Here is a 60,948-nt window from a genome sequence, read left to right as displayed (position 1 = left end):
GGGATGCATTTGAGTAAAGAACCCCCAAGGTAACTATGGGGAAGAACAGACACTGGTGTGGCAACCTCAGGTGGCATTTGCAAATTCACAGCCAAACCTCTTGGTGCCACTGTAGTCTCTCCAGGGCTGAGTGCAGCAGGTTGTGGGGATGAGAACTTGAACTTCCCAGGCCATGAGTCCACCCAGACTTTGGCGGTAGGGGGGTAGCATTTGGGAAGGGTGAGGGTGAGGCCAGCTGCTAGGTGGGAATCATAACCACACTCAGAATACAACCGACCACAGGAATCAGAGATGGAGGGTGTGTGTGAAGGCCTCAGGTAAAAGCCGTACCAACAGGGGCTGCAACTGCTAATGGCTCCCATACAGGAGTTTCAGACCCAGCCACAAGAATCACCACGAGAATCACGTGTGTCTGGTTGTTCATGACAGGCCCTGTATGAAGTGCTAAGGAAGGGAACACGTGGCCAACGTGACAGTCCTCATGTTGGCAGGAAATTATCTTTAGACTATTAGTTGCCACTTGCTGCCTACAGTATTTGCTTTGGGTGGGCCCCACCTCCTTGTAAGGAGCAGAACTTGCAGTTAGAATGATTAAGAGGGCATGTTTACAGAAGAATTATTGTACAGTGATGCAATCAGCATACATGCTGTTTAAAATCTGCTCAGGGCTGATAACCATGCTTGTCATTTTATGAGCATATTTGCTCTGTGGCCTCAAGTCCAGGAGCTCTAATGTGGTAGCAGTTCTGGTTATAAGCAAGGCTTCAAGGGCTCACTCAATCTGCAGAGGAGCTGTGAAGATACACAGGCCACTCCTGAATCCATTCACAAATCCATCTCCTGGTGGCTGGGCTTCACATGCTATTTGGAATTGTGACTTTCTACAATCAGGTCTAGAGGGTCCCTGCAGGTAGGTCTTCAGGGTAACATCACAGGGACCTAATAACCAAGCTGTCCTCTGGACATTACCCTACATGAAGGCTCAGTTATCTGTACCAGGCCCCAGAAGGAAAAGACTGTCTCCCTTGCAAAAGCCAGAAGAGCTGGGCTTAGAAATTTGATCCCGGCATGCCATGTGTGAAAGAGCTGGAGCCTAATTAAATCTCAGAAACGCTTTGTGGCGGCAAGAGACAGACTCAGAGTTTGGTTGACACAGGAAAGAGTGATCTTTCCTGCTCATTCTCAGTGGTGTTGGGCCCCAGCAGGCTATGGGGGAGGGGCCACAATCTGCAGGCGTGCCCCCTCACAAGGACACCACTACCCATGTATCACTCAGAGGGTTCCCTTTCTCCATGTTTCATCATTGCTAACCACTGACTTTGACTTATTGCAAAGCAGAGTATGTCCTGGCCAATCATTGTTTCTTGAGTAGTTTATATTTCTCATTACAAATTAATCATTACACTTTGACTAGACTTGCTCCTGAGCCTAGGTTTTCTCTTGAACTTGTTTAATTCTGACTTGAGACTTGCAGAGCTGAGCTCACAACCCAGCTCTGGTATGAGAATTTAGCACCAAGCTATTTTTTTTTTTAATTTCTTTTTTTTTTTTTTTTTTTTTTTTGAGACAGGTCCCACTAAGCATCCCATGCTTACACTTCAAACTCACAGAACTCAGCCTGCCTCTGCCTCCAGAGTGATGGGATTAAAGGCGTGCGCCACCATTTCGGCTATATCTTAGCGAGTGTTCTATTGCTGTGAAGAGGCACAGCAACTCATAAAAGAAAGCATTTAATTGGGGCTTGCTTACAATTTCAGAGGTTTTGTCCATTGTTGTCATGGCAGAGCATGGTGGTGCTGAAGTTGAGAGTTCTACATCTGGATCCACAGGCAGCAGGAGAGACACTGGGCCTGGCATGAGTTTTTGAAACCTCAAAGCCCACCCCCAGTGACACACTTCCTCCAACAAGGCTACACCTACTAATCCTTTCAAATAGTGCTATTCCCTAAGCATTCAAATATATGAGCCTATAGGGGCCATTCTTATTCAAACTACCACATCACACATTCTTCATGACTTCACCAATGCTGACACAGCTTTGAAATCCTTTCCAGAGGGTTGGGGATGTAGCTCAGACAGAGAGCTTGTCTAGCATGCATAAAACCCTGGGTTCGCTGGGGGGGGGGGGGGGGGGGGGGTGGCGGCGGCGGCGGCGCACGCCTTTAATCCCAGCACTCGGGAGGCAGAGCCAGGCAGATCTCTGTGAGTTCGAGGCCAGCCTGGGCTACCAAGTGAGTTCCAGGAGAGGCGCAAAGCTACACAGAGAAACCCTGTCTCGAAAAAAACAAAAAACAAAAACAAACAAACAAACAAACAAAAAAACCCTGGGTTCAATCCCTAGCACCACATAAACCAGCTACGGTGGTGCATACCAATAATACCAGGCAAGAGGATTAGCATTTCCAGGTCTTCCTTGGGTCCACACCAAATTCAAGGGCCAGCCTGGGCTAAAGGAGACCCTGTGGAAAAGAAAAACCAAACCAAAACAACTCACTGCTGGGTATGGTGATGCACACCTTTAATTCCAGCCTACAGGAAACAGAAACAGGATCCCTATGAGTTCAAGGCCAGCATGGACCACATATTCCAGGCTAGCCAGAATTACATAGTAAGGCTTCCTCAACAACAAAAAACAACAAAAAAAGCCATATTCCCAGAATGGGGCTGGGTATATGGCAGAGGCTAAGAGTACTTGTTCTTGGAGAGGACCCACTGAGCATTTCCATGGCAATCAGTGGGAGGCGCGGGAGGAACCCAGCTTCTGCTGTGCAGCACTGGCCTTCAATTACTTGCTGTCAGCTAACAGCTTGGGAAATGTTTCTAATGACAGTGGCTACATTAAGCATAATTTCAGGAAATGGCAAACCAGCTTACATTGTCCCAAATCAGGGTTATTTTCTGGAGTAGAGTCATCTATCCCATCATAATAATGTATATCAAAAATAGAACAAAGAGTATTCATCATGTCATTTTCTAAATATTATGCACAATCCAGCATCTAGTGGTGGCTTTAAACTCCTGCGTAAGCAACGAGCAGCATGCTTAAGGGCTCCAAAAGCCTTTATAAATAAACTGAGCTTCGTCCACTGGGCAGATGTTCTAAACTGTGCCACTGAGGTATTTACTCAGGTAAGGTAAAACTTTGTTATCTAGTCAAGTGTAAATGTATAATATGTGCTTTATACACAAACATACATACAGGCATAATACTCATACACATAAATCTTAAAAATTAAAATGAAATAATTTAAAAAGGAACAAAAACTTGTTTCTTAGCTGAAAGTAGTGTGTTGCCTCATCCTAGGCATTCAGGAGGCTGAGGCAGGAGGATTGTGAGTTTGAGGCTGGCTTAGGTTTACACAGTGAGACTCTTGTCTTCAAAACAACAAAGTGGTCAGACGTGGTTATGCACAGCTCTAACCCCTGTAAGCACCTTGGGAGACAGAGGCCGGCAGATCTCTGAAGTGAAGGACACCCTGCCAGGGTTACACAGGGAGGCCTTGTTTCAAACAAAACAACAAAATGCAAAACCAAGTATTAGGGATGGAGATACAGCTGAATGGCAGCTAGCACTGGCCTACCACGCACAGCCTCTGTTCCCAAGGACACATAAGGACCATATCTTTGTCCAAAGAAAAGTGGGTCCTAAGTGCAGTGGAAAAAGAAACTGAAGCTGTGGTGGCACACACTTTTAATCCCAGCACTCAGGAGACAGAGTAGATGGATCTCTGTGAGTTCAAGGCCAGCCTGGTCTACAGAGTGAGTCCCAGGACAGCCAGTGCTACACAGAGAAACCCTATCTCAAAAAAAAAAAAAAAAAAAAGAAACTGAATGAAGTACATACGGGTTACATGAGATCTGGTGAAATATTCTAGCTCCTGCTTTTACTTTCCTATTTTTTTCCAAATGTTCCGTGAATCTTTCTTTTATAATGAAATAGAAAATATATTTTAATTTGAAGGAACATAACCAAGAAAAGCAATGGGAAAAGGAGTCAGGACTGAAAACAGTGGCTACTAGAATATCAGAAAGTTTCTCACATTGTAAATCAAACCAAACCAGCCTTTCCGAGGCTGACAGACTGTAAACAAGACTAACCTAGTGAGACCAGCCTCCGCTGACAGCGAACCTCCAGGACAGTCACCTCCAGGACAGTCACGAAGCCTTTGCCACAGTCATGAGAAGGAGAACAGGGCTGGGGGAAGGGTGGCCTAACTTGACTCTTCCTTGACCAGATGTCCCAGGACAGCCACTGGGTTAGATTCCCTTTGTGAGACCCAATGCTCATGCACACCAGCTATGTGATAAGGTGGGTATGGATTTTCCTTCAGTTTCTGTGACTGAATGGAAGATGGATCAGAAAAGAATGCCTGGAAACCACTCAGATTCTGACATCAACAAAGACCTAACAAGCTCGCTGGTAAATGTGGATCTTGGAGGAAGCTTGCGACTCTTCGACAAGCCCTGTGGTGGAATGAATCTTGTGTGAGGAACGCTGCTGTGGCCCTGTTGCAGATGCCCCCTGTGGACAGAAAAGCAGCACCCCTTCCCTAACATCTTTCAAGCACCTGAGTTCCTAGACCAGAAGACTTAATAACACTTGCCTCTACACTGCCCCCCCCACCCCCCCAAAAAAAAAGCCAACCTTGAACTCTACCTCGCAAGGAACAAAGTTCAGTACTTCACTGTTACCAGCCTTCCTGGGTCACCCTCCCTCCTTGAAAGGAAGCAGGGCTTCTTGGAAGATATGCTAAAATAAGCAGGCTGGTTTCAGGCTTCTTTGTAAAGACATCAATACCGGGTGATTGGCTCAGACCCATCCCTCCTTTACACCAGGCTCCCTAATGCATGTGGTTCCATTTCCTGAGAGAGGAGGGGCCAGGAAAGGCTTGGTCTGAGATAAATGTGATGCTGAGTGGTGATAATGGGGGTCATGATTGGAAAACCTTTGTAAATCCTTAATAAATCTTTTGGCTACCCATTCTCGATTTCTGTGAGCAAGGCATGTAACAGTGCCACCTCTTGGCAAACTGTGGTTCCCCTCAGGTTTTTAGCCCAAGGTCATGGGTGGAAATGCCCTAGCATGGGAGATACTAAACCCAGAAATCTTAGAGAATGAAAGGAACAGTATTAAGAGACAGGCTACCAAAGATTGTACCAGCAGCACCATAATGCCAAGGGAATTAAACCAAAACAGAAACTATTTAACAATGTGTACGTTGTAGCTGGCTGGTGGTGGCGCACTTTAATCCCAGCACTCAGGAGGCAGAGGTAGGCGGATCTCTGTGAGTTTGAGTCCAGCCTGGGCTACAGAGTGAGTTCCAGGACGGCCAGGGCTACACAGAGAAACCCCCAGGGTGGGGGTGGGGGTGGCAGAATGTGTATGCTGGTCTCATCTCACAAGAAAAGATATGAGCCAGAGCTCACTAATCAAGACAAGGCATACTCTATAAACTGGGTCCTCTGCTTCTGGTTGCCCACTGGGGAAACACACCAAGAACAAATGCTGGGCTGATGGGTCAAGTGGCCTTAGCAGCACTTAAAAGGGAATCACACTGCACAACCAGATCCAGGAGAAAGAACAGGGGAGATGGGTGTGCTGTGAGTTTTCTGTCTACTTGACACGGCCAGAGTCACCTTCAGGAGGACCTCAGCTGAGAACACACCTCCATCAGATTGGCCCGTATTCTGTGGGGGCATTTCCTCAATTACTGACTGATATGGGAAAATACACCTACATTAGGCCCTGCCCTGGGCCACCCCTGGACAAGGTGGTCCTGGAAGGGATAAGAAAACAAGCTGAGCAAACAAGTAAGCAGCATTCCTCTCTGATCTCTGCTTTGGTTCCTGGCTTTGTTCCCTCAATAATTGCTGGAGCCAGGAAGGGCTCAGTAACTGTTGAATCATGGACAGAGATGCTGACAGAGGCTTGTGAACAGGGGCAGCTGAAGGCGCAGCTCCGAGAACTGCCAGCCTCTGCCTCCTATTCTGGGTCCCTGGTGCTCAATCCTGTGATCCTACCAACCGTGGAGCATTCACTACTCCTTCTATGTCCTAATGCCATTTTTGGACTGGAGGAAGCCCTCCTGACATATGTTGACACTATTGGCCAGATTGCTGGGAGCTGGATAGGAAGGGGTCAAGTTACCACTCAGTACAGCCCGTAGTCAGGTGCTATTCTTATCCCTGGAGGGGCAGAGATGAAACTCTGTTTTCAGGGTTGATGCATGGCCATGCACATTTATTCTATGCCTGGTTACAAAAGATCTTCCACATGCAGACCATGGTCACCACTCTGCTCTCATGGCCACTTTGGGCAGAAAGCAGAGCACCTCACAGGGGCTTCTCAGAGGTAGCAATGTCACATGGTTCCACCTCCAGATGTTGACAATGTTTCTAAGGACATTTGGACTTTCCAAATCCTATGCATCTCTCTAGGAACGGTGTCCTGGTTCCAATGAGTCATTCTTTGTCCAGGTTTTGCAAGGCTGACACCTGGAGCTGGTGTTAAAACAGCATGAGGGCTGGAAAAGGGCCTTGGACTGTGGCAAAAAACAGCTCCATTCCCCCCAAGGACTCAGTGCCGACGGTCCTTTCTGCGAAGTTTGTGTCCCGCCTGGGATCCCCGCTGAGCAGCTTTCACCAGACCTTTAAACTGTCCCTGTAGCTTCACCTTTTTCCTGCAAGAAGAAAGAACAAAAGAGCTGATCTCACTGAGAACAGAAGCTCTCTCTCCTTACAGTGTTGACATGTGGTGGTGCATGCCTGCAATCCCAGCTCTTGGAAGGCTAAGGATGGCAAGTTCAATGACAGCCTGAGATCCCGCACAGGAAACCTTGTCTCAATAGAAAAACAAAATCAGATGATGGGCACCCCTGGCAGAGACAGAGTGACATAGGCGGACAGTCCTATGTCCTGACCTGGCTATTGCACAAAATCCCCATCCATTCTTCCACTAACGAACTTAGATAAGGTCAAGGCTCACTCTATCCAAACAGCCTTTCCTCAAAAGGCCCATCTGCACATGCCTCCCTGTGAATTCCATTTGGAACCCATTTCCCTAGGAATATAACATTTGCAAGCACTCTTACACACCTCATATGGTCCCCACACCTATACCAAAAAGTCCCATTTAATAGTCAAAGTAAAATAATCTTCCAAGAAGATCAGAAAAGCAAATTATGGAAAACTATTAAAGATAGTGACTATGTAGAACGTATATATTCCAGAATCTCTGTGACCTAAGATCATGATTTATTTTATTTTTAAGAAGAGAGAGCCCGGGCGGGGCGGACAAAAACAAAAAACAAACCAAACCAAAACAAAACAAAAAACAAAAAGAGAAGAAGAGAGAATGTTTGGATTTAAGGGAGAAATTCATACGAAGGAGAGGGGCTCCAAAGAAGGAATATCTGACAAGTTTTCACTGTTTAATTTTCAGATTATTTTATGCGTTTGAATGTTTTGCTTGCATGTGTGCAAGTATACAACATGTGTGCCTAGTGCCTGCAGAGGCTAGAAGAAAGTATCAGATCCCCTGGAACCGGAGTTACAAATGATTGTGAGCTGCCATGTGGGTGCTGGGAATTGAACCTGGGTCCTCTGCAAGAGCAACAAATATTCCTAACCAATAAGCCAAATTTTCCATCCCCACGATTGGGTTCTTTTTTTTTTTTTTTTGTAAAGATTTATTTATTTATTATGTATACAGTGTTCTGTTTGCATGTATCCCTGCAGGCCAGAAGAGGGCACCAGATCTCATTACAGATGGTTGTGAGCCACCATGTGGTTGCTGGGAATTGAACTCAGGACCTCTGGAAGAACAGCCAGTGTTCTTAACTTCTGAGCCATCTCTCCAGCCCACGATTGGGTTCTAAAAGGTAGTTAAGCAAGGCATAGTAGCTCACTCCTGTAACCCTAGCACCTGAGAGTCTAATTCAAGAAGATCAAGAGTTCAAGGTCAGGGGGCTGCAGACATGGCTCAAGGTTAAGAGCACATAATGGTCTTACAGAGGATCCAAATTAAATTCCCAACATCTACCTTTAGTGGCTCACAACTACCTGTAACTCTAGCTTCAGGGTACCCGATACCCTTTTCTGGCTTTCCCCAGAAACTGCCCTCATGTGTACATAATCGCACACAAATACATAAATCTTTTTTTCCCCCTTCAAGACAGGGTTTCTGTGTAGCCTTGGCTGTCCCAAAACTCACTCTATAGACCAGACTGACCTCAAACTCAGAGGTCTGCCTGCCTCTGCCTCCTGAATGCTGGGATTAAAGGTGTTTGTCACTACTGCCTGGCCAATAAATCTTAAAAAAAAAAAAAAAGGGTTCAAGGCCAGTGTTGTGGAATATTAGTTTTAGATGTGTTACATTCATTTATGTTGTAGAACATTTGTTTAATGATGCAAAGATGTGTTGCATTCTTTTATGTTGCATTTGTTGAACTCTGTGAAGCTGTGTTACTTTGCTTGTCTAAAACACTTGATTGGTCTAATAAAGAGCTGAATGGCCAATAGTTAGGCAGGAGAGAGAAATAGGCGGGGCTGGCATGCAGAAAGAATAAATAGGAGGAGATGAGGGAAGAGCAAAAAAGGGAGAGAGAACACCAAGGGCCAGCCACCCAGCCACCCAGCCACCCAGCCAGCCACGGAGTAAGAAGGAAAAAAAGGAATAAAGAAATAGAGAAAGACAAAACCCTTGAGGCAAAAGGTAGATGGGATAATTTGTTAAGAAAAGCTGGCTAGAAACAAGGTACACTAAGGCCAGGCATCCATAAGTAAGAATAAGTTTCCGTGTGTTTATTTGAGAGCTGGGTGGTGGGCCCCCAAAGAGTTTAAAAAAACAAAAACAAAAAAATAAATAAAAACTACATTTTGGCACCCAATGTGGAGCGCCAAATGTTGTTTTGCATTCAATACAGTGGCTGCCCTTAAGCAACTGCTGTTCCAAGCAGCAACTGCAACTCTGCAGCTACCAGCAGCAGGTTCAGTTTGGCCACACTGGCTGCAGCCAGGTGGGAATTCTGTTCCCCCAGGCACCGGCTCTACCATGGCTGCTAAAGGAAACTTTACTAAATCTCTATCCTTCTATAGAAGGCAAGATTCAAAGGTTGAGGTAAATTCTGCTTGCTCAGAGAGGATGAATAGCAAGTAGCTAACCTTCTCTCCTTGCTCATGTCTCCTAAAAAAAGGGGGGCATCTTGCTGCTTACCCCACCCCCAATTAAGAACCCTAGCTACGGGCTGGAGAGATGGCTCAGGTTAAGAGCACTGACTGCTCTTCCAGAGGTCCTGAGTTCAATTCCCAGCAACCACATGGTGGCTCACAGTCATCTGTAAAGAGATCTGGTGCCCTCTTCTGGTCATACATGCTGTATACAAAATAAATAAATAAATCTTAAAAAAAAAAAAAAAAAAAAAAGAACCCTAGCTACACTTAGTTCCTCTCTACCACTTCCTATCAGCTAGTTGCTGACTCAGCCTCCTGACCTCAAGTTAATTTTATTTAATCAAACAAATGAAACATGTCTTTACGTCATTAACAAAAGCAGCAGAAACAAATGTAAGACACCTTTACACGGTTAAAATAATATTTCACAACAGGCCAGCCTTGGCTAGATAGTAAGATTGAGGCCAATAACAGCAACATGGGACAGGCATATGACATAACATAAACATACACACACATAAACACACACACACACACACACACACACACACACACACACACACACACACACAGAGTTCAGGTTAACAATACTGTACATGTAAGTAAATGTTAAAAAATAAAGCTGGAGGGGGTTGGGGATTTAGCTCAGTGGTAGAGTGCTTGCCTAGCAAGCGCAAGGCCCTGGGTTTGGTCCTCAGCTCTGAAAAAAATAAAATAAAATAAAGCTGGGCAGTGGTATTGCATAGCACGTGGGAAGCAGAGGCAGGCAGATCTCTAGGTTTGATGACAGCCTGGTCTTAAATCACCTTCCAGGACAGTCAGGGTTACACAGAGAGAAGAAACCTTGTCTCAAAAAAATCCAATAAATAAATAAATACAAATAAAATAAAAATAAGGGGGTTGCCCAGTGGTTCAGCTGGTAAAGACACTTGCTGTCAAGCTTGATGACCCTAGTTTAATCCCTGGAACCCACATGATGGGAGGAGAGCTGACTCATACAAGTTGTCTTTCACATACACACACTGCTGTGGATGATTGATTGATTGATTGATAAATAAAACACTGATTGGCCAGTAGCCAGGCAGGAAGTATAGGCAGGACTAGCAGAGAGGAGAATTGGGAGAACAGGAAAGCGGAGAGGAGGAGATGCCAGACAGCCGTCCAGGGAGCATCATGTAAAGGCAGCAGGTAAAACCATGGAATACGTGGTGACATATAGATTAACAGAAATGGGCTGAGTATAAGAGTAAGAGCTAGACAATGGTAGGCCTGAGCTAATGGCCAAAAAGTTTAAATAATATAAGCGTCTGTATGTTTATTTTATAAATGGGCTACGGGACTGTCGGGACCCAGAGAGAAAAACTCTAGCTACAACACACAAAACAATGAATATAAAAAATAAAATAAAAACGGGGCTGGGTAGTATTTTGTGGGTAAAGCGTTTACTGCACAAGGTGGGATCCCCAGCATCCGTGTAAACAGCCAGGTGTGGTGGCTGCATCTGCAATCTCAGGGGTGCTGGGGACTGGACAGTCACTGAGTACCAGGTACAGAGATAAGAACTGCCTCAACAGAGGATAAGGTAAGGAGCAACAGAAACAACCTTCACATTCATACACAAGAGGCACAGGCACTCACATACATAACACAAAATAAATAACCACAAGAGACCTGAGTAAGAAAGACCCTGCCCTGTGTGGAGCCTACTAACTCACACGTCACCATACCTGCGGTTGAGCTTGGTTCTGTTGAGTGGGATGTAAGCATACGGATCAAGCCGGCCCTTCTTCTTCACATCACCCTTTGCTTTCTGCTCATCCAGAGGAACAGTAAAAGCAAAAACAAACAAAAATCAAAATCCCAAAGTCAGAGTCAGTCAGAGTGTGGGGTCCCTTCCCTGTCCCTGATTTCAACTAGCTTAATGTTCGCCCTCTCCCCTTCATTTTCTCCTTCAGATGACATCAACAGGCTTCTCTGTCTCTAAGGCCATTTGTCAAGGGCCCCAACTTCAAATGCCACATGCCCTAAGTGCTCCTTGTCTTTTCTGCCCTGTATGACTCAAAAAAGCACCCAGGGTGGTGATGGGCACAGTTCTTCCTTGCCCTTCCATCATCCTCCTGGTACCAGGAGGCCCACACCTTGCCCACAGCTCTCACCTTGGCCTTGTATTCGGCTCCAGGCGTACCCTTCTTGGCCACAGGGCGATGGATGCCAGAGCCTCCAGCTATGGAGAAGCACAAAGATCACAAATCAGGCAGAGTCAGAGTGACCCTCCTCTGGGAGGCAGGAAGTACCTCTCTCAAAGGGCCTCTGGGAAGATGATGGACAGAAGACAAGGAATTTGGTTCCATATCCTGGCAAGCAATGACTAAAGTGCTCCCTTGAAGAGACACTACCCAGTGACTCCCAGGAACACATATGCTCTGTACTGATATAAATGACCCACATTCTCCAAAGTTACACAGGATCTACCTGTAAAACTCCTAACCCCTGCCTGTGGACGGGGCATTTCCCATGCTCCACCCTGTTCTGACTCTGGTACAGAAGCATCTACCCCACTGTGCAGGTGAAAACTAGAGATAATCGAGGCAAGAAAACTTGCCCAGGGTCAGCTTGCCACTTCTGGCCTGGACTTCAAAAGTCATGGATGGAATCCTGCAATGCATCTCAAGACATGAATCTGGAACTCCAGCAGTGTGACAGAACAAGGTCACACAGATAAGTAACAGCTGGGCAAGTTGTCCTGAGCCCAGGCTTCTTGTCCCATGGATTATAATGTCCTTTGCCCACAATATCATCTTAGTACAGGAGGGAGCCAGGCTCTGAATGCCCGGACAGAAGTCATAGGTCCTGCAGTAGGGTTAGTATGACATGGGACCCAGAGGACATACTGCTACAAGAATGAGAGATTGAGCTGGGTGGATCTCTGTGAGTTCGAGGCCAGCCTGGTCTACAAAGCGAGATCCAGGACATGAACCAAAACTACACAGAGAAACCCTGTCTCCAAAAACAAAAAAAAAAAAAGAATGAGAGACTACCCCCATAGCTCTGGATCTCCAGATGCTTTATGGCAGAAACCCAGGGCAGAGCCCTATGGTGTACCTCAGGCAGCAGAGGAGCCACCCTGCTGCTAGAGAGGAACCCTTTGACCAGAGTTCTAATCTTGGAGCATACAAGAGAGGCTAACACTTCACAAATCTCAGGGAAGGATGGCTGGGTGGGGAGGAGCTTGCCAGAAGGGCTAGATTTACTATGCACAAACCTAACTCTTAGGTTCTCTAAGGCCCATATCTCCTGGTCCCCTAGCCTAGTCCTGAGTGTTAGATCAGCCAATCTGTGTAATTGAGTGCAGCAACTTCATGGCTCTGCTTCCCTCTCTATAATTCCCCAGCCTGATGCAGGTGAAGGGAAACTGTCTGTCCCATGAAAAGAAAGGATACCTCACCTTGGTACCGAGGCGGGATCTCCAGCTCATCCTCCTCATCTTCCCTCTGCCGCTTAAGCTTCTTTTTCTATAGAAAGAGGCAGCAAGCAGGGAGTCAGTAAGCAAAGGATGCCCTACATCCTTCAGACTACACGATACTAAGGGCAGGGACAGAAGCACTGACCTGCCTTGATGACAAGGCCCTCTGCCAAGCTCTCATCCCCAGTTGCACGGGAAATGCAAGCCCACAAGGGGAGTGATTATCTCCCATCATACAATCTCGCCCACATTCTGACAACTGGACTTCCCTCTTCACACTGAACTTCATACCCTGGAGCTATTAAAGGAGGCTGCTGCTGTCAGGTCCTTGTCTTCTCATAGGCAAGCAAGGTTCCAAGCCTCTCTGACTGCCTCTTTCCCTCTCTAGTCCCTGGGTAGGTGGGAGATGCTGGACCAAGCTATTCATTACAGTCCTTCAATTGACAATAGGTTCACAGAAGTTGTAAGTCAATGGGACACATGGACTCATCCAATATGACACAGCACATGCTAATACTTCTTACTGCACCTACTGCATGCCTGGCGCCAACGTTAGGGATGCATAGGAAGGAAGGAGGACCAGCCACAAGGCAGCCCACGGGGATATTTGGGCTTAGGCATTAGCAATCAAGTAAGCACACCATACAGTGGGTTGGGGTGTGGGTGGGTCATCCAGGTGAAACCTAGTTCCCAAAGCTTGTTCCTATCCTGTGGTTTGTGACACCAGCCTGGAAGCTTTATGAGTCTTTAGGTGAGCTGAGGGCCAGGGATGCCAGGTCAAAAGATCAGGCTGAACATGTGTCCAGGAATATGGATGCCAGATCCACTGTCTGTAACACAGAACTATGGATATCTAGCGAGTACCAGAAACTGGACATGTGGGGCTTTGGCTGCACAACAGAGGATGATGGCTGAGCTTTACCCTAGTTCCACTGGTGCATAGCTGAGGCTAGCCCACTAACTGGTCTTCCACTGAGAATGCCTTACCCCCTAACATCTCATGCTCCCAGAACCATGTGCCCAAGAAGACTCAGCAACTGCCAAACAGAGAGCCTTGGGTTGTTAGTGGCCGACGCTGACTTGTCAGGAGCCAACCACTAATGCAGTCACCCCTAGAACCCTCTTACTGCCTCAAGGAAAGGTGTCTAATCTTGCCAGCTCTGAGCTGAGGGCCATCTACAGAGACCATGGCCAGTCCTTGCTGGCCAGAAATAAAAGGCAGCTGTCAAGAGATCGCCAGCCCCCCAGGAAGGGTTCAGAAAAGCCAGAGAGGACTCAACCAGAATAATTTCTGGGAAAATAAACAATGATCATAAAGGGCAGCTATGGCTCATTGAGCATCCCCAAGTGCCAAGCTCTCTACACACCAAGGACTCTACATGGAACCCTGGGCCCAGGGACAGGCTTACTCACAGCTTCCTACTGCATGGAAAGTGAGACTAGACTAAGACTGAGGGGGCCTGGGAAGGGCAGAACCCAGGCCAGGGAAAGAGCCCTGCTAAGCAGAGCTGGGCCACACTGGAATGGTCTGTGGAGGGGGGGGGGGGGGTCACACAGGTGTGGACAGAGGCACAAATGACTACCCCAGGGCATCCTTGAGAAGGCTCTTGCTCCTCCTCACCCTCTTCACTCCTGACTTTCCGACCTGGTTTTCACTCAGTTCTCCAAATGGAATTCTACACTCTGATACATTCTTCTTCTTCTGCTTCTTTTTTTATTTTTTTAAGATTTATTTGTTTTTATTTTATTTGTATGAGTATTTTGCCTGTATATATATATATGTATGTATATGACAGGTGTGTCTGATGCCCATGGAGGCCAGAAAAGGGTGTTGGATCTCCTGGCACTGGAGTTATGGATAGTTGTAAACCAATATGTGGGTGCTGGGAACCAAATCCAGGTCCTCTCCAAGAGCGAGAAGTCCTCTTAACCACTAAGCCACCACTCCAGCCCTCTGATACATTCTTCTATAAATTAGCTCCTAGTTTACCAGAAGGCACGTGGGGAAGTTCATCACATGCCAAGCTCTAATCTGATTCACTTTACATGCCCATCCATACTGCCCCAGCAATCTTAAACACTGAGGGAGTTGGGCAGATGCAGTGTGTGTGTGTGTGAGGATTGGGGTATGGGGGCTGTGGGCCAGGATGAGGCCACAAATTACTCACACTTCTGACACCAGCATCTTCCATCAAGTCATCAATCATTTCTTCATCTTCCCCTGGAGTCAGAAGCAGACAGGCTCATGAGCACTCGGGCGTCCCTAACCTTACTGCCTGCTCCCTTGGTGTAGGATATTCAATCACACCGTGAACCCAAGTCTGCATTTGTGTTAATTAAATAAAATCAACCTTGGGTCAGGAGGCAGAGCCAGCAATTGGTTGACAGAAAGTTATCCTAGAGAGTCAGAGAGAGCCTGGAGATGAATAAAGAGACACACAGGAAGTAGTAGGGAGGGACTTAGAGTGTGGAGGTCTTTTTTGGTTTGGCAGAGCAGAAGGATGCTCTCTTTCTGAAACACCAGAGAAGAGGGAAGGTCAGTTAGTTGCTTCTCAACCTCTCTGAACTAGCAGGTGTTCACCGCAGCCTCTGACTCCTGAGTCTTAGTGATAAATAGAACCATGGAGATTTAGTTAAAAACTACATTTGGTGGCAGTGGTGGAAGGTGGATCCGACAGGAAGTGAAAGCCCCCCGACCCGGGCCACTGGCTGAGAGCCGCAATTGCTGGCTGAAACAGCAGTAGGTTCAGGTGCAGCTGCTGTGTCAGCAGAAAGACAACACCCCCTCCTGGCATAGCAGGGAGAAGGGACATCAACTCCAGCGCCAGAAAACTGCCCTCCTCAGACCCGTGGCCTCTTTCCATGGGAGATCAAACTGCTCCCTCCACTCCCAGACCATACGGCCCCTTCAAGATGTGAGTGACTCAAGGAAAGCACCTAGACTCCTGGGAGTCAGCCCCACCCCATACATGTCCCCACTTAGCAAAAGGACAATTCTACCCTCCTACTCCAAAAGCATTTTGCCCACTCTGCATACTGGCACCAAGTGGGAATAAGAGAAGTATGAATCTGACCATCTGCAGGGAAGAGATTCCAGCAAAGCAAAGCAACAGCCACAGGACAATAAAGACAGCACGTGTTGGGCTGGGAATGGAGCTCTGTGGAGCACTACTCAGTGGAGCACCGCTCAGTGGAGCACTGTCGGAGCACGTGCCATGGGCTGGGTTCAGCCCCCAGCATGCAAGAAAATGAGCCAGCCTGTGATGTACAGAAGGAGGACAGTTGCCTCGTAGGAGTTCTGTGGGGATGAGGCCTAGTGGCTAAGGGACCCTGGAGAAGCTACAAAGGACCAGCACAGGATCCTACAGAACAGAGGGGCTTGGAAAGGCAGGGAGAGGGGGAGGGGCATCCCCCCCAGTTAGTGGTCACCAAGTGCACAAGAGCCTGAAGAGTACAAAGGCCGGGAGGGAGCAGAGAAGAGACGGCCGAAGGAACAGCACAAGCCCCATTTATATCAAGCATAGACAGGAGCTAGACAGACAAGCAGCGGACGAGCGACGGGTGGAGGAGCTGTATGAGCAACAGTCAGGAGGGCAGGAGAGTCAACGGCCAGAGCTAAGTAGTGAGATCCAAAGAAACCAGAAGGCAGACACTTGTCCCCACAGAAATAGGGACAGAATCAAGAGCTTCACGCATTCTAGACAAGTGCATGCTCAGTTTGGGAAGGCTGACACTCTTTTAAAAGACACGGGTGTGGAGAGGACATGGAGAGACTACTAAATGTGTTGAGTGGTCCTGCCGGAGGGACAGCTGTACAACACAGATGTTCTGAAGTTAGAAGTACCCCATAGGCTGGCTCTTGCTCTAAATCAGCTACAGGGCTCAGCCAGTTTCTATTAAAAACCAAACCAAACCGAACAACAAAAAGGATAAGGAAGCCGGGCATGGTGGCGCACACCTTTGGTCCCAGCACTTGGGAGGTGGAGACATAGATCTTTGTGAGTTCGAGACCAGCCTTGTCTAAAGAGTGAGTTCCAGGACACAGAGAAATCTTGTCTCAAAACAACAACAACAACAAAAAGGAATAAGGAAAAAGAAGCAGAGGAGATGACCACATCTGCCACAGTACGGGGAGTTTCCTCCAAGTCTGGTTTAAATTATATGTATGTACACTGCATAAAAAAGGTCATAGGTAAATTAATAAATAGGTATAGATAGTATATGAAATAAAAATGTTTAGCATGGTCAGGAAAAATCTGAGGAGTCAGAATGCTCAGGAGTGACCTTAGATGTAAGCTCAGATCTATTCCCTATGCTTCCTCAATACCTGGTCACTGTGTGAACAGGCTAAGAGCCCCCAGTGAATACATGAGTATCAGGCCAGCACAGCCCTAGCCCTAGCTGCCGGAGCAGCTGTTCCTGGGGTTGGGGGGACGGGACCCCACCTTTAGCGCCGTCTTCTTCCTCCACCTTGTCCCCATCTTCCTCCTCACGTATGATCAACCGGCCATCAGCGCTCACCTTGAAGCCATGGTCCTTCTTCCTGCCCTGCCTGGGTCCAGGCTGGGTGGCTAGTGAAGAAGATTGGCATGAGGTGGTGGTAGGCCAGTCCTAACAACTCATACCTTCTTCCTTCAGAACCCACACACACCAAAGCTCCCAACTAGGGGCCTTTTAGCCCTGCCCATAGGCTACGCTCAGACACCAACCCCTGCCTACCACCCATGAACCCAGCAACACGGCAGGTCCACTCTGGGCTCAGAGCTCCGTCAGTTGTTTCTTGCTCACCAAGGACTCGCTGGGCCACCTTGGGATCCAGGAAATTGAGGGGCTCATCCCCACCACCTTCCTTCAGCCATGCTCGGCTTCTCTGCCGTGCCAGCTTCCGCTGCTCCTTGCTCTGGCCTCGTTCCTCTTCCTCATCTTCATCCTCAGAGTCAGCCAAAATCTCCTCGATGCTAAATTAGAGAAGTCCAACACCTAAGCCCTCCTGGGAGAGGTGGGGACTTGAGGCACTGCCAGGACAGGTTTGGGGCTAGGGTAGACTAGGGCCTCAAGGACTGCGCCATGGTCTTACCTGTCGCCTTTGCTCTGGACAGGCTCCTCTTTTTCTTCCTCCTCTTCTTCCTCTTCCATAGCAGCCTGGCTCAGGGCACGATGCTTCTTGGCCCGGGTCTCAGCTTTGCGGATGTTGACCAGGACTTTGTGGTATTCTGCAGGTAGCAGACCCTTCACCAGCTCAAACCTGAGTGGGGCAGAGAAGGGTTGTTCAGAGGTACTTGCCAGGCATCCCTCCCCAGGGGCAGGAGCTGTTCAGGAAGCGGTAAGCCTTTCTTGTGACCCCTGAAAGACTAAGAATCCCATAGCCCAACTCTACCCCATTCAAGTGCACAGACCCAAACTTGCGGATGAACTTGATGAACAGGTTCCGAAGCTTCATTCGGAAGTGCCGTCGCATGTCATCTGACAACTTCCCTATGGCTTCCATCTAGCAGGCAGAGCACATGGTGTCAGAGGGAGGAGCATGGCATGTCTTCCACCCCGCCCACCTTTCCTTGCTGTCCAGACCAATGAATGCACAGTACAGCTGGGCCCAGCTAAGAGGGGAGGTGCCAGCTGTCCTGTTCTCGGCTCACCCCTTCCTTGGCTCAACTAAGCTTGCTTAATTTGGAATCCCACCTTTCCTCTAGGCCCTCCCTCATAACACATCTGTGGTCATCCTTTCAAGGTGACAACACTCTCCACATGTTCTTCCAATGGATCTTTACAGCAACTAGATGGGACAGATACTACCAATACAGGCACAGGCTATAGCTGAGGCACAGGCTTACCTGATCGCCGAGTAGCCATAAAGGTACCACCTAATTCACTCACTCTACTTCGCCAGACACTCTACAGCATCTCATAGTCTCACGTTTCCTTTCTATCATGCAGTCATGCTCATCCTGCCTAGTATGGGTGGCAGACCTTCTTATCGGTAAGGTCTCCAGTGGGGTCAGGGAACAAGGTCCCCACATATCCTTTGAAGGGATTTTTATTATAAGTTCTAAATATAGGTAGATATAATAGATCTCCACTCTAGCCATTTCTTAAATCTCTGGTTCCCGGTTAGGCTGTAGGCTTTTGGAAGACATCTATCTCTGCTCCCTTCCTTGAGGTCAAGGCTTGACTCAGGAGCAACATGCAAGCGGATGGCAAGTGTCATGTGAACCAACCAGCTGGGAGTGAGAAATGAGGACAGCAGGCGAGCACACTAGTCCAACTGCGGGGAGTGTGGGGGAGGCTCCCCTGGGCAAGTCTGGAGACACAACCCACAGGGGCTCTCTGCGTCCCTTTTATCCGTGCCCCGGCAGGCGGGGTGGAGAGAGGTCCTGCAGAGGAAGAGCCCAGTCTGAGCCCTGAGACTAGACCTTGAGAGTGAGTATCTGGTCTCAGTTTCTCTGTCTGTACAATGTGGAGGAGCTCTGTCCTTGGTCTTTGGTCTGGTGTCTATGGAGGGGACACAGGGTAACAGGAGACACTGTGGGTACTGTGTCATCTCTGTCAGCCAGCACTGTCCTACAATCCCCTCCCACACTCCTTAATGCCCTTCTGCCGCTCAAATCAACAGTGGCTAATGAAAATGTTCTAAACTAATGGACCCAAGGCCCATGGGGTCCACACTGGCACCCCAGGGGCCTCCATCAGTCAAGAAAACGGAGCCTCACCACTAGCTGCACATGCTTGGCAAGGTGCACCACGTCCATGACCACCACAGCCACCTTGATGAAGCCTAGTGCAGATTTGACCACATCACGGGTGCGGGAAGCCAGCAGCAGGCAGACATTCTCCAGGAGCTGCTCCACTGTGCTTGTCCCCATCAGCCCTGTGCACAGGAGCCACTGTCAGATACCAGAGCTACCCGAACCCAAGACCCGCCCATAGGTCAGATGTGAGCAGGGGGGCCTTTCTGTGGTCTCACACAGTTTGAATCACCACCCATGGAGTGGCCATGGTCTTCCGTTTAGAGATTAACAGAGATTCTAGGAGGTAAGTGAAGTTACTCAGTTTCATGTGGCTGGTGAGAGGAGGGACCAGAACTAAGACCCAGGGACTGGTCAGCCTCCTCCAATCTGACAAAAGGCCCAGGATACTGGGACTGTACACTGCCGGGTGGTGCAGGTGTGAGGACAGAACTCTGTGGGAAAAGAGACTGGGAAGCAGACGGGGCTGGGTTCTGGATCGCCCTCCTCCTGACACTTTTCCCCATTCTGGCACCGCCCTGTCCTGACCTTTGGAGCACTCTTTACCATGAAGGCATCCCAGGCCTTCAAGGGAACATTTACCTTTAAACTCGAACAAGAGGTGGGTCAGAGCCAAGATGCTGCAGCTCACTGTGGTAACCGCACCCACAAGTCCAGGATAGATCAGGACAAGGTATCTCTGCAGAGCCTCTGGGGGCAGAGTGGACAGTTAAAGACAGGAGCCCAGGGATGAGCACCACAGGCCTAGAGCAGCAGCCTACTCAGGGCCACAGGCAGAACAGAGTAAGGAGTTCCCTCCACCCTTTCCTTAAGACTAGCGGCTTTAAGGGTCTTCTTCTAGCCTGCAGTGTGTCCACCCCAGCTTGTATCCCACAGTCTTACCTTCCTGGCTGGAGCCAAATCGCAGGAAAGCCTGGCCCATCTCCACCAGCAGAGTGAACGCATTCTTCCTTGCACCCACTGACACCTCCTTTGTACACAGGATCACCTGGCCGAACAGCCTTGTTAGCACATGCTAGCTTAGGCCATGGCAGCCTGGGTAAGCCACACATGCCCAGGGAGTGAGTGGAGCATATCCTCATCACCATTACAGCTCCCATTTCACAACCATCTCTTGGAAACCATACTTTAAGAAATCACAAAACAAGGCTAGAGAGATGGCTCAGCAGTTAAGAGCACTGGCTGCTCTTCCAGAGGACCCGGGTTCAATTCCCAGCACCCACACGGCAGCTCACAACTGCCTGTAAATCCAGTTCCAGGGGACCCAACACCCTCACAGAGACATACATGCAGGCAAAACACCAATGCACGTAAAAATAAAAATAAATCCTTAAAAAAAAAAAAAAGAAAAAAAAGAAAGAAGAAAGGAAGGAAGGAAGAAAGAAAGAAAGAACGAACTAGCAAAACATGGCATGCATGTGTCCCTCCCTTACCTCTGGGACGAGAGCAGCGATGAAGTCCTCATGCTCAGCTGACAACTTTTTCACAATGTGTATGAGGCACTTCAGACGGGGCTGTGGGCAGAAAGGCACCACTGGGGTCCCTCAGTGTCACTGCTCCCCTGGGTCTGCCTGCTGCCACCCTTCCTCCCTTGCAGGGTCGGCAGCCCTGCAGCCCTCACCCTTTTAGCAGGCGAGGATGTGCTCCGCAGTGAGTCTAACAGAGTCTTCTTCAGATCATCCAAGTGGCTTTGCACAAAGCGGTCGGCAGGGCCCTGGGAGCTGGCACACACTTCCTCCAGTACTCGGTAGGCCTTCTTCTGAACCCCATGGACCTTGCTCTGAGGGGGCAAATAAGGCACAGAGATAATAAGGAAGGGGACTGGGTTCCACCCTATTCTGTGACATTCTCCAAGAATCTCCTGCGGCTAGCACTAGAGGGGATTCAGAGAGAAGCCAGTCTGGAAACAGCAGCCATGGCTTCAGGGTCAAGGCCAGACTGAGCCATTCTTCTTACCACACTAAAGAACAGATGCTGGGGCTGATCAACAGCGCAGTAGCTGAAAGCACTTGTCCTTAAAAGGGCTCAGCTCAGTCCCAGCATTCACACGGCAATTCACAACCGTCTATAACTCCACCTTCAGATCACAACTTTCAGGGGCTCTGCTACCCTCTTCTGATCGACATGACACCAGGCACATATGGTGTGCATACACCCATGTAGGCAAAACATACACATAAAATAAAGATAAATAAATCTAAAAAAATAAAATGAGTAAATTAACAAGATACTCAAGCTTGGGCTGGTGGCATCAGAATGTGCCAGGGCACTCTCCTCTCTACCCCACTGACTCCTTGTAATTCTGAAGGAGTTCCCAGCACTCTTCCTGAGATGTCCTCCTGAAGTCGGGAGCTTGTCCTGGACATCCGTGTCCACCTGCACATTCTTCCCCAAAGCAAATTCATCAAATTCATAGCTGCTTTACAAACTGGCAGGGGAATAGGGGAGCTGGTGCTCAGGAGGGTGACATTGGGCTGAGCTCTGCACAGCTGTAAGTCACAGCATTATTTCAGATAGGGCCAGCATGAGCAAATGCATAGGCAGGCTCGCTGTATACAAGACTCTGGGGGTAGTGGGGATGGCTCACAGAGTGCAGGCCCAGCATCCATGAGAATCTGGGTCCACCCAGTAAAAAAAGACCATCAAAATGGTCCAGCAGGTAAATGTACTTGTTACCTGATGGTGTGAGCCCTACAACCTGAGTTAGATCCCTGGTACCCATATAAGGTGGAAGGAGAGAGCCGATTCTACTAAATTGTCCCCAGACATCCACCTACCCTCATCATCACATACAAACAATAAATGAAATAAAACATTTTTTAAAAAAAGAGATAAAAGCCAGGCAGCGGTGACATATGCTTTTAGTCTCAGCACTCAGGAGGCAGTACCAGGCAGATCTCTATGAGTTTGAGGCCAGCCTGGTCTACAGAGCGAGATCCAGGACAGGCACCAAAACTACACAGAGAAAGTCTGTCTCAGGAAAAAAAAAAAAAAAAAAAAAGAAAATAAAGGATTTATCTAGGACTCTGAATATCAGCCAAATAAAGGGTAGGTGTGGTAGTATACACCTGTAATCACAACACCTGGGAGGTAGAGGCAGGAGGATGAGGCACTCCAGGCCAACTTCCACTATACAGGAAATTCGAGGCCAGTCTGAGATACATGGATTTGTCCAAAAAACAAACGAACAGTCTGATGAGGAGGCTATAGTTGGGGAGGTGAAAGACAGACCGACCTGGAGGCTGAGGCCCCGGCTGGAAATGGCAGCAGGAAAGGAGCATGGCCTTTGTTATACAAGACACACCTCGGCAGGGAGGCTAGAACACAGCTGCAGACCTTAGTGACAGATGGCCAGGGCACAACAGAAAGAGATGCCACTTCCGGAGTAGCTGGGGTGCAAGCTGGGCAAGTAGCAAGAGATGAAGACAAAGAGACTGTTGTAGAATATTATTTTAAGATGTGTTACATTCGTTCATGCTGTGGAACATTTGTTTCATGATGCAAAGATGTATTGCATTCTTTTTTTTTTTGGTTGTTTTGATTTTTTGGAGACAGGGTTTCTCCGTGTAGCTTTGGTGCCTGTCCCTGGATCTCATTCTGTAGACCAGGCTGGCCTCGAACTCACAGAGATCCGCCTGCCTCTGCCTCCCGAGTGCTGGGATTAAAGGTGTGCGCCACCACTGCCCCGCATGTTGCATTCTTCTATGATGCATTTGTTGAATGCTGTGAAGCTGTGTTGCTTTGATTGTCTAAAACACCAGACTGGTCTAATAAAGAGCTGAATGGTCAATAGCGAGGCAGGAGAAAGGGTGGGTGGGGCTGGCAGGCAGAGAATAAATAGGAGGAGAAATCTGGGAGGAAAGGAGGAGGAGCAGGATAAGCAGGACTCCAGGGGTCAGCCACCCATCTACACAGCAAACCAGAATAAGAAGAAAAGAAAGGCAAAAGCCCAGAGGCAAAAGACAGACAGGATAATTTTTTTTTTTTTTTTTTAACTTTTTGAGACAGGGTCTCTCTGTGTAACAGTCTTGGCTGTCCTGGAACTCTCTTTGTATACCAGGCTGGCCTCAAACTCTGCCAGCCTCTGCCTCCCAAGTGCTGGGATTAAAGGCGTGCACCACCACCACCTGACCTAGACAGCATAATTTAAGTTAGAAAAGCTGGCAAGAAACAAGTCAAGCCAAGCTAAGGCTGGGCATTCATAAGAAAGCATGAGTCTCCATGTGTGATTATTTGGGAGCTGGGTGGCGGGCCCCCCAAAAGAATAAAAAAAACCAACAACAGGAGAGACAAGTTGTAAGGAGCTCACCTCAAGGTAGGGCCGGATGGTAGAGTACAGCTTACCGATGGCGGCTTCATCCGAGTGTGGAGCCAAAGCCACAACCAGGTCCAGGACAGACAATCTGCCAGAGTGGGAAACAGGAAGGGGCTTAAAGAACCGGAGAAGGGCAGAGGCTACTCCCACTCAGGGTTGGACATGGGCCTCCCTTTGTGAATGGTAAACGTAGCACTCAGAGAACCAGGTAGTGCTCTAGGCTTTTCACAGCTACTTCACTGTCCTCATAGAACCATGTTGCAGGTACTATTACCACACCCAGTGTACAGAGTATGTACAGAGTATGTAACTTGTTCAATGCCACATGAGCTGGGAAGTGGTGAAGTTGGGATTTGAACCTGGGCCATTTATCTCTAGATCCTCTTTCATCCTCTAATAATAATTAACTAGTCACACCTCTCAGAACAGCTGGGACATTTGATATTTCAAGACTTCCAGAGTGAATCCAAAGGCCTCTGCTAGGTACCCTCTGGCTCCCGAGCTCAAGGGAGGAAGCCCTGAGTACTTTACCTGGTGAAGTCAGAGCTGGCAGGATCAAGTACCTTCTCGGTGGCTTTTTCCAGGAAGCCATTCACCAACTGACAGCCCCCAGTGGAGAGAGAAACAGAGTGACCATAACAGCACGATCCCCACGGTTTAGGAGCCCCCAGCCCAGCCACACCTGTGGTATAAAGTCCCCCATTCCCCAAGGCTTGGAGGTAGGGTCTTGACCTCTCCAACCCAACAGCATCCCTCCCTTCACGGCACTCACCTGAGACTCGGTTATGGTGAGGTAAGTTTTGATGGTCTCCAGCACAGCACGGCGAGGGGCTGCTGCCTCCCCAGCTGCAACAGGCTGTCCATACAGGTTGAAGAGGATTGGCAGGAAGTTCTTAGCAAAGCGGCTCACTTCAGCACGGTCAGCCTCTGGTAAGAGGACCCAAGTTTGCATTGAAGGGACAGAGCTAATAGTAAGTCAGTGGTCACTGGGTGGCAGGCCAGCAGGTCCTTTCAGGGGATCCTCTGGCAGGACTAGGAAGCCATAAGAATGGACCTTCTGTCAGGAAAGGCTGAGGCCAGGGCACACAGAACATGAGCCTCCAGGTTTGGATGCTGAATGCATCATCCACAGCAGCTGCCAGTGTAAGGATTATGTCCTTATTACATCATCAGCCTGCGACGGTGTTCCAGCTTAAAAAGCGTGCGCCCTCTCTCTCCCCATACTCCCTCCGTCCTCTGCGCGGTCTCTCTGTCTCTGTCTCTCCTAATAAAGCTCTAAAAAGGTAACCATGGCTCGTGATTCTTCCGCCACCGCAGCATCCAAAGCTCTGCCGTGGCTGTCGCGGGTGGCGGGCAGCCACGAGCGCCTGTTAAACCCCTTCAGCCAGTACACTTCGGAGAAAGGTATGAGGCAAGGACCAGTGTTAGCCTCCTGGATCACGACAGCAGCAGTGATGGTAGCAGTGCAGATGTGAGCCACAGCAGGCCGGCACCCCAGTCATCTTCTAACTAGCTCCCACACTTACCTGCTTCACAGCCCTTGGTGATGAGAGTGCGTAGGGCCTGGCACACAGTGACCCTCAGGTCTGGGCGCTCATTAATGGCTGTGCCCAATGTCCGTGCCAGGCCTTTGAAGGAGGCAGCCACATCTGTGGGTCTTGTGCAGAACCCAGGCAGGAGGGTCCAGATCTGGGAGGGAGGAATTTGGAAATTAGAGTGTCCCCAGTGACTTGTGCCCCAGCATGCTCCGTCCCTCTTCCTTCCCCAGCTGACCCTCACCTGCCATTGGAGTGTGTCATAAATCTTGGACTCCACTGTGCTGCCTGCCTGGGCCAGGTCCATTGCTAGAGGGTGTAAAAAAGACATAGTGTGACCCTAGCTACCCCCATGGCCAACTGGCCTCATTTTACCAAAACCAAAAGTCCTACAGTGAGGATACAAATGTAGGTAGTACCCCTAATAAATCAATTGTAACAGTAATTATTCTAAATAATTTTTATGAATCTAGGCATGAGAGTTGATACCTATGATCCCCGAACTCGGGAAACTGAGGCAAAAGGTTCAGGAATCCAAGGTAATCCTCAATTACTCACCAAATTTAAGGCTACATGAGACCCTGTCTCAAAAAAACAAACCAATATCCCCACTGCTTACAGGTAATATGAATAAGCACCCATTTTAGTGACTTTTCGGTTATTAGAAGACAATTTTCTCTATGTACTTCTGGCTGTCCTGGAACTCACTATGTAGTCCACACTGGCCTTGAACTCACAGAGTTCAAGGTTGCCACCATCTGTGAGGCAACAATGAGGTTTTTAAGTATATTAAAATGATCATTGCTGGGTGGTGCGAATACCTTTAATCCTAGTACCTGGGAGGCAGAGGCAGGCAAATCTCTGAGTTTTAGGCCAACCTGGTCTACAGAGCAAGTTCCAGGACAGCCAGGGATACACAGAGAAACCCTGTCTCGAAAAACCAAAAAATAAATAAAAAAGACCCTCATTGTTGTTAGAAAACTACAGATGTAGCAGGGTGTGGTGGTGCATGCCTTTAGTCTCAGCATTCAGGAGGTAAGAGCAGGCAGATATCCATGACTTTGAAACCATATACATAAACATAGTCCTCTGTAGGTTTGTAACAGTATATAGAGCTTTTCCTCAGTATCCACGAGGGATTAGCTGTAGGATCCCCATGGATATGAAACTTTGAATGTTTAAGTCTCCTGTATAGAAGAGTTTAGTGTTTGTATGCAACCTCTATTCCCCTGTTCTTGAAATCACTTCTAGATATCTCATCAAACCCAACAGTGAAATACCAAGTGAAGAACTGTTATACAATAGTGTTCAGGGGATTTCTCCCCGGCATATCTTTAGTTCATAGTTCACTGAATCTGTAACACAGAACCTGGGGATACAGATGCCAGCTGTCCACATATAAACCATGGGGAGAAAAACCTACCTAAAGGGCTTGAACTCTTTCTTTTGACTCAAGAGTGAAGAACAAGACCTAGGGGTGGAGGCTCCCTAGGGAGTACCCTTGCTGGCCAATCCCCTGCTTTGCAGAGGAATGTTGCCAAGTGCCCAAGGCAGACTCAGCCCTTTCTGACCTCGCCAGCGGGGGCTCCTGGATGTGGGGAGCAGGGGACTTAGATGGCACAGAGCCAAGGGTGCCGCCGTACCTTTGCTCTTAAGAGTGGTGGCCAGGGGCAAGAAGTAAGTGGTGAAGAAGCCCAGCCGCGTTTCCCGAACGTGGTCCCGGATGACAGGCAGCAGCCAGCTCCGTGGAAAATCCAGAGTCTCCCTGTGAGGTGAAGGACTCAGTGAGAAGAGGTAACAGACAGAAGACTGAAGAGCCCTCTGCACAGACAATTAGTGGACACCCTTCCTAGGAGGGCACAAGCTGCCTGAGTCTCCTGGGCTCCTGAAGACCAAGCAGGTCACACTTACTCAGAGCCATCAATTTCCAAAGGCACAGCCTGGAGCACCACCTCGGGTCCCATGCTGGTCACTGCAGCCCCCACAGCCTGGTCCAGGGCTGCTGTGTGAGGGAAGTGAGGGGAAAGACGCAGGTCACACAGCGATTGGAGGCACTGGAACAGAGAGGGTACAGAGGGACATGATGGCAGGCCCAGGCGTGACAGTGCAGCAGAGGAATTGCCTAGCATGTTCAGGGTCTGGGCTCAATCTTCAGTGTAACAAACAACAAAAATGCAGTTTTTCTGCTGCCCAGGGAATGGGAGCTGAGGTATCAAAAGGCTCCTTACTCCCTATTGATGTCACTTCAGACCCATCTTCAGAAGAGGAATCCACGGTCTAGACCAGGCTTCACTCCAAAGGATGGAGCCAGATTCTGGGCACAGATGAAGCTCCACAGAGACACATACTGACGCCCCAATTTACTCAATGGTGTGTCCAATCTCTTTCCAAGGCCCAGGACTTTAAAAAGCTCTGCTTCATTTAACATGAAAAACTACGAACGTTCACATAAAAATGTAGATCCCAATTATCTTGAAGAATGGAAGGTGTGACCAAGGCTGGCCTGCAGCCAACTATGAGCAAATATAATGATGAGGCAGAGTGGTACCTTCCAGTTCCCCTTAGACCAACCAGTCTTGCTTCTCATAGCCCTGCCTGTTTGGCAGGAAGCCATGTTTGCCAATCCTAACCAATCAGGGGCCTGACATGGCTGACTGGCCTCTCCAAGGTGGCTCCCATTACCCTGACAGCAAAGGGAAGAAGCAATGAGAGAGACCCAGGAGCTGATCCACCAGCTGTTCTTTGTCCTGGGGTCTGTTCTGGATTCCCAGTACTCAGCTAGTTCACCCTGGGCTGGAGAAATCCTGAGGCCTAAGGCTGTTTAAAACATCAACACTATACTCACCGGTTACACAGCATTCAGAGAATTAAAACCTGCAGGGCTGGAGACATGGCTTAGCAGTTAAGAGCACTGATGCTCTTGCAGAGGACTGGAGTTCAGTTCTCAGCCCCAGTATAGTGGCTCAAAACCATCTGTAACTCCAGTTCCAAGAAATCTAAGACCCCCTTTCTCATCACCCAGCGCACCAGACACACACGTGGTACACATACATACACACAGAAGAAAACACTCATAATATAAATAAACCTTTGAAAATTTTCCAAAGGAGGGCTGGAGAGATGGCTCAGCAGTAAAGAGCACTGGCTGCTCTTCCAGAGGACCAGGGTTCAATTCCCACCCAGATGGCAGTTCACAACTGCCTATAACTCTAGTTCCAGGGAATCTGACACCCTCACACAGATATACTTGCAGGCAGAGCATCAATGCACATTAAAATAAATAAATAAATAAACATTTTTAAAAGTCTAAAAGGGCCAGGGCCTCCCGAAGGTAACTGGATGGGCAGTGGTCCGTCACCTTTCTGGAGGCACGGTACTAGGCACCTGCTGGGGCACTATCGACATTGGGGTGTCAGAGAGTGCAGACATGTTCTTCCTGGGTAGGAGTCCTCAGACCAAGGACCCAAGTGTCACCAGTTCCCTGGCCCGGCACCCCCATCTCACCTTCTTCATCACAGGATGGGCTTGCTTCCCACAGGCCTCAAAGAAGACACCCAGTAGCTGCAGCACGGAGCTCCAGGCCGCGTGGAACCGGTATGTCAGGCCCTCTTCCACTGCCCTGCCAAGGAGCAGCACAGTCAGAGCCACGGTCACATCATCCCAGGAAATCCCGGTGCTGGTACCATGACCCACAGACCTCAGCTAGCCTGTATAGGGGAGGGGGCCCAGCAGGACAAAGTGGACAGCTAATGCTCAGAAAGTATACATGCTGAGTTTAGTTACATATTCCTACTGCCTGAAGAGAAACCCTTGAGGTAGGTAGCAATATGCCCCATTTTCAGATAAGGAAACTGAGGCCCGTACCTGCACTGGGCTCCTCAGCCTGTGTACTGCTGCTGTCCTACCTTCCTCTACCTGACCTGAGGAGGGAGGATGGCTGGGAACAGGTGGCCTGAGCAGAGAGAAAAGTCTTCAGACCCTTTCTGTGTAACCATGGCTGGTCCCATCTGCCTCACAATATCTGAGCCTCTGGGGACTTTAGGCAGAAAGGGCCAACAAGGAGCAGTGTGTGGGCAAGGGGCAGTTGAGATCAAGAGTCTTACTCCTGGAGGGTTCCTGAAACATCATGCCATATGTACAGGAACTGGCCTCTGTCCCTCTGAATTAGTCACCAGAGCACCAAACCAAGACAGAAAACAAATAGACCCAGGACCCTGTAGCCATGTCTTCAAATGACTGCTCATAGGTGTTGAGGGCAGCCCAGCAGTTAGCCTTTTACGAGCTGGATGACCTCCCTTTCCCAGCTGTAAGAGGGGATTAATATGAATCTCCCAGCACAAAGGTCAGTGGTTTCTGTTTACTGAATTCCTAGCTACATGTCTGCTGCTGCTCTCCCACTGATGAGGATCCAGAGGACCTTGCTCCAGATATACCTGGGGCTTGCAAGCAACAGAGCTGCCTTCAAACCCAGCTACGAGGTCCAGAAGCTCTGAGGCGGGGACCCATGCGCCACACTCTGACGTCCCACCGTATGGCACCTCTCCTTGTCTAGGTACCTCTGAAACCCAACACAGCCCAGCTGGCAGGAGCTGCTCAGGCAGAGGTCTGGCACTCACCCCGCTCCTACAGAGACCTGGTACTGGGTACACTGCCCAAAGCGGTGAGTGGAGCACAGGTCATCAGAGAGAACTCTGTGCCCTCCTAACAGGGGCACCGTAGACTCACCTAAACATCTTAGCGATGTACTGGGGAGGACCTGAGGCTGAAGAGGTCACAGAGCCAATGTCAGCAATGTGTGGAGCCACACACTCCTTCAGGATCTCCTACAAAGAGAGGTCCCAGGCTGTCTATTCCAAGGCAGTCCCCCAATTTCATTCACCCTCACAAACAGCTGCTTTTTGAAGCTCCCAAAGCGTGTCTCCCACTGGGAGAGGCTCCCCCAGGACCAACCTAGGCATTCAGGGTGGCCTGGGAGCCAGGGCAGCAGACTCAGCTTCCCCAGCTAAGGCTGTGCTGAGGAGGATGTGGTACCTTGAGAGTCTGGGTAGCAGCTGCTACCACTTGTGAATGAGGGGACAGGAGACAGGTCACTGCCCTTCCAAAAAACCGAGCAAGATGGCCCAGGCCCAGGTCTCGCTGCAACCTGTCAAGACAAAAGTTTTCTGTGGTACCTGGCCCCAAGACTCAGAGACCTGAGCCACCAGAGCTCAGGTAAAAACATCTACTGGCCGCCCTCCCAAAAGGCCATTCCAGAAAGGCACTGTCCTTGAAGTAATACATGGGGTGAAATGTCCAAACTGCCCATAAGCAGCACACAGACTGAAGCTTGCCTTCATTATCACCTCCCTCTAGGCTGGCCCTCACCCTTCCCAGCATCAAATCAAAATATACTGCTAACATTGGCATAACACCACACACCAAGCTCTGCATAACAACAGACATTTCACTCCAACCCTGCAGCAGTTACTAAGTCCTACGCCCATTCTGTAGATGAGGAAACTGAGACACATACGTCAGGTTGGCCATGGCCACAGTGAAGCATCATGAGAAGGGATGCACACACCCAGGCAATCAGATTCCAAAGCATACAAGTGAAAATCATCACACCTGGGGGTCAGCAAGATAGCTCAGTGGTAAGGGTGCCCCTCAACCCCAGCAGCCAAGCCTGAGGAGTGATCTCTGGAGTCCACCCAGTAAAGAAGAGACCCATTCCTGAGAGTCACCTTCTGATTTCCACATGCACATACACGCACACACTCATGTACACACAAAACACAACTAACAAAAGTTAAAAAAAAAAAAAACAAGAACAAAAACCAACTTCACCTAGGCTGTGGAGTGGCTCAGTAGGCCACTTGTGCCTGAGCATGAGGATCTAAGTTTGAACCCCCTGAACTCTCATAAAGCTGGGCACAGCACTGATCCCAGCACTCCTACACCAAGACAGGAGGTGGAGGCAGGAGAATCCCTGGCAACTTGAGGCCAGTCAGCCTGGCATATGCCACAGCAAACAACCAAGAGACCATGTCTCAAACAAGGAAGAAGGTGAGGACTGACCCAAGGTTTTCTTCTGACCTCCACAAGTGCAATGTGGCATGTGTTTACCTGTACTAAACACCTATGAACTCACACACATCATACATACACATACATGCAAAAAACTAAAAATAAAGATCACACCAGACTAGGCACGATGGCTCACAATTGTAATCCCAGAACTTATGAAGCTAAAGAAGGATCAAGTGTTTAATTCCAGCGCTCGGGAGGCAAAGGCACACAGACATCCGTGAGTTCAAGGCAGCCTAGTGTAGACAGCCAGTCAGAGCTTTGTAATGAGAACCCCATCTTCCAAAAAACCAACAACTAAACAAAACAAAGAATCCAGCTGTGAGGCGGCCCAGTGGGTAAAGGAGCTTGCTGCCAAGTCTGATGACCTGAGCTCTGGAACTCACATGGTGGAAAGAGAGACCTGACTCCCAGAAGTCTTCTTCCACACAAAGAGAATGATCCCCTCACCAACACGCACAGAGTAAGTCGAGAATCGGGTTCAAACCTGGCTCCAGACTGAAAGGCACTGTCCTCAGGGTGCCCTGTTGCTCACAGCGAGCTAGTAGATGCTCCGATGAGGGCGGAACTGGACTGGACATGCTGCCCTGCCCTTGCTTTCTCTAACCCAGAGCTGATCCTCACCCACACAACACACACCTTGGAGCTGAGTGGTCTCTCCAGTTTCTGGCTCATGACCCTCCCATCTGCATGCACAGCAGGCAGCCTAAAGGGAGACCCTAGGCTGACTTCCACCACATTCCTACCTGACCAGGTTAATGTGGGCTTTCTCCATAACCTTAAGCCAGGCCAGCAAGGGCTGTAAATCATTCTCACTGGGAACGTAGTCATACAAGGCCTAGAGGTGAGACAGGAATTAGCAGGTGAGTCTCAGTCAGCAGTAGCCCCAAGGATGATGACCCTTTCCTACTCCCTTGGTGAATGCACCATTATGACCAGGCAGAACTTCCAGCCTCCTGGCTTCTGTGCTCCATGAACCTTTCCAGGTCCAACATTCCAGAAACACAAGGCTCTAGGAATGGGAGTGAGGTGCCTCACACACCTCCTGGGAGTCAACTGAAGCCAGAGCTCTTTCTCTGAGAAATGCACTTCAGTGTACATTTTGCAAACAATTTGGGGAAGATTTATGTAGCAGGCTTTCTTGGACAGCCAGCTTCCAAATCACAACACAGAGACTTATTATTAACTATGAATGTTTGGTCTTAGCTTAGGCTTGTTTCTAGCTAGCTCTTTTAACTTAAATTAACCCATTTCTATTAATCTATGTGCTGCCCCAAGGGCTCGTTTACATCTACGTACTGTCTATCCTGCTTTCCATGTCTGGCTGGCTGGTCCCCGGCTGGCTGACTTCTCTTTTTTCTCTGTCCACCAGCCCTGCCTATCCCTCCTCTGCCTAGTTATTGGCTGGTCAACTTTTTATTAGATCAATCAGGTGCCTAACGCAAGCAAGGTAAAACAGCAAAACATCTTTACATAGTTAAACATATGCAGCATAAACAAAAGCAACACATCTTTACATAGTTAAATAATTATTCTGCCATACAAACAAATGCAACATATCTTTATATAGTTAAACAAATATTCTATTCCACAACAGATTTATGTCTGTCTCCAAAAGTCCACCCACAGATATCTGCGGTTAAAAGCCCTGCTCAAGCTGAAATCATTTATGTTAACTAGATCAGGAAAGGGTCAGTGCCCATCTCCCATGCTACTGATGCAATTTCAGTGGTCTTTCTCCTGTCTGCAAGCCTGACTGTTCTCTACTGGGACAGCTTAGCCCAGGCTACCCCACTGTTACAGCAAGGCAGCAGGGCCGGCACCCTCAGCAGTGCCTTCCAAAGACTTACCCTGCAATCCACCCTCCCCCAACTCAGTCTCACCGTGATGATCTGAGCGCTGAGCTCTGCAGACAGGGTGCTTGTGCTGGGCTTGGCATGGAAGAGGCTATGGAAGGCCTGCATGGCACAGGCTGTCACAAGCTGCAAGAGACACACGGACTTAGAAAGGAAGTGCAACGTCCACAGCTGCCCTGGAGCTCTCAAACTCCAGGATACCAGCTAAACGGAGCCAATAGGTGCCCCAGACTCCCAGACACCCCGAGGACTGTCACTCTAAGACATGGCAACCTGGCAACCAGTAACAAACTTCAAATGATACAAGGACCGAGATACAGCTCAGTGCTAGAGCCCTTATATAGTATGCACAAAGGCCCCGAGTTCAATCCCAAGTACCACTAGAAAACAAATATAGGGTTCAACAGGTAAAGTGCCACCCTGCCATGATGACATGAGCTCAGTCACTTAATCCCATGTAAGAACTCCCTAAAGTGCCGGGCCGTGGTGGCGCACGCCTTTAATCCCAGCACTCGGGAGGCAGAGCCAGGCGGATCTCTGTGAGTTCGAGGCCAGCCTGGGCTACCAAGTGAGCTCCAGGAAAGGCACAAAGCTACATAGAGAAACCCTGTCTCAAAAAACAAAAAAACAAACAAACAAAAAAAGAACTCCCTAAAGTTGTTCTCTGACCACACACATGTACACACACACACACACACACACACACACACACACACACACACACACACACACACGAGAATCTGAAGTCAGCTTCCCAATGGACTTAAGATGCTCGGGCCCATTCTGACACCATGGATGATGTGGTGTCCTAGGCTTATGGCAAAAACAGGGTCAGGGCAGAGAGCACCTCAGGGATTAACAGCAGGGATTACAGACATCCACCATGACCAGAACCAGGGACTGGTTCTGTTGTTGCTGTTTTTGGCTTACTCACTGACTTCCCTATGTTGGTCCCATTCTTCCCGTGTCCTGAGCTTACCACATGGTTCAGGGTCATGACCCGAAGCAGAGTCTCACTGCAGCTCTTCACCAGGCTTTCTGGGAAGCAGGGCAGCATGTCCTTCAGCAGTGTTAGCATGTGCAGTGTGGTGGTGGCCTCCCTGGAGCCTGGCAAACAAAGGGGAGTTTTAGTCCTAATCCTCCTGTACTGCCCACACTTCACCTCCACCTGCCCTGGGCCTGGCTACCTCACCTCCAGACTTCTCAATCTCCTGAATGCAGAACTTGGCAGTGGAGACAGCAGCAGGATGGTGAGCAGGGGCCTTCTCACCAAACATGAAGTCACTGCCCTTGAGAACTGAGCATACTCCATGCTGAGCAGCCTTGCGGATCTGAAGGGGAAACAAATGGACACAAGGTCAGATCAGCATTTTGGGTGCTTGGCACAACTACCACCAGCAGCCTGTGAGTGCTTGGTACAACTACCACCAGCAGCCTGTGGGTGCTTGGCACAACTACCACTAGCAGCCTGATGGACAGCTACTATATAGTACCTACTACTAAGTCAAGATCATTCCACCATAGAGCCCTAAGCCTGCTAACTAGCCAAATGGCCCTGAAGCAGCCCAGACACTGAGTCTCTGGGCAGCAGGGTCCTCATCTTCAGACAGAGATATAGTCATTTAATTCCCCAGCAAAGCCAGTACCACTAAACCAGGCACTGCTTAGGTGTTAACAAAGTGGCAGTGAGAATAGACAACACTGGCCTGAGGCAGAAAAACAAAAAAACAAAAACAAAAAAAAGCAAATATACAGCAGAAGGTAAAAGACACCTTTGCAGGGGCTGGAGAGATGATTTAGAGGTTAGAAGCACTGGATGTTCTTGCAGAAGACCCAGGTTCAGTTTCTAGGACCCACACAGAGACTTACAACCACTTCTAACTCTGGCTCCTGGGCATCTGCTGTTCTTATCTAGAGTCCACAAGCACCAGACATGCATGCAATACACATACATGTACACAGGCCAAACACTCATACACCTCTAGGTGTGATGGTACACACCTTTAATCTCAGCACTAAGAAGCAAAGGCAGGCAGATCACTGAGTTTTGAGGCAGTCAGGGCTATATAATGAGACCCTGTCTCAAACAACAAAAAAACAAATAGTCATACACAAATAAAAAGTATTTTTGAAAAGATACTTTGCTGACAAAGTGTCACTCTAATGAAGTGACATTGCAACACCGACCTCTCAAGAAGGTGAGTTAGTAACCACATGAATACACGAGGAAGGAGGCAGGAGACTTCCAGGTCACAAGCACTTCACATGGGGTAGGAATCATTATATGCTCCTAGCCCTGAATTTCTGAGGCAGCAGCATGGATCCATTTGCTGAATGCCTGCTATAAAGCAGGGACTGTTGTACCAGGCCTGAGACTCCACACAACCCTGCACCAAGACTGCAACTCTCTCTTAGGAGGCCCAGACCTACAGACATTAAGTAACTTATCTAAAGTGATACCAAAAGATGAATTAAAAATTCAGCTCAGAGCTGGGACTGGTGGTATAGGCTTTGTAATTCCAGCTGCTGGGGAGGCTGAGGGAGAGGGTGAAAGTTCAACGTCTGCCTAGACTATAGATAAGTTCAAAGCCAATTTAGGGAGCTTAGTAAGACCCTCTCTCAAAAGAGAAAAGCAAACATGGGCTTGGGATATAGGTTAGTGGTTGTCTAGTATGCATAGGGCCCGAGGGTCAATCCTCAATATTGCAACATCAAAGAAAAGGGGGGTGGTGAGTCCAAGTCAGGTCTGTATGACTCCAGAGCCCCATCAAGACTGCCACCTCCCCACCAAGGGAGAAAGGAGGACTGAGGAGACTACAGAGAGACGCAGAAACACTGGACTGTGACTTTCCTGCTGGAGAAGGGGTGTTCCTCATTTTCTGGATTTAAGTGGACAAGGCCTCAGAAACAGGGAACAGAATCTCAGGTCTTGGGCTGGCAACGGTGGTGCAAGCCTTTAATGGACCTCTGAGTTCAAAGCCAGCCTGGTCTGCACAGCAAGTTCCCAGACATCCAGGGGCTATTAAGTGAGACTTTGTCTCAAATAACAACAACAAAACGCAACACCTCAGGACTTAGGGTTGGGGAGACGGCTTAGCAGGTAAGAGCGCAAGCATGAGGACCTGAGTTCATGTGCGCACACACACGCACACACACGCGCACACACGCGCACACACACGCACACGCGCACACACACACACACACACACACACACACACACATATTACAGCATGCACCTATAAACCCCTGGTGCACTATAAACCCTGGCACTACATGGGGTGCAGACAGGAGGATCACTGGAGCTTACATTACAGGCCTCCAGCTTTACTCCAGGCTTGATGAGAAACTCTGGGAATAAAGGAATAAGGCTGAGAATGGTAAGGGCAGGACACCTCTGTGTGCATGTGTGAGTAAATGCATCTACACACATGTGCATACACCACTCACATGCACACACAACAAACAAAAACTGAGAAAACAAACAAGCCAGGACTCTAAAGTCACCTTCCCAGCCTGGCTCAGACAGGCTGACTCACACTGGGGCAGCCCAACAGTCTCACCTTGGGCTTGGCATGCACGGTGAAGCTCAGCAGCCCATGGTACACCTGGAGGGTTATAGGATAGCCCCAGGCCTCCAGGTCTTGTTTCCGCAGCAGGATGGCCAGGCAGGAGAGGACCTTAAAGAAAAATGTGAGAAAGTCCTTCAGCTCTACCAGCCTGGGGAAAGAGTCCAGGGTCTCACCAATCCTGGGAAAGCCCCGAGAGATCTGTTGGAGGATCCATGGAGTGCCTAAGCTACTTCCAAGGAAGGAAGGGTCCACGCTTTAACCACATCCACGGAACTCAGGAATCAGCAGGCACTGACCCATCTGAGCGCAGAGGTGGAGCCACTGCTCGCCTGGGCAGACATGATGTCCATAAAGGCTTTGGAGGTATCGGAGAACTTCTTAATGAGCACAGGACTGGGCACACTGCAGGGAGAATAGAGAGAGTCAATTCAGAGAGGAAAAGACAAGCCACTGAGGCAGGCCCTGGAGTCAAAGAAAGAGCACTGCTGGCCCAGCTACTCAGTGAGTCACCAGTCAGCACAGGGGCTCAGCTTCCTGCCACTCGGGTTGGTGTGCTTGCCACGAGCTCTGGGTCTCTCACCTTGCCCACCAGCCAGCCTCTGTACTATCTAATGAGGGATCACATGATCACATAACCTCATACAAGACCCTCTCCTTCCTTGTGAAGCCTGGTGCCAAAGACTCGGCACCACTGCCCTTCCCCAGATCCCAACACTCATTCCAGGATGTAATAGCCCAAGTCACTTCCAGGTCTGATGCAGAATGCCTGTGGACATTCACGTATCTTCTTTTGATTTTTGGTTTTGTTTTGTTCTTCCAGATTTATTCATTCATTTATCTATCTATCTATTTATTTATTTATTTGGTTGTTTTTTTGTTTTTTTTTGTTTTTTTTTTTCCCCAAGACAGGATTTCTCTGTGTAGTTTTGGTGCCTGTCCTGGATCTCGCTCTGTAGACCAGGCTGGCCTTGAACTCACAGAGACCCACCTGCCTCTGCCTCCCAAGTTCTGGGATTAAAGGTGTGCACCACTGCTGCCTGGCTTCGGACTTCATTTTTAATTATGTGTATATATGTGTATCTGTGTGTGGGTATGTACACACGCGTGCAAGTGCCTCTGGAGGCTAGCGTCCCCTGAAGCTGGAGTTATACACGGTTGTGAGCTGTCCCACATGGGTACTGGGAATTGAACTCTGATCCTCTGCAGTATGCACTATTAACTGCTGAGACATTGCTCTAGCCCCTTTGTTCACTTTCTGAGGTCTCATGTAGCTCAGTCTGGCTTCAAACTTACCATGTAGCCAAGGATAACCCTGAACTGAAACTTCTGTCTCTACCTCCCAAACACTACAATTACAGGTGTATGTCACCACAACTGGTTCTCAAGTATCATTTTAAGATTTTTGATTGCTAATTGTGGTAGAATGTACATTCATAAAATTTACCATTTCAAGCTATGAAAGTTAGCTTTAATCGTCGTCAACTTGACACAACCGAGAATCACCAGGAAGTGAGACTTCCTGAGGCTCTGTTTATACTGGGTTGGCCTGTAGGCAAATCCATGGGGTTTCCATTGTTGGTGGTACCTTTTCTTAGGCAAGGGATCCTGAACTGTGTAAGACTGGAGAACCAGGGCTGGAGGAATGGCTCAGCAGCTAAAGAGTACTTGCTGTTCTTGCAGAGGATGTGGGTTCAAGTCCCAGCACCCATACTGGTTCAATCACAGCTGGTGATAACTGGAGTTCCAGGGGATCTGACTCCCTCTTTGGGTCTCCACTGTACCTGCACATTCATTCATGGTGCACAGAAATGCTCAAGCTCACACGCAGGAAAATAAAAAGACCGAGAAATGGAGCCAAACACAAACAAATGAATGTGTGTGTACACATTAACTGTGCTCTGCTCCTGTCTATGGATGTGATGTGACCAGCCATTTTAAGTTCCTGCAGCCTTGACTACTCTGCTATGATGGACTGTGACCTGGAACTGTCACTTTTTTCTCCCCTAAGTGGCTTTTTGTTTTGTTTTGTTTTGTTTTTTCAAGACAGCGTTTCTCTGTGTTCTTTTGGTGCCTGTCCTGGATCTTACTCTGTAGACCAGGCTGGCCTTGAACTCATAGAGATCTGCCTGGCTTTGTCTCTCGAGTACTGGGCTTAAAGGCGTGCACCACCATGGCCCGGCACCCTCTAAGTGTCTTTTTGTCAGGATATTTTATCACAACAAGGAAAATGAAACTAAAACACCCATATTCGGAAGCATTCAGAAGTATCTGGTTCCATAGCATAAGTATGTTCACAATGCTGTACATCTCCAGAACATTTAATATTTAAAATATATCTAATTGTATTTGTGTGTGTATACTCATGTCCCTGTGTGTGTGTGTGTGTGTGTGTGTGTGTGTGTGTGTGTGTGTGAATGCACACACGTGAGTGCGCCAGAAGAGGGCACTGAATCCTTCAGAGCTGGAGCTACATTGTGGGCTGTCTGGACAGAGATACCGGGTTCTGAACCCTGGTCTTCATGACTGAACAGCAAGTGCTCTTAACTGCTGAGCTATCTCTCCAGCCCAAACATTTTCATCTTAAAAACCAAATATGTGGGGTTGGAGAGACATATATTCTCTCTCTCTCTCTCTCTCTCTCTCTCACACACACACACACACACACACTGAAAAAAGAACTATCTTGCCGCGCCCAGGCTGGACTCACCGCTTTAGGACAAGGTTCAGTAAGTAAGCGACGGCAGCCAGGGACTCTGAAGATTCCACTGCTTCCATGGTTGTCATCTGAGGGCCAGAGTGAGGGGTGTGAACACATAAAATAACACAATGTACACACAGGACAGCATGGGTGGCAGGAGGGACCCATGTGCTGTGCTGAGAGCTATGACTAAGAATCCTCCTCACGGTATATAAGGTTCAAATCTGAGCTCTGCACTGTGTAATTTTGGCCTAATAACTTTAGGTTTATTTTTTTTTATTTATTCTTTGAGACAGTGTATCACTATGTAGCCCTGGATGGCCTTGAACTCACAGAGATCCTCTACCTCCCAAGTGTCCTAGTAACCTTTCGTGACTCAGTTTTTTTCTTATAAAATAGGGGTAAGAATATTTCATCGGGGCTGGAGAGATGGCTCAGAGGTTAAGAGCACTGGCTGCTCTTCCAGAGGTTCTGAGTTCAATTCCCAGCAACCACATGGTGGTTCACAACCATCTGTAATGAGATCTGGTGCCCTCTTCTGGCCTGCAGGCATACATGTAGGCAGAACACTGTATACATAATAAATAAATAAATCTTGGGCGGTAGTGGTGCACACCTTTAATCCCAGCACTTGGGAGGCAGGGGCAGGTGGATCTGAGTTCGAGGCCAGCCTGGTCACAGAGTGAGTTCCAGGGGCTACACATAGAAACTCTGTCTCAAAAAACAAAAACAAAAACAAAAAAAACAAAGGGAAGGAAGGAAGACTGTATCATCATGTGTGGCTAGGGATGCAGCTGAGGTATTTAATGCACCTCCTTACCATATGTAAGGTAAAACAAAAAAACAAACAAACAAAAAACAAAACAAAACAAAAACACCACAGCAGAGACGATGCTGTACACGTTATCGCGGCACTTGGGAGGCTAAGGTAGGAAGACTGATATCAGTTCAAGACCAGCCTGAGTTAGCTACACAGTGAAAACCTAGTGCTAGCATAACTCCAGATTGTCCACCACTCTCAGGTAACTTCTGGAAAACTCTATGGTCCATTCATGAGAATGAAAGCAGTAAACAGTATTTTAGTATCATGGGAATAATTTTGTCCTGTTTGTCCCTAAAAGGGTCATAAGGACCCCTAGATCATACCTTGGAAGTAATCTTTTTCTAAAACTCTCCCAGTTCTAACTCGTCTTCATAAAGCAGTGGTCTTTTGTCTTACAAGGCTGAAACAGTGAATCCCACCAGCCTGACCAAGCCCCCAGAGAACAGAAGCACTTTTACCTATCGGAGGCTGCCCCTCCCCCACAGGCAGCTTTCTATGGATAGCTCTGAACACCCAGCCAGCCCCACATCACACTCACTCACCAGAGCAGCAAAGTACTCAGTCTCTGTCTCCTTGCCTCCCTGGGATCGAATCACTTCGGTGACAGCAGCCAGGACAGCACAGATCTGCACAGGAGGAGAAAGTATCCAGCCCTGGCCTGGGTGGTCCCTTCCTCCTTCACAAATTAACATCCTGATAAAGCCCAAAGGGAGGGCCTAGCCACCAGGAGGCCGGGGAGCACCACTGCTCCAGGCCACCTTAAGGACACCACTTCTTTCCATTCCTTTCTCTCTTTTGTTTTTCAAGACAAAGTTTCTCTGTCCTGGACCTGGAACTCACAGAGATCTGCCTGTTTCTGCTTCCTGAGTGCTGGGATTATAACCATCTGGTCCAAGGACACTTTTATAGAAATATCTTGAGTCTGCAGACTTTTTTTTTTTTTTTTTTTTTTTTTTTTTTTGGTTTTTCGAGACAGGGTTTCTCTGTGTTGTTTTGGTGCCTGTCCTGGATCTCGTTCTGTAGACCAGGCTGGCCTCGAACTCACAGAGATCCACCTAGCTCTGCCTCCCGAGTGCTGGGATTAAAGGCGTGTGCCACCACTGCCTGGCTCAAGACTTCTTTCTTTAAACGTTCTTTTTATTTATCCAATGTGTCTTTCACATCATGCACCTTGATTTCATTAATTTCCCCATTCCTTGACATCCACCCTCTGACCCTGCAACATCCCTACCCCCACCCCAGAATAAAACAAAATTTAAGAGGAAAAAAAGGGAAAAAACTAAAAATCCCATCTTGGGAGCTGCAGTGTGACACAGTGAGTCACAGAGTAAACTCTTTTGTCCATGTATCTTTACTTGCAAACGTCCACTGCAGAGTCACTGGTCTGGTTCGAGGCCTCTGGTTTCTACTACACTATCAATGCTGGGCCCTCACTGGGGCTCTTCTTGGATAACCTGTTATTGCCCTGTGCAGTGAAGATCCTGCAGCTTTGGGTCTTTGAGTCACATGCTCCAGCAGATCATAGATGGGGTGGATGTAAGGGTGGGCCAAGTCATAACCCTGGTTCTGGGCCTGGGTAGCTGCAGGGCTGGTCAGTCCGTCAGTTCTCCCCTGTCCTCACCACCAGGGTGAGCTCTCCAGCATTACCCCGGCTAATTCATCCTTGCAGCAATGAGCGAGGTTAGGGGCCAGTTCCCGCTTTCATGCCCTCAGAGTCGGCTCTCCCCCACCTACACCAACCACCAGGGCCAGCTCTACTGTGCTGCCCAGGCGAGGTGCACAGGTCACTCTCCCGAGTGCTGTAGCTGGTGAGGGGCAGGGCCAGCCCTCCCATTCTTATGACACCAGGGCTAGCTCTCCCACCTGTCTCAGGTATTGATGGTGTGGAGGGCATCTCTCCTCCACCCATGCTGCCACGTGTCAGATGAGTAACGGGCACAGCTCTTCCTTGCTCGCTATGTAAGGGCTGGGTCCCCCACACCTCCCACAACAGGGCCAGCTCTGCTGTGCTGCCTAGGTGAGGAGCAGGCCCACTTTCCTGAATGCTACAGCTGGCAAGGGGGAAGGTCATCTCACTGCAGGAGGTAAGGGAGGGGTAAGGGGGACATCTCTCTCCCACCCACACCGCCACAAGATAGATGAGTAGTGGGGACAGCTCTCCCATGCTTACAACTTCAGGGCTGGCTCACCCACACCTGTGCCGACAGGGTTGGCTCTACTGTGCTGCCCAGGTTAGGGAGCCTGCAGATTTATACACCACAGCCACAAACCAGAACAGGCAAGCAGTCAGTAACAAGGGATTAATAATATATTATTACTGTTTAAGATATGATAGGTTTTGCTTTTGGGGGGTTTTGGTTTTTTCAAGACAGAGTTTCTCTGTATAGCCCTAGCTGTTCTGGATCCTGGTCTGTAGACCAGGCTGGCCTAGAACTCAGGGAGATCCACCTGCCTCTGCTTACTGAGTGCTGGGATATCACCGGGCCTTGTTTTTGTTTTGTTTTGTTTTGAGATAGGGTCTAGCTATGTAGCCCAGGCTGACTACAAAACGAACAGTCCTTCTAAGTGCTGACATTACAGTCACGTACCACTATGCCTGGAAAATGACGGATTTAAATGCTATGACCATTGGGGGAAAAAAATTGAAAACAACAATGGTGGGGGAGAATAATTAGAAATAATAATGTAGAAATAGTGTTTGGTGGGGGACAAAGTTGGAGAGCAATGGATATAAAATATAGTAAATCCTAGTAAAAAATATACAAAATGTTGAACAGAACCAGGCATGGTGGTGCACATCTGCACTCCCAGTATTCCCAAGGCTGAGGCAAAGCACTACAGTGAATCTGAGGTCAATCTGGGCTACTAAGTTGGATCTAGGCCAACCTGGGCTAGACTAAAAGACCTTGTTGTCAGTCACAGAGGCACACACCTTTAATCCCAGCACTTGGGAAACAGCCATATGGATCTCTTGAGTTCAAGGCCAGCCTGGTCTACATAGCAAGGCCCAGGCCAGCCAGGGGCACAGAGTGAGACCCTGGTCAAAAACAAAACAACAGTCCCTGAATGGAGCTGGACATCTAGATGGCTCAGGGGTTAAGAATTCTTGCTGCTTTTGCATAGGACCAGAGTTTGGTTCCTAGCACCCACATTGGGTAGTTCAAAACCACCTCTAACTCCAGCTCCAGGGGATATGACCTCCATGGGCACTAACACACACACACACACACACACACACACACACACACACACACACAAAAAAAAAATAAATAAATAAAAAAATAAAATGTAAAAAAGTAACAAAAAATTGACTGTATATGTTGAAATGCTAACATTTTATATATACTGGTCAAATACATTGATTTCACTTATTTCTTTTTACTTTTTAAATGTAGCTTCTAGAAAACTCAAAATTATATGCATGGCTTACTTTACATCACCACTGGGCAGTGCTAGTCTAGACATATACACAATGACCCATTAACAGTAGCCACTGGAAGGAATCAAAATAGGAGATATAATTATAACATTTATATCACTTTGTATCATCTAGCATTTTTATATTCCTCATTTAGCACTGAAAAATATAGGCATATTAACTTTGAAATGTAAATTAAGTACAACATTTCTTGTTAAATAGAACATATTCTAACCATGGTTATTCACCATGAATTTGCTGAACAATGGTGTCCCTGGAAATAGATATAAAAATTCCTGTGTGCAGTACAGTTGAGACAAATGTCGAAAATATTTCTTACCTTCAAGGATTTTATTCAGCAGAGATATTCTGTAGGAAAGGAGAGAAAGGACTCCCCAAAGCTGTCTTCTGACCTCCACACAAACACACAATAAAAATATATATAATTTGGTTTGGAGAGATGGCTCAGTGGTTAAGAGCACTGACTGCTCTTCCAGAGGACCCAGGTTCAATCCCCAGCACCCACATGGCAGCTCACAACTGTCTGTAACTCCAAGATCTGACACCCTTACACAGGCAAAATAACAATGTACATAAAATAATAAATAAGTTAATACACACACACACACACACACACACACACACACACACACACACACACATAATTTGCCAAACATGATGAACTCACACCTTTAGCCTCAGCACTTGAAAGGTAAAGGCAGGTTGATCTCTATGAATTTGAGGCCAGTCTGGTGAACATTGGGAAACCTTGTCTCAAAAATAAACAAAATTTAAAAAATATATATGTACACTTGCCAGGCACATTTTTTAAAGTAGACTCTGCCCGGGGAGGGTAATGTGTAAAGGGTAAGACAGATGACACATCATCCAGAAATACCAGTTGCTGTCACCAGAGCTGGAAGAAAACAGTCCTGAATGGGCCTCTCCTACCGTCCTACAACCTCTGGGGCCAAGCTCCTACCTCTTTGTGGGCAGCGGAGTTGGATTCCCAGAAGCGCTGCACTTTGCTGAAGGTGACGTTTGTACAGTCGGACAGGCCACTCAGAAATGTGCCCGAGGACTTCTCACTGAAAGGCAGCTCCGGATCCTGGTCCATGGCCGTCTCAGGGGCTTGGCTTTTGCCCAGGCTCAGGGTCCCCGACTGCAGCTCATTATGCAGCTTCACGGCATCCACCGTCAGGTCGCTCTTTCCTGAGAACCGGAGTTACAAGGTAGTGGCCCCACTTCCTTTCGACTGAAGGAGGAGAGTCCCCAAGAAACAAACCAGGAGGGTTCAGACCCCCAACCCCAAAGGCTGGATTCCGAACCCAGCCTGCCTGCACAACAGCCCTGTGTATGCCTGCAACTTTCAAAGCCGAGGAAAAAGAACACTCAGATCTGCTTCTGCTCCTTGTATTAAAGGCACAACAACATCCAGAGCCAGGGTCGTATACACTACAGAGACACCCGAAGGCCGAAGACGTGGCTTAGTAACTGAGTGTTTGCTTAGCGTGCACAAGGCCCTGGGTTCGATCCCTAACTCCCCCTCAACACACACAAAACTCTAAAGAGCCACCCAAGGGTAGTGATGGCCGTGTATCCCAACCCTGACGCCGCAGTACCCTAGACAAGTCATTTCACTTCTAGGGACAGTTTCCGCATCTGTCAAACTCGAGGGGCGGGCCTTCAAAGTGAGTTCAAGGGCTGACACTCTATCCATGACGGGCCTAGACCCACAAGACGGTGCCCGCGGAACCCTGCGGATTCCCACGGAACCCCGCGGCCGGGCTACCTGACGGACGGCTGAAGAAGCGGCTGCGAGCGGCCTGGCGGTGGCGGCAGGTGGCGGGGTTGCTGTCGCTGCTGTGGCCTTTCTTCCAGCGCTTCAGCTTGGCCGAGACACCGGAGGGCAACTTCCCCGAGCGACCCATGTCGACCAAACTGGGGCCGGGACTCGCTCAGGGGAACCGCGTCCAGCCACGCCGAAGAGGTAGCAGAACCCACGTGTGTCCTCAGCCGGCTTCGCGTCCTCTTCCTCTGACGTCACTTCCGGACCCCAGTCCGTTACTATGGCAAAAACAATCAACATCCGGTTTGGGGATTCCTCTTTGCCCTGAGATTTTACACTAGGAGAGGAGTTCTGGTGTTTCCGATGCTGTAGGCTCCTGCTGCACCGCCGCGGTTCTTGGCCATGGAGAAAGCCTTAAAAACAGGAATTTCTTTGGAATTAAAAGAAAAAAAGCAAACGTATATTTATATTACTCTCAAAATATCCGTTGTTATAACGGGGCGTGGTGAGCACGCCTGTTATCCCGTCAAACTGGAGGATTGTCGGCAGTTAGAAGCCAGACTAGTCTACAACAACAAAGTAAAAACAAAGTAACATAACAAATACTTCTATAATCCCAGCGCCTCAGCAGCGGAGGCAGGTTGATCTCTGTGAGTTCAAGGCCAGCCTGGTCTGTATAGTGAGAACTTGTTTCCAAAAAGCCCAATAAAAGCGGGTGGTGGCGCACGCCTATAATCCCAGCTCTCCAGAGGCAGAGGCGGGAGGATCTCCTTGAGCTCGAGGCCAGCCTGGTCTACAAAGTGAATTTCAGGACAGCCACGGTGTGTAGTACACAGAGAAACTCTGTCTCGAGAAACTAAAAAAAAAAAAAAAGTATGTGTGTGTGTGTGTGTGTGTGTGTGTGTGTGTTCATCTATTTTTTAGAAAAGCCCAATAAAGTAAGTTAAGTCAAAAAAGTTTTTTGCTTGGCGGCGGTGGTGCAGCCAGGCAGTGGTGTCGCAAGCCTTTGATCCCAGCACACAGGGAGTTCAAGGCCTGTTATATAGAGAAACCTTGTCTGGGGTTGGGGGTGGGGAGAGAGAGACAGAGACAGAGACTGGGATGGTAGGGGAGGGGAGGGACGGAGGGAGGGAGAGGGAGAGAGAGAAGGGGGGGATGAGAGTTGTAGAGTAAAAAGGGCCAAGGAAAGAACACCCTGCCCCTGACTTGACCCCAGGCTTGACCCCAGGGCCAGGGTTTGAAATCCCACCAATCCCTGAGCTTGACCCAGAGTAAAGTTTCAGAATCTCACTAATCCTTGGGCACAGAATCCCACCAATCCCAAACCACCCTGGAAAAATCTCCGTAGCTCAAGGAACTCTGTATAAACTGTATTCTGTAGGCTGCTTCTCACCCTAGAGGCAGCCACCCTCCTGGATTTTTCCTTCCCAATAAATCTCTTGGTTTGTTGCCCAGTGAGACACTTTTTGCAGAGCTCAGCTGTAACAACTTTGGATAGAGCCAGAGCAGAGCAGAACAGTAACACTTTCGCTGACGAAACTTTCCCCTAGCAGAGCAGAGTTGTTACACTTCAGGGGGCCTGAGCAGATAGATATGTAACACTTTCACTTGGGAAACATTCTAGCGGAGTGCACTCCCGCGGAGCAGAATTGTTAGGCTTCCCTAGACCGAGGCAGAGCTGTAACACTTCTTTGGAGCTAACCGGAGTAGAATTGAAACAACTTCCCTGGGGAAACCGTCCCCTGCCAGAGCAGAGTTGTTACACTTGCGTTGAGGAAACCTTCCCCTGGGGCAGAGCTACAAGCTGCTATCTTACAGTGACTTTGTGGTATTTCTTGGCTCCCAACTGCCCGGATACCTTCCATCCAGCTGCAATGCTTAACAAGTCTCAAAAACCTGTGGGGAGATATATATATATATGAAAGAAAGAAAGAAAGAAAGAAAGAAAGAAAGAAAGAAAGAAAGAAAGAAAGAAAGAAAGAAAGAAAGAAAGAAGAGAAAGAAGGAAGGAAGGAAGGAAGGAAAGAAAGAAAGAAAGAAAGAAAGAAAGAAAGAAAGAAAGAAAGAAAGAAAGAAAGAAAGAAAGAAAGAAAGAAAGAAAGAAAGAAAATATCTTGGCCTGTAGAGAGAAAAGAGCAACTGGTGGCGCACTAGACTTGCTTTGCAAGTGGAAACCACAAGGAAATGCACATACCCACTCGAAAGGCAAAACTGAAAAAGAATAGTTGTGCAAATGTTGGTAAGGGTACAGCACTGTCTACATGTGCTGCTATTGGGAATGAAAGTTGATATGGGCCGGGCGGTGGTGGCACTCGCCTTTAATCCCAGCACTTGGGAGGCAGAGGCAGGCGGATCTCTCTGAGTTCAAGGCCAGCCTGGGCTACAGAGTGAGTTCCAGGAAAGGCTCCAAAGCTACATAGAGAAACCCTGTCTCAAAAAACCAAAAAAAAAAAAAAAAAAAAAAAAAAGTTGATATGGATGCTTTTGAAAACTGGTAGTATTACTTTTTTCATATTTCTTACTGGTTGGCGCACGTCTTTAATCCCAGTGCTCAGAGGCATAGGCAGGCAGATCTCTGAGTTCAAGGCCAGCCTGGGCTACAGAGTGAGTTCAAGGACAGCCAAGGCTACACACAAAACCATGTCGAAAAAAATTTCTTAAATTATGAGTCTTACAACTGTGTCATGGTATGTGCACATGAGTCAGGAGCATGTGCAGCCCAGAAGCATCAGCTCCCCTGGAGCTGGAGCTACAGGCAGTTAACTCAAGTCTTTGGCAAGAGCAGAATGAACTCTTAACTGCTAAGCCATCTACCCAGCCCCTGCTCCCTGTTTGTGTTTTGAGACAAGATCTTATGCAACCATGCTGGCCTCAAACTCACAGCAATCCTTCTGCCTCCGATTCCTAAGTGATGGGATTATGGGGATGACCCATAACATACAACTTGTCTAGTAGTATCTACGAAAACAAAATATATGCTTACTGCACCCAACAATTCATTCTTAGACATACACCAAACCGAGATGTTTACTTACATACTAAAAAAGAGATAGTTGAGTACTAGAAATGACCAAATGCCCATCAACAGAGTGGATTAGATCAACTGTAAAATAATGATATGTAATGGAATATTTCAGCAGATATATGTATATAGATATATATCAGTTTCTCCATATCGCATGCAGTGATCTGCTATGTGCAAGTATGATCTAAGTTAAATGAAAGACTCCAGACAAGAAAGGATACATATTGTGTGATTCTATTTAAATTTATTTAAAAAACAAACACAATCTACCACATTAAGACTCCAGAGCATTGGAATATGGTAACAGCTGAGAATAACCACAAGGCATGTAGCTATATTCTAATATGTTGGGGTTTTACATAGATGTATTCACTGAATGGTGATTGAGTATTTGTCTACTTATCTGCATGGTTTTTTGTTTGTTTGTTTGTTTTCAAAACATGGTTTCTCCGTGCAGCGGCTGTCCTGGAACTCACTCTTTAGACCAGGCTGGCCATGAACTCAGAGATCCACCTGCTTCTGCCTCCTGAGTGCTGGGATTAAAGGCATGTGCCACCACTGAAGCCCGGCCTCATGGATCTTAAAAAATAGGAAATCTGTGCATTTACATCATAATTTAAATACCATCTGCTGTTTAAAAATAAGACAGGTAATATTGACAAGGCATCACTGTAGAGAACACAGAAGACATCATGGATTTTGGACCTCTGCTTCCCCATCCTCAGGAGATGGCTCCACCACCCTCCCATGGCTCCGATCCTGGGTCACAGGCTGAGACCTGGTGGTAAGGCTGAGAAAAGGGGACCAGTGACCTGGGGAAAAAAAGGAAGAGAAGCATGGGAACTACTATAATCAAGACGGTGCTGAGACTCAGAGGCTAGGAGGCTGACAGGACAGAGAAGTGTTGGGTTCACTGTAACCTTTCAGATTCCACTGCGGTCTCCTCTCCCTACCCGAGGTGCTGAAACAGGATCCTGAACCTCTCTTCTATGCAAGTGTCTACTACTAAACCACGCCCCCAGCCCCGTCATAGTCTTCTTCGCTTTGCTCTTTCTCTTCCATTTTTTCTTTCTGTTTTGTTTGTTTGTTTGTTTGTTTGCGGGGGGGGGGGGGGGCTAGTAGTCAGATCAGATCCTTGCCACGTAGCACAGTCTCACTTGGGACTCATGGCAATCCTCCTGCCTCAGCATGCTGAGTGCTGGAATTACAGGTGTACTTTTCTATATTCAGCTCATATCATGTTTTTAATAATTTATTTTCAATTTTTTAATGCATTGGTGTTTATCCCATATGTATGTTTCTGTGAGGGTGTTGGATCCCCTGGAAATGGAGTTACAGACAGTTGTGAACTATTGTGTGGGTACTGGGAATTGAACCTGGGTCCTCTGGAAGGAGATCTTAACAGCTGAGCCATCTCTCCAGCCCCACATATCATATTTTTTACATTTTAAATGGGCCATTATTAGGAGTCAATCTGAAAATGTGTGTATGTTACTTATTGCTGTGGAATAATCCTTTTCTACGTTGTAAAAATATGTTGCTCTCATTGTTAATAAAAAGCTAATTGGTCTATAGGTAGGCAGGATTTTTGAGGCAGAGAGAATTCTGGGAAGAAGGGCAGAGTCTGAGGAGTCTTGAGCCAGACTCAGAAGAAACAACACGAGAAGTTCATAGATGAGGAAAATGAGCCTCGGGGCAGCATATAGATGAATAGAAATGATTTAAGTTGTAAGAGCTAGTTAGTAATACGCCTGAGATATCGGCCAAGCCTTTATAATTAATAATAAGTCTGTGAGTGGATATTTGGGAGCAACTGCCAGGACACAGTAAACTCTGCCTACAGCTTGCTTCCCTCATTGCTGTGACAAAATGACAAAATGCCCGGCAAAAGCCATTTAAAGAAGGATGGCTTTGCCTTAGCTCACAGTGTGAGGGCATAGTCCATGTGGTAGGGAGGGCACAGTTCATGTGGTAGGAAGGGCACAGTCCATGTGGTAGGGAGGGCACAGTCCATGTGGTAGGGAGGGCACAGTCCATGTGGTAGGGAGGGCATGGCGCTAGGAGCATTAGGCAGCTGCACATTGTGCCTGTAATCAGGAAGGAGAGAGAGAGAGAGAGAGAGAGAGAGAGAGAGAGAGAGAGAGAGAGAGAGAGAGAGAGAGAGAGAGAGAGAGAGAGAGAGAGAGAGAAGCTGGTGGTTGGTGGTACTTGGTACTTGGTACTTTCTTCTTACCAAGTCTGGGACCCCAGCCCGTTGAATGCTGCTGTCCACACTCAGGGTAGGTCTTTGCACCTTAGTTAAACATCTCTGGAAATGCTGTTACACACACCACACCAGAGATTTGTCTTCTAGGTGATTCTAAATTCTGTCAAGTTGATAATTAAAATTAACCAGCACTTTGTGTTATGTCAAAACACGGAAAATTCCAAAAACAGTTAATACTTTGCATGCATGTAGAGACATGTCCTTGCCACAAGAGGGAGCATTTCCAGCAATTTGGGCTATACCCATACTTAAAGGCTGCAGTATTGACTAGGCTAGGATTTTGTAGCTAGAGATTAAGATTCCTAGCCTTTTGGTGAACAACAGAAACCTCTTCATCTCCAAATTGTGTGCACAAAAAGCACACTCCCGCTCCGCACTGCAAGGATCACCTCCCTGATGAAGTACCAACTTCCCTACCCATGACTTCCATAATTGGCTTCCTTCAGGGTCCCTCACACCACATAAGCTATGTATGCACACTAGACTTAATACCATTTGAATTGGGACCACGTGCTGTGTGGCCTTGAGCAAGTCTCCTTATTCTCTGTGATGGCCGTTCGTTCTTGGCTGTTAACCTGACTACATCTGTAATTAACTAAAACCCAAATGGCTGAGCACACTTGTGAGGGATTTTTTTTTTTTTAAGATTTATTTATTTATGTATACAGTGTTCTATCTGCATGCATGCCTGCACGCCAGAAGAGGGCACCAGATCACCTTATAGATGTGAGCCACCATGTGGTTGCTGGGAATTGAACTCAGGACCTCTGGAAGAACAGGCAGTGCTCTTAACCTCTGAGCCATCTCTCCAGCCCGTGAGGGATTTTTTTCTTAATTAAATCATTTGAAGTGGGAAGACACATTTCAAATCTGGATCTTTGAGGTGGGAAGATACACCATTAATCCAGATCTTTTGAGGTGGGAAGATCCATCTTTAATCTTGGCCACACCCTCTGCAGACAGCCTATGTAAGCACCCAAGCTTACTTACTGGACCAAGGCCACATGATATGACCTCGAGGAATTAAATCAGGCCAGTTGGAGGGTCTACAGAAAAACTTAAGCTGTAACAATTTTATTTATTTTATTTTTTTGGTTTTTCAAGACAGGGTTTCTCTGTGTTGCCCTAGCTGTCCTGGAACATGTTCTGTAGACCAGACTGGCCTCGAATTTACAGAGATCTGCCTGCCTCTGCCTCCCGAGTGCTGGGATTAAAGGTGTGCGCCACCATCCGGCTGGCAATTTTATTGAGAGCACTCAGGCTTTTTATACCGTTATCAGAAACAGAATATAGTAGCAATTGCCAGGATCAATACAGTTGTGGTTGCCAGGATACAACGATATTTGCAAGCCATACAGGGTGCACAAGATGAATGTCTAAGACCATTGTCCTGTCAAGTTCCCATTCCTTGACTTCTGAGGGAACATACAGAGAAACACAGAGTGGCCTGAATGCTTCACTGCCCGAGGGAGTGCATCAGTCTCTTGGGAACTGGCAGGCACATTGTGCCCCAGGAGCCAGGGACTCTAACCTGAAAATCCTATGATGAATGCCTCTCAAGGCAGCTAGGCCAGGCCAACTCCATGACCCCCTGCAAGCCTGTAGAAAGGACATGGAAGAAGAAAGCTTGCTCTCTCTTTACCTGCTTGCTCTCACTCTTGCTAGCAAGTCCATTCCTTCACTGGCATTAGAGCCTACTTCTTTGGGATTCCAGCATAAACTGAATGAAGACCAGCTGAGACACCCAGCTGAATGTACTCAACAACTGCAGGATTCTTGGTTCTTCCACTGTTAGACAACCATTGTTGTAGTAGCTAAACCACAGCCTGTAAGCCACTCTAATAACTCCCGTATGTGTGTGTGTGTGTACATATACACATATGTCATATCAGAGTATCACATATATTTATACATAAAGATTTATGTGTATTTGTTGAAATATGTATTTGTCAGGGTTTTCTAGAGGAACAGAACTTACAGAATGAATAATAAATATGTTCTCTTAGCCTCAGGTTTTCAAATCTGTAAAATGGGGATGATAAAATAAGAATGCCTACTCATAGGTTTCACAAAAACCTAAATAGGAGCATGCGAGATGGTGCCGAGCACACCACTGGGGACATGGTGAGCAGGGGTGTTGCTGTCAGAAACTGGCCTTGAGTTCCAGAATACCTACTTATAATTTAAACTTAGGAAAGCACAGCCACCCTCCTCATTTCACAAATGAAAACCATGGTCTCAGAGGGTTCAGTGACTCCCCAAGGACACAAGACCTGACTGCTGGGCAGAAGCCCAGAGAGACAACTCCTATTACAAACTCCTTCTGTAGGCATGTCCATAAAAACCACCTATGAGGCTCCAATGGCGAGAACAGAGCTGCCACACCCAGGAGCTAAAGCCGGAAGGAGCAGGAAGGTCCTTTATAGTCAGTGGTTTTGTAATCTGTTAGGACACCAGACAGTTGGAAAGGGAAATTGAAGGTTAGCCTCTTGTCCCAAAGAGGAAGTCTGTGGCCTGGGAGTTTACTTTAGGGCTCTAGCTCTGGGGATGGAGAAAGCCTTTATTGCCCTAAGTAGCTCCTCAGGACAACGTAGGTGGGGCACAGTTGTTACTGAGTACTAGGAAGCCTGGGCTTGAAGCCACATCCTGTTGTGTGACATGGGACAGGTGACTGCATTTCAAAGTGTCTGTGTCTGAAAACCTGTTTGCTGTGTGTGACGACAATGAGGAGCTCATGCAAGGTTAGCACCACTTTGCACACAGTCCCTGCGGAAGGCTGGGCAGGACTGAGGTAAAAGCTGCTTCAGGAAGGTAGTAGAGCCATGCCTCTCAAGTCCAGTGGCTTTGAGAGGAGCAAGGCAGTGAGCTTCAGCAGAAGATGAGGAAGGATGAGGCTAGTCCATGGTCACCTTGGGGCAAGGGTTATGTCACTGGTTAGTCAACTGTTGGGTGGCCGTTGCTAATAGGGTAGCCACAGATGCAAACCGCCCTTGTCCAGCTACCCAGAGAGTGGCTGTCTTTGAGTAAGTAGTTTAAAACTTGTGAAGGTAATTTTTTTGTCATGGCAACAGAGCAGTCTTTCCCAATGATAAAGCCTCTCCCCCTCATTTTTGTTGTTGTATTTAGAAACAGGGTTTCTCAGTATAGCCCTGACTGTCCTGGAACTCAAGATCTGCCTTGAATTCAGAGATCTGCCTGCCTCCGACTCCCTAGTGCCGGAATTAAAACATGTGCACCGCCAGGACTGGCATAATAAGACTTTTTATCTATTTATTCACTTACTATTACCACCACCACCACCACCACCACCACTACTACTACTACTACTAGTACTACTAGTTTTTCAAAACTGGGTCTCTATGTGTAACAGCTCTTCTAACCGTCCTGGACCAGACTTGCCTGGAACTCACAGATCCACCTTCCTCTGCCTCCTGAGTGCTGGGATTAAAAGCATGTGCTACCACTGCAAGCCTAATAATCCTTTTTAAGATTTGTTTTAGTTTTAATTTAGTGTATGCTTGTGTTTGTCAGTGGTTAAGTACACATGAGTGCAGATGCCCTGGAACTGGTGCAGGGGGTTTTGAGTTGCCCAGTATGTGTGATGGGAACCAACCTTTACAAGAGCTCTTAAACACTGACCCATCTCTCCAGTCCCAAGAGTCCTTTCTCTTCCCATTCAATTGACCTCTATTTCCTAACAGTCACCCTTCCGGGAGTTGCTGTATTTTAACATAGGACCTTTCGCTGGCACTTTTCTGGACTGTCTAAGTTGAGTCCAGACTTTAGCTAGGAGGTCCATCCTGGAAGTCCTTCTTACATCCTGGACGTAGGGAGTTTCCCAACAGAGAGGTCAGCAGAGGGACCTATCCAGTCAGAAATGGGACCTAGGAGCCCAGATCCTAGTCTCTTGTCTTGTAGGGTAGATGTGGGGTGTGAAGGCAGAGATAAGCATATGGGAGACATGGGATAAACATATGGGAGATAACCTCCCAGCCGAAAGATCTTGATGTAGGTTTCAAGGAAGACACTGAGATGAATTGCTGGGGGCTAGGGCATTTATCAGAAGAGTTATTAATGCCAGGCTCAGTGGTGAATACCTTTAATCCCAGTCCTGAGAGGCAGAGACAGGTAGATCCTTGTGAGTTTGAGGCCCACCTGGTCTACACAGAGAGCTCTAGGAAGCTAGGACTAGAGAGCTACTGCCTCACAAACAAAACAAACAAGCAAAAGGAACATGAACATACAAGGAAGAGTTATTAATGCCATGGACAGATAGCAGTATGGAAGTGGTAGGGTAGGGGAGGAAGTGTCGCTGAAGAAAAATCAGGCCCACAAGGTGGCGGTGGGTGTCCTTCTTATAGGCCTCTGAGGAAAGGGGGACATTTCCCCTACTCCTTAATAACTGCTTACAATTTAAATTTTTTTTTAAAAAAAGCAGCTTTGAGATACGAGATACTGCTGTTGAATAAACTATCTGTACACTGTGAAAATGTGCTGCTCTCATTGTTAATAAAAAGTTGATTGGCTGATAGCTAAGCAGGATTTTTGGGGCAGAGAGAATGCTAGGAAGAAGGGCAGAGTCTGAGGAGTCTCAAGCCAGACTCAGAAGAAGCAACATGGGAAGTTCATAGATGAGGTAAATGAGCCTGGGGGTAGCACATAGACGAAATGAGTTAATTTAAGTTATAAGAGCTAGTTAAAAACAAGTCTAAGCAATCAGCCAAACATTTATAATTAATATTAAGTCTCTGTGTGGTTATTTGGGAATTGGCTGGTGGGACAGAAAAGTCCTTCTACAAGATACACTTTAAGTAACATATACTTCAACCATTTAAAGCACAGAGTTCATTAGCTTTTTTTTTTTTTTTTTTTTTTTTTTTTTGGTGAGACAGGCTTTTGCTATGGAGCTTTGGCTGGCCTGGAGCTCACTCTGAATGGCAAGCTAAACTTGAATCTGAGGACAACCTCAGATGTCACCTTCAGGAACACCTGATAATCCAGCCTGTTTCCAACTTAGGCTTGAAAACCATCTTACAGTAAAGGAAACTATATTCATTTCTGTTCATGATTAAATCTGTTTCTCAAAGGTTGAGCTATGCCCTATCTGTAACCACAAATGGCTCCGTACAGCCTCTTGCAGAAAACAAACAGCAACTAGGCTTTTGTTTCAAAAGGTTGTTATGACCATGTTGTTATGACCACCTTGCAACCATATCTTTGTTTCAGGAGGTTGTTATGACCAAATTGTTATGCTTATGTTCTGCTTCTGTAACCTCCACCTATTTGCCTGCCCAACCCCCCATTTACAAACTCCCTATTCCTGAGCTATAAAAACCCTTTTCTTCCTCATGTCCAATGCTGAGCTCTTGAACCCCATCTTAGGGAGAGACAGCCCATGTACACAAATAAAAAAAAACTTGCTTTAATTGATTTGATCGTGATTTGGGTTAGGGGGGGTCATTGTCCTCGAATCTGTGGGATTCTGCCTCTGGTTCCCAAGGGCTGGGATTGTAGGCTTACACCATCACGTCTGGCTTTCAGAATTTTGATATCTCTATAAGATATTGCCACATGACCTCAGTTCTGTTTGAAGATATTTTTTTATCACCTCAAAACACCTGTACTTCTTATTTATACCTACAACCCTCCCAGCCACAAGCAACCAAATTTACTTATACTGGACATACACTGTAACTAGGAATCATATTAGGGTTATTGTCTAGGGTTCTTGATGGGGTTTGTTTTCTCTGCCCCTTAAAGAATTGAAATGTAGGCTGTAGAGAAAATATCAAACACAGCAAATTGGACCAAGTAGTGAAGAAATACTTTTATTAGGAGTGAGGAAATACACACACACACACACACACACACACACACACACACACACACACACACTGGGTGGGGACACAGAGACAGGAACCCTCTGCAAAGCAAGGTGGGGGACTCAGGAAGCCAAAGCCCTCCTTGAGAACTGAGAACTGGGGGTGGGGGGTAAGGGTCTTTCCCTCTAACTGGGGATTGGCCAGTCTATTTGTGTATATGTACAGTATGTATGTGCAGAAAGGCAGGGAAGCTGATAGGCCTACAAGCTTGGGCACCTGTGTCCTGGTCAGGGCCTCTTGGTGGGAGACCTCTTGGCTGGAGGGAGAAAAAGCCTGCAGGCTGCACCTCCCAAATCTTTGTCTCTGATCAGAAGAGTGTGAAAGAAGCTGGAAGTCTGCCATCTCTATATCTCTCTGTGGTCCTCTATCTGTCGCCTCCCAGGGACCAGCCTAACTCCTAGTCCTCATTCCTACGTGGTCTTCTGTGACTGACTTCTTTCACTTAGTATATTTCTATGGTTTAGTCATGTTATAGTCAGTGCTTCATCCCTTCTCATGACAAATAACATTCCACTGTGTATATATATATATATATATATATATATATATATATATATGTATGTATGTATGTATATCATGTTTTAAGTGTGTTATTAATATTCTTTGCTACTGTGAATAATGCTGTTATAAACAATTGGGTTTTGTTGTTGTTTTTGGTTTTTCTGTGTAGCCTTGACTGTCCTGGAACTCTGTAGACCAGGCGGGCCTCAAACTCACAGAGATTCACCTGCCTCTGCCTCCCGAGTGCTGGAATTAATGGTGTGTGCCACCACCTTCCAGCTATAAACAATTTATATAAGTATTTATGTACTAGTGTGTGTGTGTGCATGCACATGTAGTCAGAGACTAGTGGACAACCTCCAGCATCAACCTTGGTAATACTATCCACATCCTTTGAGACAGGATCTTTCACTGATCTGGAGCTCTAGAATTAGGTGAAGCTGGTTGGCCAGCAAGCCCCAGAAATCCTCCTGTCTCTGCTTCCCTGGTGTTAGGATTCTAAGTGCATACCACCATGCCTAGCGTTTTTACTTGGGGATGGAGCTCAGGTTCTCATACTTACGAGGCAAGCACTTTGAGGACTGTGCTATTTCCTCAGCCCTCTTACGTTCTTTTGAGACAAGGTCTTGCTGTATAGCCCAGGCTGACCTTCAACTTCATAAGTACCTCAAGATGGCCTCAAAACTGTGATCCTTGGACAGGTATAGTGGTGCATGCCTTTAATCCCCGCTCTCAGGAGACAGAGGCAGAGGCAGGCACATATCTGTGAGCTCTAGGCTAGCCTGGTCTTCATGTTGAATTACAGGCTAGCCAAGGTTACATAGTAAGACCTTATATAATATATATTTTTGTAATCCTCCTTCCCCTTAGCCTTCCAAGTGCTAGGATTACAGGTACATGCACCAAGCCCAACTTGGACATGCTTTTTATGCATCTTGACTCTCTAGCTGACAGTGGAATGGCTGGGTCCCGTAGCAGCCATGGAAGCACAGTGGTTTCTGTTTGTGGTTCTTTGCTGTCTATATTCTGAGTCTATGTCACTCCACGTCTACTCCCAATATCGGCTCTTAGACCCAGGCCACCAATTCCCCCACTTTACCCAATAAAGTCCTGTTTTGGAAATCTTTATTTTTTTCATAGTATGTGTATGGGTGTTTCACCTGCATGTATCTATGAACTACTTGCATGCCTGGTGCCTGTGGAGGCCAGACAAGGGCACCTGGTCCCCTGGGACTGGAGTAACAGATGGTTGTGAGCCAGCATGTGGGTGCTGGAAGTCGAACTTGAGTCTTCTGGAGGAGCAGCACATGCTCTTAACCTCTGAGCCATCTCTCCAGCCACCTAATAAAATCCTTAATGGGCATACTGGGAACCTGGTTACCTTGTGCTGAGTGTTTTTTTCCTGGAGAGACACAGAGAAATGTCCATTCACTCCAGACAGAGAGGGGACTAACAGGCCAAGTTTGGTTCTGTAAAGTAATGAGTATATTGTGGTTACTTACAGGAACCACCAGCAAAAACCTGGACAACTTACAGGCAGCTCCACCACTGAAAGGTCTCACTCCAAGCCTGTTTACTTTGTATACAGTGATGGACGGATTGTGGAGGGTGGGGTGCCAGCTCACAAGGGTCTTGTGAGGCTCCACAAAGGAATGCTAATTTGCCAGATCTCTCTGTGGGTCTTATGTGCACCATCACAGGGGCTCTGCTTCAAGAAGACAATAGCCAGCCAGAGGTGGGGGGTGGAGTGGGGGGTGGGGCAGTGGTGGCCCACGCCTTTGATCCCAGCACTCGGAGGCAGAGGCAGGCAGATCTCTGTGGTTTGAGGCCAGCCTGGTCTACAAAGCGAGCTCCAGGACAGCCAGGGCTACACAGAGAAACCTCATCTCAAAAAACAAACAACGCCAGGCCGTGGTGGTGCACGCCTTTAATCCCAGCACTCGGAAAACAGAGCCAGGTGGAGTTTGAGGCCAGCCTGGTCTACAGAGCGAGATCCAGGACAGGCACCAAAACTACAAAGAGAAACCCTGTCTCGAAAAAACAAAAACAAACAACAAACAAATAGCAAACCAACCAACCAACCAAAAAAAAACAACAAGAAAGAAGACAACAGCCATATCCAACTCAGAGGACTCAGCCACAGTCCCCTTGGCCATCGACCTACAGCTCCCAGATAAGCTTTTCTGAGTCAACCAGCCAATAGTGCACATCTGAAAACACTCCCGAGAGATGCAGGCTAGACTTGTGACAGGCAGGGAAGACCTCACCCTACAAAGTGCTGGTTGACCAGGCTACTGCTGCTTTGCTCTGGAATCCCTCGGGGCATTCAGAGATACTGTCCGCAGGCTACGCCTGGCCATAATTTTCTATCACCACTTCAAGGAAGAAAAGGTAGTCTGGGTCCTCTCCCAAGGTTGATTAGGCTCAAGGCTTGGGAGTTAGGCTTGGGAGTGGTACTTGTTAATCATCCTGGTCCAATCTCCCATTCTGCTTTCTGTCATAGGCAATTTTCCTAATAGATTTTCTGCAAGTCTTCTCTGGGCAACTTTTTTCTCAGAGAAAAAGTTGCTAGCTCCCAGGCATTCACTAAACTTCACAAATGTCTCTCAAACATTTTTTGGGACTTGTGTGGTCATGTGGAGGCCTGAGGTCAACGTGACTCCAGGAATGAGATGTCCTCCGTGTTCATTCATTGAGTCAGAGTCCCCTAAACCAAGAGCTCATATGGAAATGACCGTTCTGGCTAGCCAGCTTGCTCCAGGGACACATCTCTGCCTTCTCAGTGCTGGAATTACAGGCAGGCTGCCACACCCACACAGTGTTTAAGGGGCTCTAGAAATGCCAACTCCCACATGTTCTTTAACTACTGAGCAACCTCCTCAGCTCTTGTTGTAACGTGTGTGTGTGTGTGTGTGTGTGTGTGTGTGTGATAGTGTACAAATGGAGGTCAAAACTTGTGGAAGTCAGCCAGGCAGTGTTGGGACACCTTTAATCCCAGCACTCAGGAGGCAGGGGCAGGCAGGTTTCTGTGAGTTTTAGGCTAGCCTGGTCTACAAAGTGAGTTGGAGGACAGCCAGGGATACACAACACAGTGAAGCCCTGTCTTGAAACAAAACAAAACAAAAACCTCAAACCAACCAAACAAGCAAAAACCAAAAACCCCCAGACAAATTTGTGGAAGTCATTTCTCTCTTTTCACTCTGTTGGTCCCCAGGGAACTCAAGATGGCCAGGTTTGGTGGGAAGTGTCCGCCCAGCCACACTGCTGGTATGGGTTTTTTGTGGCAGGCAGAGTCTCACTAAACAGGCCAAGCTAGCTTTGAACTTGCTGCGATCCTTCTGCCTCTACCTCATCAATGCTGGGATTACAGGTGTGCACTGCCATGCCTGGTTCTGCCTGTGTTATACTCCAAATTCCATCAGTGTAATCTGGGAAAGCAGTTTAATGTGAATGGGATTAGAAGTGCCGGGAAAGGATTGTGTACTACCATCTTTGAGTATTGTTATTGTGGGTTAACACATGGGCCAGCAGCAGAGTATCAGTATCAGGCCTGGTACTGATAAAGCCAAACCAAGGTGAAGCCTTGTCCCAAAGCTGGGCAAACATTGCAGGTTGAAGACAGGAACTTTTTGTATATTGATGGATGGATTGATTTTTTTTTAATGCTTTCTGATTGGTATTTTTTTTAAAGATTTATTTATTATGTATACAGTGTTCTGCTTGCGTGTATGCCTGCAAGCCAGAAGACGGCACCAGAGCTCACCATAGATGGTTGTCACTTAGAATTGAACTCAGGACCTCTGAAAGAGCAGCCAGTGCTCTCAACCT

The 60,948-nt window shown here is 47.7% G+C and overlaps 1 protein-coding gene across 1 annotated transcript; it reads right to left on the bottom strand.

The window, feature by feature from the left end:
* Nucleotides 1-6,211: 6,211 nt before the first annotated feature.
* On the bottom strand, nucleotides 6,212-45,704 carry Rrp12 (ribosomal RNA processing 12 homolog). Its single transcript, XM_059258112.1, has 34 exons — nucleotides 45,450-45,704; nucleotides 44,640-44,869; nucleotides 40,782-40,865; nucleotides 39,426-39,502; nucleotides 37,015-37,120; nucleotides 36,710-36,826; nucleotides 34,342-34,480; nucleotides 34,129-34,256; nucleotides 33,177-33,275; nucleotides 32,040-32,131; nucleotides 30,259-30,370; nucleotides 29,953-30,050; nucleotides 28,732-28,846; nucleotides 27,139-27,281; nucleotides 26,871-26,992; nucleotides 25,472-25,536; nucleotides 25,219-25,381; nucleotides 24,465-24,619; nucleotides 24,224-24,291; nucleotides 23,687-23,780; nucleotides 20,999-21,157; nucleotides 20,811-20,891; nucleotides 20,260-20,365; nucleotides 19,960-20,067; nucleotides 19,342-19,499; nucleotides 18,031-18,122; nucleotides 17,712-17,879; nucleotides 17,423-17,592; nucleotides 17,080-17,205; nucleotides 14,803-14,855; nucleotides 12,617-12,683; nucleotides 11,328-11,395; nucleotides 10,899-10,981; nucleotides 6,212-6,680 (listed from the first exon to the last, which is right to left on the bottom strand). Exons 1-34 carry the CDS (start codon nucleotides 45,586-45,588, stop codon nucleotides 6,578-6,580), a joined length of 3,888 nt encoding a protein of 1,295 aa, XP_059114095.1. The 5' UTR covers nucleotides 45,589-45,704; the 3' UTR covers nucleotides 6,212-6,577.
* Between the last annotated feature and the right edge of the window lie 15,244 nt (nucleotides 45,705-60,948).

Source organism: Peromyscus eremicus, chromosome 1 (genome assembly GCF_949786415.1).
Source record: "Peromyscus eremicus chromosome 1, PerEre_H2_v1, whole genome shotgun sequence".
In the NCBI taxonomy this organism is placed as follows: Eukaryota; Metazoa; Chordata; class Mammalia; order Rodentia; family Cricetidae; genus Peromyscus; species Peromyscus eremicus.
Note: the sequence above shows the minus strand (reverse complement) of the source record. Positions and strands in the feature narration are given on the sequence as shown.

Coding starts and splice junctions, on each gene's coding strand:
- Rrp12 (XM_059258112.1), bottom strand. CDS start 45,588: ATGGGTCGCTCGGGGAAGTTGCCCTCCGGTGTCTCGGCCAAGCTGAAG. Junction 39,503..40,781: donor CTGAGTACTTTGCTGCTCTG/GTGAGTGAGTGT, acceptor TCTGGCCCTCAG/ATGACAACCATGGAAGCAGT. Junction 32,132..33,176: donor TCAGCGCTCAGATCATCACG/GTGAGACTGAGT, acceptor TCTCACCTCTAG/GCCTTGTATGACTACGTTCC.